General features: G+C 43.4%; 1 protein-coding gene across 2 annotated transcripts; it reads right to left on the minus strand.

Annotated features, from left to right (window-relative positions):
• Positions 1-622: 622 nt before the first annotated feature.
• On the minus strand, positions 623-53,442 carry HSF2BP (heat shock transcription factor 2 binding protein). 2 transcript variants are annotated; one of them, XM_056858298.1, is made up of 7 exons: positions 53,295-53,442; positions 46,826-46,929; positions 45,374-45,523; positions 36,314-36,452; positions 33,958-34,075; positions 18,214-18,317; positions 623-858 (listed from the first exon to the last, which is right to left on the minus strand). In XM_056858298.1, the coding sequence occupies exons 1-7, from the start codon at positions 53,374-53,376 to the stop codon at positions 650-652; spliced, it is 906 nt and encodes a 301-aa protein (XP_056714276.1). In that variant the 5' UTR covers positions 53,377-53,442; the 3' UTR covers positions 623-649. The 2 variants fall into 2 exon arrangements, with proteins under 2 accessions (XP_056714276.1, XP_056714275.1); XM_056858297.1 differs by lacking the exon at positions 46,826-46,929 and having other exon boundaries at positions 53,295-53,438.
• Between the last annotated feature and the right edge of the window lie 5,931 nt (positions 53,443-59,373).

Genomic DNA, 59,373 nt, shown 5'->3' on the forward strand with positions numbered 1-59,373 from the left:
TATACTGTAGGACTCTTATCCTTTAAGTGATAACAGAAAAATGTCACTGACAGAGCCCCAGCACCCATTGTGTTTGTGGAATTTGTCTTCCTCATCTATATATAACATGTCTTCTAAAAGTCTGACTGAAAAATATTTACAAAATTGCCTGGGTGCTTCTTCCTTCACTGGATGTACATAATAAACACTTTTCTGTTGCAGTCAAACACAGAAAATTAAAAGCTATTCTTAATCTGGTATTAATGGAATAAGAGGAAAGCTGGTGTGGTTAAGGCATGAAGATGATTCCAAACAAGAGGTGCTTGATTTTACCCATCACAAGTTACTGATATGGAACAGAAATTGAACAGACCCACTAGAATTATTAATTTTTTTTTACCTCCCTCTGGCAAAGCTATAACATCAGTCTTTGCACAACATTACTTACAGGGTTGTTATTATGTGGTTACCCTAGAAAACCTGATGCATGCCACTTATAGCAATGATGAAATTAGTTTCTCCTGCAGAGGAATACTGGCTAGGTGCATACGCAAAAACTAGAGTTTTTCCAAATGCTCGTTTCTCAACGTTAAAATGAATTAGTGTTTTACAGACAACAAAACTGAAAATAATTTTGAAGATTTAAAAGATAATGTCATAGCATACACCTTTATAGTTCACACTCTAATACTTTAATGTCCTCAAGCAGTTCTTGGGCCAGCACTTGAAGATCTCCATTACGGCACTTTGATAGCATAAGAATACGCGGCAGTGGCATAGTGTCCCGTATCTTGGCAGCTGACTTGGCCAAAACCTCTGGCTCCAAGATCACAGACTGGAGAAGCCGTAGTACGTGAAGACACACTTCTGGATCTGGATCTAGAAGCGATGAAGAAAATAGTCTAGCTAAGCAGAGTGCTACAATATCACCCCATATAAACGTTTTTTTAAGGCTGATATCATCAAAATAATTTTGTCACCTTGCTCTACATTTCAAATGTAATTATCTCATAAATGCTTATTCAAGTCATATTACTGATTTTTGTGTTATTACCAGCTGGTTCTCAAATAATGTGTTGTGGCTTAAAATTGGGTCACAACCTTAGATTACTAAAGCAGATTTGTGTTTTTAAAATTCTTCAGCAGTAGATTGTGGATGCCACTCAGTGCTTAGAGGGTGGTGCTGTTGTAGAAAAAAATTCAGATCAAACCCTGCTACTCTGACTTCAGGGGTGAATCTCTACTTATTTATTTATTTCATTTTTACTCCAGCTTTCTCCCCAAATGGGAACTCAAAATGGCTTACATTATTCTGTCCTCCATTTTAACCTACAACAACCCTGAGAGGTATGTTAGGCTGAGTGTCTGGCTCAAGGTCACTCAGTGAGCTTCCAGGACACAGGTGGGGATTCAAACCTGGGTCTGTAAGATTCTAGTCTGACATTCTTAACCACTGAACCACACTGAAGGTTAGACTTTTGGGGTAGAATGCATAGAGAAGTGGGACTTTACAACTATGTCCTTTAAGGAAATTGCCAGGTGCACATTAATAACAAGGAGCCCCGTGGTGCAGTGTTAAGCTGCAGTACTGCAGTCAAATGTTCTGCTCACGACCTGAGTTCGATCCCGACGGAAGTTGGTTTCAGGTAGCCGGCTCAAGGTTGACTCAGCCTTCCATCCTTCCGAGGTTGGTGAAATGAGTACCCAGCTTGCTGGGGGTAAAGGGAAGACGACTGGGGGAGGCACTGGCAAACCACCCCACAAACAAAGTCTGCCTTGGAAACGTTGAGATGTGACATCACCCCATGGGTCAGGAATGTCCCGGTGCTTGCACAGGGGACCTTTACATTAATAACAATGTCCCTAAAGTACAGCCACTTATCCCTTATATGTTTTTTTCCAATAAGTGGGGTATGAAAAAATGGCAGAAACTAATTATTTTGACTTTGGGGGTACTTATTTTACTGCAGTCCATATAACGTATTGAGATACAAAAACACCTCATGAATAAAGAAAATAGTGATTAAGGCAAGCATTTTTAAGTGCTCTGGAGAGATACACACCCTCTAACCCCTCCTGCTAACCTTAAAAACACAACAGAGACAAATGTTCTTGGGGTACAAAAATGCCTCAAATACGAAGATTAGAAATTATTACATTTTAGATGTTTCCTTTTAAATTTATGAAAGTTTGTTAGTTCTCTAACATCTTAGATTTAAAACATAGTTGTTGTTTCAAATTAAAAAGGAAAAACTATTGCTTTATAAAAGAACAAAACTGGTATGAATTATTCAATGTGCAAGCCAAGGAGGTGAATCTTCTCAAACATTCTGCCTCATGTGAATGTTTCCTTTCCCTAGATTTAACAGCGATTCGCTATTAATCTGCTATTTGTCAGGCCTTTGCCCTTAGCAGGAGTAAAGGCTCTTGACATGAGTTAGGCCAGTTTCTGGCTACACGTCAAGTCCTTGGTTCTCATGCCTGTAAACGTCTGTGTACAGTTTTGCTCGTCCTGTTTTCCACAGCTGTGCTAATGTTTAGTCTTCCTTCCCGGGAATCATTTATCTTGGGGTTGCTTAGCCATGTTTACCTTCGCAGCCTGTAGTGCTTTTAAACATGTAGCCTGCCTATGTTCGCCATTACCAGCCTCACCTGCCTGTGGGCAGTCAGCTCTTAAATCTGCCTTTTGCTCCCAATAAAGTCATACTGCTTCAGATCTACCTGTCTGGATGAGTTTGCTTATGGGAAGCTAGGGACAGACGCCTGATCCTGACATTAGGCTGGTAATCTGTTTTTGGGCTATGGTGCCATGTTCTCCCCAACACCATGGGTGAAGCTCTGGACACCAAAGTGCCCAATACCACGATACCGCTGATTCCTGACCAAGAGCTGGTAGACCCCAAGGTACCGGACGAGGAACCAAAGCAACCGGAGAAGCCAGAGGAGGCCCCCAAGTTGCCGTTGGAGCAACCGTAGCCTCGGGGCATGGATGGAGCAAGGCCCGGACTTCCGGACATTCGTCCGCGGCTCTGGCTGGAGTCTCCTCAGCTGTGGGTGCCTCCACACGTTAATACCCGGCGGCAGCGGGTAGCGGGCTCCGTCTTGCCGGATGAGGACTGGGATTTTACAGTTGGCTCTTGGATGGGAGCAACAGGGGGTTCTGAGGAACCACCTCTGTGGGGCACGGAATTGCGCCAGATGCAGAAGTGGCGAGAAAGGGATGAGGACTTTCAGCCCCAGACGCAAAAGTGGCGAGAGCGGAACGAGGACTACCTACGCCTCCAGCATCAGAACCATGAACTGGTCGAGCAGGTAGCTATGCTGCGGGGCTTATTGGAGGGACTTTGGCTAGAGGTTGACAAGCTATGTTGAGCACGCCCTGCTCTGCCCATGGTGGGACAGGTCCCCACGGTTCCACTGGTACCCCAATAGCCTCTACCGCCGCAAGCACCTGTACTCCTGCCACCACCACCTCAAACCCAGCTGCCACCTTTCCGGAGAGTTACGGGCATCCTTTGATGGCTCCGGAGATAAGCTCCCCTATTTTTTTATTCAAGTGGACGGTTTCATGAGGGAGCAGGGGACCGCCTTTCAGTCAGAGGAGAGCTAGGTGCGGTACGTGGCTTCACTGCTGGAAGTGGTGAGCTGGATGGTCCAGCAGTATGATCTGCGGTCCCGTGCACTGCGAACCCTTGATGACTTCATGTTTGCACTCAGATGGCACTTTGAGGACCCACACCAAAGCAAGCGGGCCAAGACGGTGCTGCTGCAGCTTCGTCAGGGATCCAAGTCGGTGATGCAGTTTGCAAGTGAATTCCAACTGCTAGCCAGTAAGGTTGTGGACTGGAGCAAAGCTTCACATGTGCAGTATTTCCGTGAAGGCCTGAATTCGGAGGTACTGCACCAGGCTTTCATGCAAGGGACCCCCTGATCTCGAGGGGTGGATCCAGCTGGCGGTGGAAGTTGAGAACCGTCAGCAGTTACTGAACCTATCTAAACAACACAAAGAGCATGAATTGGGGCCGCAGCCAGAGCAGGCAGTTCCGAGAGGGGGCTCCTGGCCGCCAGGGAGGACGGCCGCCCCGACAACGGAGAAAGTGAGGCGGTTTCAGAGCGGGGAGTGCCTGGTTTGTGGTAGAATGGGACATTTCCTTGCCGCTTGCCCTTCTTGTCCTGAGGGCCCCCTGGCCGCTTCGCGCCTGGCCAAGGAGGAGGCATCGCAGACAGGAGGCAAAGATTGTCAGAGGAGTGCGGCTCCCGGAAGGCAAGGACCCACCGCTCTCAACCTTGCACCGACCAGCCCAGGGGAACGGAGTACTACACAACTCGATCCAACGGGATCGCGGATTACAAATATGCCAGTGTCAAGCCAGGACAGCTCGTCAGTCTCGGAGGGGGAGGAAGCTTGGAACCGCCAGCCAAAACACGTCCAAGGTCTGCTGTAACCGGGGCTCCACAGCAGACCTCTTCTGACCAAGAGCGGGGAGCTCCAGTGATAGTGAGCAATATGGGAGAGACTTTATTTTTAGACGTTGTTTTACAAAGTCCCAAGGGGGTACCCCAGTTTTCAGTAGAGGCTTTAGTTGACTCGGGGTGCGCACGAACTTTGATCAATGAGGAGACTTTTACAGTTTTAAAAGTGAAAGCGGTGGACTTGCCCCAAGTCATCCACTTCACTCAAATGGGTGGCAGTGACTTTAGGGGGGGGACCCGTTAACCGGTGCCCAGGCCGAGTAGCGTTGGGAGTTGGGACTCATTGGGGGCAGATACATTTTACAATAGTTCCTAGTGTCCAGTATCCAGTGGTACTTGGAGCAATCTATGGTTACAAAGACACAGTCCCACCATAGATTGGGTGGCCTGGACTATTACCTTTGCCCAGCCGCAGTGCGACCGCCACCAGAGAGAGGTGGCCATCCAGGGGTGTGCGGCCATGGCTTCGAGGAGTCAGGATCCTATACCCCCCCAACTACCTGAAGAGTACGCCCAGCTTGCAGATGTGTTTAATGAGAGTGTGATGTTCTGCCTCCCCACCGAAGGACAGACTGTGCCATTGAGCTGGTGGGGGAGGGCAAACGACCAAAGGGAAAGGTTTATCCCATGAGTCTGAAGGAGAAGTCGGTGTTGCGGGAATTTTTGAACAAAAATATAGCCCGTGGGTTCGTCCGACCCTTGTCGGCGCCTTGCTCCGCTCCCTCCTTTTTTGTGCGAAAGAAAACAGATCTTCGCTTATGTATTGATTTTCACAGAGGTACTGAGACGCCTCCGGGACAATCGTTTGCAAAGTTGTCCAAATGTGAGTTTCATCAAGATGAACTGACCTTTTTTGGGTACGTGATTTCGCACAAGGGTCTGGCCATGGATCCTGAGAAAGCGAGGGCGGTGTTGGAGTAGGAGCCGCCGGCTACACGCAAACAGTTACAGCAGTTCCTCGGGTTCGCCAATTTTTACAGAGGGTTTCTCAACAATTTTGCGCAAGTGACGTTACCCATAAAGGACTTGTTAAAAACAAAAGGGAAGGGGAGAGTTTGGCGACTCTGCCTTCCTCCCAGTTGAATTGGATGTCAGAATGTCAGCGAGCTTTTGACACTCTGAAAAGACTGTTCACTTCTGAGCCTATACTCAAACACCCTGTGAGAAACCTTTCATTGTTCAAGTGGATGCTTCCGATGTAGCGATGGGAGGAGCACTACTGCAAGTGGGGGAAGCGGGGTAGCTTCAACCCTGTGCGTATTTTTCTAAAACGTTTTTGCAGTCAGAATTGAACTGGCCCATTTGGGAAAAAGTGGCGGCCGCAGTTAAATTTGCTCTCACAGTGTGGAGACATTTCCTAGAGGGGGTTGACATCCCGTTTGAAATGTGGACGGACCATAAAAATTTAGAGGCTTTAAAGGGAACGTGTAAACTCACGGCAAAGCAGGTGCGTTGGGCCGAATTCTTCTCTAAGTTAAGTTTTGTTTTAAGGCATGTGCCTGGCAAGCAGAATCAGTTGGCAGATACGCTTTCTCGACTCCCCCAGTATCAGAGCAAGGTGGATCGACCCACAGACTCACTATTTACTCCCGAGCAGCGGGGGGATTTGCCTGGCCATTCTTACTCGCTCCCAAGAATGAGAGTCCCATCCCTTGGAAGGGCATCCGGACTCATTCAAAACTGCCTTGAATTTTTAATAAATGCGGAAATAGAAAAAAAAATTATGTATAATAGGCAGAAATTTTTTGAACATGCAAATAAACCAGGTAAACTATTAGCTTGGCAACTTAAGCATAAAGAAAAGAATTTACCTATAATAAGAATAAAGAGAGATGGTAAGGTTACAATGGATAAATGTAAAATTGTAGAAACTTTTGTGGACTATTACTCAAATTTATATAGACAAGGAGAGGTTTCAGAAAAAGAAATAGAGACATATTTGAACCAATTAGAATGGACAGGAATTTCACAAGAACATAAAGAATTATTGGACGCTAATATAACCTTGGAGGAATTAAAAGCAGTAATAGGTAAAAGTAAGTTGAATAAAGCACCAGGAGCAGATGGTTTTACAACATTTTATTATAAAGTTTTTATGGAACAAATCTCTCCACATCTTTTAAAAGTGATGAATAACTGTTTGCAGAATGGATCTATTCCAAATACCTGGAAACATGCAAATATAGTGTTAATTCCTAAACCAAACACAGACTTATTAGATGTTAAAAATTATAGACCAATCTCATTATTGAATAATGATTATAAATTTTTTGTAGCGATTCTGGCAAATAGATTGAAAAAAATACTGAGTCAGATTATTCATAAGGATCAAGCAGGCTTCCTTCCCGGAAGGCTGATCAGCCAAAATGTTAGAGTAGTAATAGATCTTTTAGAATGTGCGGAATTTAGCACTATACCTTTAGCAATGATATTTTTGGACGCAGAAAAAGCATTTGATAATGTAAATTGGAAGTTTATGAAAAAAGTATTAGAATATATGGATTTTGGAAAGAAATTCCAACTAGCTATTGAAAAGATCTATACTTACCAATCTGCTAGATTGTTGATAAATGGGAATATAACATCACAATTTGAAATACAAAAGGGCACCAGACAAGGTTGCCCTTTATCACCATTATTGTTTATAATAACGTTAGAAGTTTTATTGAAAAAGATTAGAAATAATGTAAATATTATAGGTTATAAGGTTGGGAGAAATCACTTTAAGCTTAAAGCATATGCAGATGATTTAGTTTGTTTTTTAACTAACCCTATTAGTCAGATTGCAGAATGGAAAAAAACGGTGGAGGTTTATGGAAAACTTGCAGGATTTAAAATTAATAAAAACAAAACAAAAATATTGGTTAAAAATATGACACTCTTGCAGCAACAAGAATTATCAAAAAATACTGATTTTACTATAGAACAAAAAATAAAGTATCTGGGTATTTGGTTAGCTTCAAATAATTTTAATTTATTCAAAAATAATTATATAAAAACATGGCATCAAATTAATACAGACTTGAAAAACTGGCAAAGAATACCTTTATCACTATGGGGTAGAATTTCAGCTGTTAAAATGATGGTTTTACCCAAAATGCTTTTTTTATTTCAAAATTTACCAATAATTAAGGGGGTTAAAATATTTAAGGTATGGAAAAAAGATATTTTAAACTTCTTGTGGAACAAAGGAAAACATAGAATAGCTTACAAAAATTTGATTCAACTAAGAGATATAGGTGGATTAGGCTTACCAGATTTAAAAACGTATTATGAAGCAGCATGCTTTGTATGGTTGAAATCTTGGATAATGTTAGAGGATACTGAATTATTAGAATTGGAAGGTTATAATTTACGTTTTGGATGGCATGCTTATTTATGGTATGAGAAAGAAAAAGTAAATAAAGATTTTAATATTCATTTTGTTAGAGCTGGTTTGTTTAAAGTGTGGAAAAAGTATAGAAAGATATTAGAAAATAAAACTCCTGGATGGCTCAATCCAGTGGAAGCTTTTATGAGAAGAGGAATTCAGCTGAATTTAGAAATGGATATATATAGAAACATTATTAACTGGAAAGAAGGGATATGGATTCTAAAAAGTAGAGAAGAACTGGATATAAAGGATTGGTTTCTATACTACAAAATAAGAGATATATTTAATAAAGATAACCAAATTGGATTCAATAGAAATAAATCAGAATTAGAGAAAATATTAATAAAAGGAAATAAAGGACTGATAGGTAGAATGTATAAATTGTTAATGGAAATTAATTTGGAACAAGAAAGGGTTAAACCAATTATGATTAAATGGATGAAGGAGCTAGGTTTTAACATAGATTTGGAACTATGGGAAAAATTATGGAAAAAAGAATTTAAATTTACAATAACCAATGAAATTAGAGAAAATCTATATAAAATGTTTTACAGATGGCATATAACACCAGTGATGATTTCTAAAATAAACAGAGAAGACAGGGGTCTGTGCTGGAAATGTGGTAAGGAAAGAGGAACATATATGCATGTATGGTGGTTTTGTAAAAAAATAAAAAAATTCTGGAAGAAAGTTTTGAAGGAAACGAATAATTTGATTAATGGTAGTGTGAAAAGAAAACCATTATTTTGCTTATTGGGAATACCACCAAAAAATATCAATGATGAAGACAGAATTGTCTGCCAGTATAGCTTTGCTGCTGCAAGAATTGTGATAGCTAAAGTTTGGAAGCAAGTGAATAAACCCTCAATTAATATCTGGAGAGAGAAGATATGGATATATATGAGGATGGCCAAATTAACAGATTTCCTACATGGGAAAGATATGGAAAAGTTTAAACAAACTTGGTCAAAGGCCGCCTCATATTGGGATAAGATGGCAAAAATGGATTTTATGGTTATAATTAACGAGTTGTAGAAACTAGAGTAATTTTATACCTTTGTATTTTTAATAGTAAAATCTGATTAGACACCTGCTGCGGAAGTCGGGTGAAGGGTCACTCTTAATGGTGGGTGGTGGGGGAAGGGGTATCTTTTTCTTTTCTTTTTTAATATAAGAACTTTGATATTTGAGATTGTAATAAATGAGATATATGGATACTCCTCCAAGTTTGTATTATGTATTTTGTAATTTTTGTTACTTATTTTTTTTGTTATTGTTGTTACATGTATTGTTTTTTTGTTTGATATTTTTTTATTGTTAAAAAAATCTTAATAAAAATTTATAAAAAAAAAAAAAAAAACTGCCTTGACTCAAGCCTGCCAGGCAGAGGGAGCCGCAAATAGTCTGCCCGACAAAATGACTCAGCGGGGAAGTTCTGGTTTAAAGAAAATAAACTGTACGCTCCTGTTTCTCTTCGGAAGGAGGTGATGGATCGGGATGCTTGTATGTGCTAGTAGTCTGGAACAGCATGCATGTGTTACTTAATCATTATAAAATACTGATACATTTTATAACATATTAAAAATCTATCTTCACTGACTTCTTGACAGCCAGCACTGTACTGTTTGATGTCACTAGCATTCGACCATTAACAAATGAAGTTGATAAGGCATACAGATATTGCAGTCACCTGTGTCACTAGCAGTATACTCTCCCATGAGCGATTCTCTTTAATGGGGCTTAAGTAATTGCATTACATCAATGCTAAACGGTTAATCTATAATAGGTTCTGGAAGTGTGATGTGAATTAAATTGGCACATACATGTAACATTCTTGTGTCATCAAATGCAGAAGCAGGATTTATCACTCTGAAAATAATGGGTACTGAATTCAAGCCTGACTAATTTACTAGCTTTTCCAAATACCCCCCAATAGCACTAAAACATTTTAACATCACATCATGCTGGCAATGACCGAGTTTTACTATGGCCTGGCCAATAGCAACACATATAAGCCTGAAGTCCTGGGCATTTTACCTGAGAGAATCTAATTGAATTCAGTGGGACTTACTTCTAAGTAAGTATGCTCAGGCTGCAATTGAAACTGCGGTTACAGGGAGTAAAGCACAACAGAGATCTTTTTACTGCTAGTATTAACATCATGGGATAGTTTCCGCGAAGGAATGAATTGTGAGAGGGTCTGAGCTAGGCAACTGATGTGTCTTCTCCGTGACAGGGTATCAGTTCAGCAGCTTGGTGGGGGTGATTTGGTAAAGAACTTATTGTGAAAGAGGGTGGGAAGAGGATGCATTTTTCTTTTTAAAAAAACAGACTGATGTTTTGAAAGGTTTGTATTTTCCACTCTTTCTATTCCCTGTATTCTTTTAGAGCATGAGTCCTCAGGATGAGAACAGAACACCTGTTTCAGAAACTGTAATTCACTCTTCCCCAGAGACAGAGTGCAGAAAAAACCCCCAAAGAAGTGATAAAACAGGGACCAGTGCTGATGTTTAACACAGAAAACTAAATCCCTAAACAGTGAACATATTTGTGGTGAACTAGGCCTCAATGCTGTACATAGGCTGAGATGTCCCTGTACTGGGGTTGCCAACTCCGAGTAAGAAATTTCTGGAGATTTGGAGAGAAGCCTGGGGAGAGTGGGTTTTGGGGAGGGATCTCTGCAGTGTGTACCACCACATGGCCTGTCCTCCAAAGCAGCCATTTTCACCACGGGAACTGATCTCTGTGGTCTGAAGATCACTGTAATTCTGAGAGATCTCTAGGCCTAACTGGAGGTTGGCAACCCTACCCCAAGCTCATGAGAAATACCACACATTGTGCCAGATCCTGGCAGATGGAAAGCTTCCAGACACCTTCTAATGACGGATGATTCAATCAATGGGAAATGTTAAATCTATTTAGGGTGTCGAATCAGAGGAAAGATCAGGGAGAGTGCATAGCACTCCACATGAGAGTTATCGAGAGGCTCGGCTTCTCGGGGCACTTAGGTCAGCATGTCCCAAAGGCAGCATCAGCCGCAGTCCAACGCACCGTCAGGCAGGCACTTTCGCCAGTGTCATCCGTCCGCCACTCTTCCACAACGTACCTGTGTTTTTAGGTCCATCTGCACAGACTGGTCCAGGAGGTGGAGGAGCATTCTGCCAACCATATTGTGGATATCCTTGGTAGCCCGGCTGAAGTGCTGGATACAGCCCTGCAGGCCCCAGTGAGTAGCCAGGGTAAGAGCCAGGACCAGGGGGTCCACCTGTCAGACTCAGGGTTTTGTCCTCAGTGTCCCTCAAGCAAAACCCGCTCAGGCAAGACTCTGAAACAGGTTAGGCTTTATTTGGGAGCAAGATTGGACAAAGTCAGAAGCCGACTGCCACTCCAGCAGAAGGAGGCTACTAATGGGGAAACAGGGCTAGAGTGTAGGGTTAAAATACATTGCAGAGTGTTACACAGGCCAGTAGAATCTACAGTGAGGGAAAAAAGTATTTGATCCCCTGTTAAATTTGCCCGTTTGCCTGATAAAGAAATGACCAGTCCATATTTTAATGGTAGGTTTATTGTAGCTGTGAGAGACAGAATAACAACAGGAAAAACCCCAGAAACCCAGAAGACAAAAGTCAGAGATTGATGTGCATTATAATGAGTGAAATAAGTATTTGATCCCCTATCAACCAGCCAGATTAGAGTTAGGGTTAGGGTTCTGCTGTCGACAGAAGCAATCAATCCATCAGATTCCAAACTAGCCACCATGACCAAGACCAAAGAGCTGTCCAAGGATGTCAGGGACAAGATTGTAGACCTGCACAAGGCTGGACTGGGCTACAAGACTATTGCCAAGCAGCTTGGTGAGAAGGTGACAACCCTAACCCTAACTGTCAACCTCCCTCGGTCTGGGGCTCCATGCAAGATCTCATCTTGTGGAGTTGCAATGATCATGAGAACGGTGATGAAGCAGCCCAGAACTACACGGGGGGAACTTGTCCATGATCTCAGGGCAGCTGGGACCATAGTCACCATGAAAACAGTTGGTAACACACTATGCTGTGAAGGACTGAGATCTTGCAGAGCCCGCAAGGTCTCCTTGCCCAAGACAGCACATGTACAGGCCCGTCTGCAGTTTGCCAATGCACATCTGAATGACCCAGAGGAGAACTGGGTGAAAGTGTTGTGGTCAGATGAGACCAAAATCAAGCTCTTTGGCATCAACTCAACTCGCCGTGTTTGGAGGAGGAGGAATGCTGCCTACGACCCCAAGAACACCATCCCCACCATCAAACATGGAGGGGGACATATTATGCTTTGGGGGTGTTTTTCTGCTAAGGGGACAGGACACCTTCACCGCATCGAAGGGACGATGGACGGGACCATGTATCGTCAAATCTTGGGTGAGCACCTCCTTCCCTCAGCCAGAGCATTGAAAATGGTTCGAGGATGGGTATTCCAGCATGACAATGACCCAAAACACACGGCCAAGGCAACAAAGGAGGGGCTCAAGAAGAAGCACATTAAGGTCCTGGAGTGGCCTAGCCAGTCTCCAGACCTTAATCCCATCGAAAATCTGTGGAGGGAGCTGAAGGTTTGAGTAGCTACACATCAGCCTCGAAATCTTACTGACTTGGAGAGGATCTGCAAAGAGGAGTGGGACAAAATACCTCCTGAGATGTGTGCAAACCTGGTGGCCACCTACAAGAAACGTCTGACCTCTGTAATTGCCAACAAGGGTTTTTCCACCAAGTACTAAGTCATCTTTTGCAAAGGGATCAAATACTTATTTCACTCATTATAATGCACATCAATCTCTGACTTTTGTCTTCTGGGTTTCTGGGGTTTTTCCTGTTGTTATTCTGTCTCTCACAGCTACAATAAACCTACCATTAAAATTATGGACTGGTCATTCCTTCATCAGAGGGCAAACGGGCAAATTCAGCAGGGGATCAAATACTTTTTTTCCTCACTGTATGATAAGCTTTCTCAGGGTAGAAAGTCGTAACAAAGCATAACAAGGCATAACAAGGGTGTGCAGCTGTGGTAAACAGGATGGGCACACATACCACACCACTAGGCAGAAAGAAATATTATACAAAGTATGAGAACCAGAGGTATGTGACCGGGGCCTTGTCACCAGACAGGAACTGGAGCAAAGTCAGGCCAAGATGAGGAGACTGGGCCTGACAGGTATTTGATGAATATGGGGCTGTATGGCCCGGACCGGGATAAGGTGGAGGATTTTCATAGTTCATGTAGGATGCGAAGTGTTTCCTGTCCTGCTCATGAAGCCTCCTCAGTTGCCAGCAAGCCAGCGAGTGACAGGTCCAGGCAGCACATGTCTCTCTCCAGGAAGCCTCCACCTCGTGGACCTATGCAGATGGACCTAAAAACACAGTGTATGTTGTGGAATAGCGGCAGAGGGATGACACCGGCGAAAGTGCCTGCCTGACGGTGTGTTGGACTGCACTTTGCTGCTGCTGCCTTTGGGACATGCTGACCTGAGTGCCCCAAGAAGCCGAGCCTCTCGATACCTCTCATGTGGAGTGCTATGCATTCTCCCAGATCTTTCCTCTTGTAAGCTCTTGACCCATCGAACCAGAAATCACCACAGAGACAATCAGATTCCAAGCAGATGGCTTTACTGGTCAAATAGGCAATAAAGTGCATTGAGGATAAGATGACAGCTATGGATTGTCTTGCCCGTTATTTGGAAATATAAGGCAGAGAAACGGCGGGAGATTACAAAGCATAAACAGAGCATTATTTCCCAGGAGTGGCGTTCCCAGGCTTTGGTATGTGTAGCCGTCCTTGAAGTCTGGACGGTTCAGCAGAGAAACGAAAGGAAACATCTAAACCGAGATTACAGCCTGACATCCTGCTCCCCTTAAGGCCCCCTCCCATCCGGCAAGGGGGCTGGTCTGTCTGGGCAGGTATTGTGAAAGGCGTTGACGAGTTTGGGGGCGGAGACATCCCGTGCGCGAACCCATTCGTCATAGGCAGGGGGGAAGTGTTTCCAGCGAATCAGGTATTGCAAGGCCCCGTGGTGTATGCGGGAATCGAGGATTTTGGAGACTTCGAAATGTTCCTCTCCCCCCACCATTATGGGCTGTTCAGGAGGCGGCTCCGGGTGCCATTGTGGGGAAGCAACATGGGGCTTTAGAAGGCTGATATGGAAAACGGGGTGTACACGCCTCAGAGTTTTGGGGAGAGACAGTTCCACTGTGACAGGATTTATGAGGCGGATGATGGGAAATGGGCCAATGTATTTAGCATTGAGCTTATGGCATGGACGGGTGGAGCGCAGGTTCTTGGTGGAAAGGTATACCAAGTTACCCACTTGCAGGTTCCTACCGGGGGAACGATGCTTGTCGGCCTGTGCCTTGTATTTGTGCTTGGCTCGGTCTAGGTTGCTAACCAGCCAGGGCCATGTGGTACGGAGGGTGTGTGCCCAAGAGGCAATGTCGGCATCCCCCTCCCCCTCTAATCCTTCTATTGGGGTGATAGGACCGAAGTCCTGTCCATACACCGCATAAAACGGGCTGAAACCTGTGGACTGATGTACAGCATTATTGTAGGCATATTCTGCAAAAGGCAACAGTTCCACCCAGTCATCTTGGTGGTAATTGACATAACAACGCAAATAGCATTCAAATAGCATTGACACATTCGGTTTGACCATCCGTTTGGGGATGGTATGCACTAGACAACCCCTGCTCCACCCCCACCAATTTGAGAAAAGCTTTCCAAAACTTAGCAACGAAACTACTTCCGCGGTCGCAGATTATCTTGCGCGGAAACGAATGTAGTCTAAAGACATGTGACACGAAGAGGCGGGCCAATTTCTGAGCAGAGGGGATCCCTGCACATGGAACCAAATGTATTTGCTTAGAAAATAAGTCAGTGATAACCCATAACACAGTTTTTCCCCTGCTGAGAGGGAGATCCGTCATAAAATCCATAGCAATCACTTCCCAGGGTTTGCTGGGTATTTTAAGTGGTTGCAGTAGTCCTGGGGGCTTGCCTTGAGATCGTTTGACTGTGGCGCAAACAGGACAGCTGCGAATAAAAGAGTCAATGTCAGAACGCATTCCCCCCCACCAAAATTGTCTGCGCAACAGGTGAAGGGTCTTTAGGAACCCAAAGTGTCCAGCTGTTTTTACTCCATGAGCCAAGTGTAAGACGTCTTTTCGGAGCGCTTTGGGCATATACAATTTCGAGTCTTTGTACCAAGAGCCTCCTTGTTCGATTACACCAGGAGGCAGGGTTTGATCAGAGCGTTCCATAAGGCATTGTTCCCGAAGGGAGTTTAAGAAAGATTCGGAGACGGGAACCCCCCCTTGTTTACGGTGGCAGTAGGAGCAGTTAGGGGGGTTGACGAGGGGGAAGCGCTTACGTGCGGTGGTGAGCAGACTGCAGGCGGCTGGGCGGCCGATTGGGTTGGAGGAGCTGGAGCGCCGGCCGTGTGTTTCCGTTGTGGGGGCAGCTAGGCGGCCGGTAGGGCTGGAGGAGCTTGCGCGCCGGCTACTGTGTGCTTCCGCTGGGGCAGCGTCTGGGATCGAGTTTGTACAGCCAGTACGGGCAGGGCTTCTCTTTGCGCGGGCGTAAATAAAGAGTCTGTTGGCCGATCGAGTTCCGCCGGGTATTGAGGCAACCGGGAGAGAGCATCTGCGAGAACGTTTTGTTTTCCTGGGACATGCTTCAGGACAAAACGAAACTGAGCAAAGAATTCCGCCCAACGTTGTTGTTTCGTGGATAACTTATGGGTTCCTGTGAGGGCGGCTAGATTCTTGTGATCGGTCCAAACTTCGAAGCGGACTTTAGACCCTTCCAGGAATTGTCGCCATAGAGTAAGTGCATGGTGAACGGCTGAGGCTTCTTTCTCCCAAATGGGCCAGTTCAATTGGGAGTGCGCAAATTTCTTTGAGAAGTAAGCGCAGGGGTGAAGGAGACCATCTGGTCCTCTTAGGAGCAGGGCCCCTCCCATAGCTACGTCGGAGGCATCGACTTGTACAATGAACATTCAATTTGGGTCTGGGTGCCGTAGCACAGGTTCCGACGTGAAAAGGCGTTTGAGGGCTACAAAGGCGGTCTGGCATTGATCAGTCCACAGTATCTTAGCGGAGGGTAATGTAGCAGAGCTTCCTTTACCCTTGGTTTTCAGAAGGTCGGTGATGGGCAGCGCTATTTGGACGAAGTTAGGGATAAATCCGCGGTAGAAATTAGCAAAGCCCAGAAACTGTTGTACTTGCTTGCGGTTGGAGGGAGGAGTCCAATCGAGGACGGATTGGACCTTGGCCGGGTCCATGCTAAGGCCATGGTGGGAGATTATATATCCCAAGAAAGTTATTTTGCTCTGGTGAAATTCGCATTTAGCCAGCTTTGCAAAGAGTTGGTGATTGCGCAGGCGGTGCAGAACTTCTCGGACCAAAGTGACGTGCTCGTCCATGGTTTTTGAATAAATAAGAATGTCATCCAAATAAACTACCACCCCGCGGTACAGTAAATCATGGAGGATTTCGTTGATGAGTTGCATGAAGACCCCCGGGGCACCTTTTAACCCGAAGGGCATCACAAGGAATTCAAACATTCCAAAACAGCTAGAGAAGGCAGTGAGGGGTTCGTCCCCCTCGCAGATACGGACGCGGTAGTAGGCTTCTACTAGGTCCAATTTGGAGAATATACGTCCCTCTTGTAGTTGTCCCAAAATATCTGAAATTAGCGGTATAGGATAGGCGTTGGCTTGAGTAACTGCATTGAGTTTTCGGAAGTCAATGCAGAGGCGTAGGTCGCCCTCCTTTTTTCGGACGAAAAACACGGGGGCTGAGTTGGGAGCATTCGATGGGCGAATGAACCCTCTGGCAAGGTTTTTGTCCAAAAAGTCCCGTAGTACAGTGCGCTCGGAAGTGCTCATAGGGTAAATCTTACTCTTGGTTAATGTGCAGTTCTTCACCACCTCAATTGCACAGTCAGTGACCAGTAAAGCCATCTGCTTGGAATCTGATTGTCTCTGTGGTGATTTCTGGTTCGATGGGTCAAGAGCTTACATTATGACAGCTATGGATTGTCTTGCCCGTTATTTGGAAATATAAGGCAGAGAAACGGTGGGAGATTACAAAGCATAAACAGAGCATTATTTCCCAGGAGTGGCATTCCCAGGCTTTGGTATGTGTAACCGTCCTTGAAGTCTGGACGGTTCAGCAGAGAAACGAAAGGAAACATCTAAACCGAGATAACAGCCTGACACCTCTGAAATATCAGGGACAGCTTGTTAGTACTATAATTTAAAAAATTCTATTTAGGGGACAGCAGTCTCCAGCATGCACCATTTGAAGGTTTCAGATATTTCCCTAAGGGGAGAAGACAGGGAATGTTTTGATGACAGTAAGGGAGAACACACAATAAAAGGGAGGAGAAGTGGAACAAGGCTTGACAAAATAGCTGGCAAACCTCTCATCTACACTCTTATCTATTCCATAAAGTCCAGCTTAGAAAAAAGCCATTCAACTGCCTTGATTTGGAAGCAGGCATCTCTCAGTAGTCAAGTTCTCAAATGTGTCACTGTTTCAGAAGATAGTTTTTCCCAGTTGTAACTAACTGCCAAACAAACTGCTTGGCAGTTTGGGGTTTGAGGTCTAAAACATGCCCTTCAAAAAGCAGTATTACAATGAAGAAGCTGTTCTTATGTGGAATAGCATATTTTGTGTTATCTAATATTTAATTAAATGTCTCGGCATCATCTGAAAACACAGAGTAAAACGTTACAAGTGGTGATGGAAATAGGAATCTGAAAAGTTCTTTATTCCAAAGGCAATAAATAAATAAATCTGAATTTAGCTTTGGGCATTACCAACTTAGGGTACAGTGTGTTTATTAAATTTCTAGCCTGTTCACAATAGGCAACAGTACTAAAATCAAAATTCAATAGCAACTACTAAAATACAGTACTTTAAAAATTACCCAATATCTATGTAGCCTTAGTTTTTAAAAGTGAAGCACAAATTAGAATGCCTTTCAGCACTTTAAATGTGAAGGCTTAGGTTTGTCAGATTATGTATCATTTTGGACAAATAAGATTGATGTGAAGTTCTAATGAAGATTTTTACGAAACGGGATCAGGAGCCAGCAACCCGTCTAGTACTGAAGAGATTATTTATAGCTAGTTTTCTACCGATACTGAAGAGATGTTTTATAACTTTATTTATTAACCCCTACAGGGTTGCCACAAGTCAGCTATGACTTGACAGCACTTTCCACCACCACCACCACCAATGGGGTTAAAGTGTCTTTCCTCCCTTTGGCATATTAAGACAGATGAGAACTTTGGATGCATTTGTCACATGTGTCATCTAGTGTAATCATGATTTGGTCCTGCATTCATTAAAGACCCTTACCATTCAGGAGCCACCAGAGTAATGGGAAGAACCCAGGATTTTCGCTGATATACTTCAAGCCTTTCACGTTGATACTTACATTGTATAAGGACATCATCATCAACCTGGAATAAAAAAGGTGTTTAAAGGGAGAAGTGCAGTTTTGCATCACACTACATATTCTGTGTCCAGCAATAAACAAAAAACTCAAAAAACAAAGACACAGTTTCTTCTACTGGACACACCTACCTAAATTATTATATCCCTTCTTGCTCCTTTTTGTTAATTTCAAGCTACAGGTGCACATTATTCTACTAATGCAGTAACAAAAAGGTGACAGCAGTTCCGTGCCACCATACTCATGAGCATGGCCTTAAATGAACACACAACACTTTCAGTGAAATCCTCTTAACTGGGAGTCCCCAGTGGACAGACTGTACATCCTGATTAAAGCTACCTGTCCTGACAAACAGAAAAGGGCACTTAAAAAAATTAGCCAGAGGCTTAATTTAAAACCCTGTCACACAAATACAACTCCCTAGACAATTTTATTCTCTCACTTCATTCATTCTCTTTATACGCCCAAAGCCTTTGCTTAGTTTTTTGTTTTAAAAAAACAGTTTATCTGACTGCCCTACATCTTTAAAAATTCACTCAGCACCACTTAATTGCCTGGATCCAGATGATCACTTCATCAACAATGTCCTTTCTCAACTACAGTAATGGTCAGCCATAAAATGGCTATAAAATAGGCGCCTTATTTTTAATGCTTCATTGGAAATAATGCTACTCAAGACCTCTGTTGCATCAGACCCTAAAACATCCTAATTAAATCATGCCATTATGAACTAGGGAGGCCTGGCCACACAGGTGGTGAGCCTTTATTAGGGCTGTACCGCTTGAGACTGCAGATAGGGCTTAATATAATTGAATGCCACTCCATACACACCCTCCCCTCCCTGAAATCTCTGCACACTAGATGTCAAGAGAGAAGTGTTCTAGGCTAGCATACTGTTCTCCCTGACAAGACTTTCTTACAGAAAGAACTGGAGGGCATTCAGTCATGTGAGCCCCTACACAGTCTGAAGCGATACAGCCCAATTACAGGCTCATTATCTCAGTGAGATGAAGGCTTCCTTATAAAAAAAGCAGTAATTGTTTTCCAGTGCCATCCTATGCAGAGTTACACCCTTCCAAAACTACTGACTTCAAGGGGCTTAGAAGGGTGTAACTTTGCTTAGGATGGTGCTCCTAGTATTGGATTCTAAAAGCCATGATCAGTTATGAATTAGCACAGTGACTTTCCACTATCAGAAAAAATGAACGGAGGAATCTTAGTTCTGCACTTCCTCCTTTGCAAAGCCAAAGAACAAACTGTTGCACATAAGGCCGCACAGCACACACGGCCACATTTCCATGTTGCTGCAGGTAAATCCAATGTAACTGGAAGGAAACTGGAAGCCTCAATGATTGATAGGCGGCTGCTTTATTTAATACGTATGCTACACGAAGGGACTTCACTAAGAGTGCGATGTAATCCTCAGGGCCATCTCTCTAATGCGGTCAGAACGGAGAAAGGTGTCAAACAGGGGTGCATACTGGCCCCACTTTTATTCAACTGCTACATTAATGATATGGTACCACAGCTTCGTAATATGAATTTTCATCCCCCCAAACTGGCAGGGAAGCATATTCCAGTGCTGCTGTATGCTGACGATGCAGCAATCCTATCAAGAACACCAATAGGACTTAGAAGAGCCATGGATGCAGTAGTAACATATTGTAAGGAGGGCAATCTACAACTTAACTACCAAAAAACTAAAATTATGGCATTTGCCAGGAGACCCAAACTATTATCATGGAACATTGAGGGCCACAATATAGAACAGGTCAATTGCTTTAAATATCTGGGAGTAATCTTCATTGAGGACCACAATATAGAACAGGTCAACTGCTTTAAATATCTGGGAGTAATCTGGGAAAAGAGGAAGACCCAACAAGAGGTGGATTGACTCAATTAAGGAAGCCACAGCCTTCAATTTGCAAGATCTGAGCAAGGCTGTCAAAGATAGGACCTTTTGGAGAACTTTCATTCATAGGGTCGCCATGAGTCAGAAGCGACTTGAGGGCACTTATCACACACAATCTTCCATTCCTTTGGAAGTAGAAAAGCCCATGGTGACTATGCGGCTGGGAACGCACAAAGAAGCGCAGCTGCCATATTAAAATATCTTAGGACCAAAGGTGGCCACTACATCCCGGCTGCCCTCAAATTGTTTGAAGCCAAGTCGATTGCACAGCTTCTCTATGGTACACAACTAGGACCTTGTGTCAATATATCATCACTAGAATGTGTGCAATCCAAGTTCCTGAGATCAGCCTTGCAAGTCCCAAAATATGTTTCTAATGCTACTTTACGCCTTGAAACAGGCTTCACACGAGTTGAGGCCAAAGTATTGATGGCCGCAATTAACATCTGGCTTAAGCTATCCCGCCAACCACAAGGCCTTGCTCCCTTAATTATAAAGGATGACTTTCAATTATCATGGAAACGAGCGGTGACGGACAAAATGTCAACATTAGGCTTTACACCACAGTTACTAACTCACATGGGCTATGATCAGGCTAAGGCAACAATTAAACAACGTATAATTGACACAGAGCGTCAAACAGATCTAGCCAAAACATCAAATTTCATTATTAGCGAATCCTGCAGGTATTGAGGAGAGAAAATGCCCCTGTGGTTCTGGATACATAGAAACCTTTGAACATGTTCTTCTCCTCTGCCAATATTATACAGCTATCAGAGAAAGGTTCATCCTACCATTAATTCATAAATTTTCCGGCCATATGGGACAATTACATATTCCATCTCTGCTACAAGATGTAAACTCTGATATAACGCATTCAGTTGCTAGATTCTGTGCCGCTGCAATTGATTTACGACGGAGGAGGGTCTGTGCTACTCAGAAGCCTTGAAAATGAAGGGATACAGTTTAATTATATGTGCTCCCCTTTCTTGCCAAGTGGTTTATCTATATTAACAAATGAACCAGCATGTTTTATTCAGATGTGTATTTCAGACGCATGTAAATTGGTATCTTACCTGTTTTACTTGTGCTGATCATCGACCATAATAAAGAATTGTATTGTATTGTATAATGTAATTGGAAAGCACGGTCTGCATTTTTACAGTGGGACTGCAGAGCTGTCGACTTTTTTTTTTTTTTACTGTTCATGTGCTTTTAACAGCCACGCCCACCCCTCTGTATTAAGTGAAACTCTTCCTGGCATGGAGATAACCAGAAATATTTCAAACTGCTACATTTCTGAATCTCAAGCTGCTTTTACACCAAAGGACCCGGTAAAACATCCTGGTCTTTCAAACAACTCCTGGGCCGGAAAAAATTAGGCAGAAATTTTAATATAATATTCAACTGTAAAACAAGCTTTCATTACAAGGCAATAAAGAAGTACTGGGATTTAAATGAATATAAAAAAAATTTCCGTAGGTTGGTACAGGTTTTCAGTTTGCAATACTAGATACAAACTTCAGTCGGCTGTCCACTAAACCTTAATAAAAGATTAAGCCAATGGAGCTATATCCCTCCTTTCCCTACACCATGACCAGTACACCATTGAGTAATCATAACTAACCTCATTATGCTTGGGATTAGGGAGATCATCTTCCAGATTTCGGGAGGGGGGTAAGGGGATAGGGTCTCAGTCTGTCGTTAGTCATTTCAGAAATTCACTAATGAACTTTCTCTCAAAAAGACCAGCAATTTTTGTGTGTTTGTCCTAAATCACTAACAGTGCAGTCCTCAGCAGATTTACACCCTTCAAAACCCATTGACTTAAATGAATTTAGAAGAGTATAACTATGCTTAAAATGACCACTGTAAACTTCCTACCCAGGTTAAAGCTTCAGGATGGATCCATGCTTCCCAAGGAGGCTGACACCTAGAACTGGTGGTGGAATTTTCAGCATTAAGCTCCTTTGGTTCCAACGTACGTTTTTTACATGTGGACTCCTCAGCATGTATGTGAGTGCCAGATGAATGCTCAAGCACAGACAGGCAGGGAGTCATTATTCAGAGAAGGCTTATTGCCACTGCCAACCTAGCTCCACAATCACTTTCTCCAAGGCAAGGGGATCAGTGCAATCATCAAAAATCTTCCCACCTAGGCAAGCTGCCCCTCATAAACAGTCTGTTCAGCCTTCACCTGTCCCAGCTTACTTCCCTAAGGAGGACTGGGTGAAAGGTAGAATCATTCTTTTGAGTTGCTTTGTCATCAAATCCTTCCTCTGGCTCAATCAGGATCTTAAGCAAGAAACCCACTGCCTCCTGAGGCTGGACAAACAATTTATCAACTGGTACCCAACTTTTGGTATGAAATTATATTCAAGACTCACAATATATTCAGGTATTTGTATATATGAATATCAATTCGATAGTAACAAAGGTACATATTAAATTATATTCAAGACTCACTATATGTAACATCCCCAAAAGTTGGGGAGCAGTTGATAAATTGTTTGTCTTGCACATTTAGCACCTAAATCCCCCCATTATTATCATCCTGAGGCTGGAAGCAGATTGGCCTGGCAAGAAAGAGCCTGTTTGGCAGAAAACAATCAATCTTAATACTGCCCTCTGTCATCTCAGACTTTCTAGCAGTCCCTGCTTATCTTTTGTTTCTGAGAATGAGGGTGTCCCGCATGGGGGGAGTCTTGTCTGATTCCATTCCAAAGACAGGAGGCAGCCTGAGGTGTGACTGACTTTGCAGGTTCTTCTCCCCTCTGCCTGACCACTGGTCCATTCTGAGCTGGAGATCAGTCTGGATAACCAAACCAAATATACCATGTAACACTGTGGGCTTGCATGGCTTTTATTTTTGGGCATTGTCTTGGATAGTCTCTCCTGCCATGAGGGGCCTCTGCTTTCAGCTCATGCTGATAGAGCTGCCCCTGCATTTTATATAATACAATTAACAGATTGTACTAAAAATAAGAAAACCACAATCTGAATTATTTCAACACCATTAAAACATTTTTTTTTAAACTTAGAATGATACAGCTAAAATTATCAATTTAAAAATGGAAACAATCTGATCAACCTGTATTCATCATTACACTTAGTGTTTGGAATGTGACAAACTATAAAATTAATCTAAAACACATAGCAAAAGCAAGACAAGCCGTTTTTAAAGAAAAGCCCTATATTTATATCTTTCTGAAATGTTGTCCTTTCTGAAACATTATATCCAGTGTTTGAAGTTCATATACTGAGTATGTAAATTGTTAATGTGAGTAATAACAATAAAATCAGTAAAGATTACGGTGATTCCAATAGTATACACAATAAAAACAACTGCTCCCAACATAGGAGCATTACTACATTTTAGGAATTAAACTTCCTCTTCCCTAATTACCAGTTTTGAATCTGGATAGTAAAAACAGGGTTTTATCCTGGTGTTAAAGAAACTAATCCTGAGTTTACAGATTTAGTGCAAAACACGAACAATTCAGCTTCCTTTTATATACATTTTAGAGAGATCCTGGAATATTTATTCAAATCATAAAAAGTCACCCCCATGCCATTATTTTTACAATGACCTACTCTTGTCAAACCACTTCTTACTGTTTACATAGCTCTTTGAAAATATACACACTGGATAAGTGCTATGCTCAGTCAGCTATTTTCAAAAGCCTCCAGAACTGTTTCATAACCAATTGCTTTGCTAATTTGTACACTTGCTATTGACCTAAGAAAACTTTCAGTTTTTAAACATATTTCTTTTTCTATCCTTGTAACTGATGGTCAAAAAGTTAATCTTAACGCCCTTTGAATTTACCTTATTAAAATTATGGGCTCAGAAGAATTTTAAACTTCTGCTGAAAGATCAAAACAAAGTTATCTTATGTCCTTGTTATTTAGTAATGTTACCATAGACGTCTTTTACAATACATTCCTAAGAGGTCCACTCGGAATCCTGCTTAAGTATTTTAAGTGAGTATTATTCCCAGGAAAGTGTTTTTAGGTTTGCACTTCATTTTTATATGTTCCCCATATCCAAACTTTTAAGTGAGCTTTCCTGATAGGAAGGCTCCATAAGATTCAGAGAAGCCAAAATACCTCCTTTACCAGACATGACAGAATAGGATGAAATGTTTCCATTCTGAAATGCTTTTTTGTAGAAATTTTCTTACTCCTTTTAGGTTCAGTATCACACCACACCCCCACCCTCTCCTGGATAGCCCAGGCTAGCCTGACCTTGTCAAATTTCAAAAGTTAAGCAGGGTCGGCCCTGGTTAGTACTTGGATGGGAGACCACCAAGGAATACTAGGGTCACTATGGAGAGGAAGGCAATGGCAAACCACCTCTGTTAGTCTCTTGCCTTGAAAACCCGACTGTATTGCCATAAGTTGGCTGCGAATGATGGCACTTTACACACAGAAACTCAATTTCCCCATGCCTTTTGGGAAGAATGGAACATACACTACAATTTTTACTACTAAGATTCCAAGATTGCAACTGGGATCCTGTGATATCTCTATTGATTCTGGGGAACTAAGAGAATGAATATTTCCCTTCATTGTGAATATGAACCCAGGTCATACCTTCCTCATTGATGTTCACTAGTCTAAAGACTGCCCTGAGTGAGGCCAGGGTCGTCCTGTTTTCTGCAAGGAAGACTAACGCCCGTTTTGGAGAAAGACTTGGGCCTGTTTCCACTGGGTTTAAAATACTTGAATCTTTTGAAAGCAGACTATTTATTAACACAATGAATAATCTTTAGTTTATGCTCCTCCTCCTTAGCAGAATCAGAACTTTCTTTATATCTTTACCCTCTGTCAGGACTGGGTCCTGCTGTCCTTCAAGACTCTTACCTGGGTGCATAGTCTCTGCTGAGCTGGCTTTAGACTGAAGGTCAGTTTCTCAATGAAGAAACTTCATTGTGAGCCATTTGTATTAAGTATTTAATTGAAGTAGAAGTAGGGCAGGTTTTACTACACATTGTATGTTGTTTTATCGTATATGATTTTATTGTTTAGTATTGATGTCGTTAGCCGCCCTGAGCCTGGCCTCGGCTGGGGATTGAGGGCGAGTTATAAATCAAACAAACAAATAATAAAGTATGATGACATTGGAACACCTGGGGACCTGAAAGTCATTGCCAAGACCCTGAGGGTAAAACTGGCCTGGAAAGAGGCTATGCTATATAGCCCTTTAAACTTGTTTAAGCCTTTAAAAGAAATTATGCTAAGGTTGAGCTACAAACTTGTGACAAATGTGATGAAAAACACTTTGAAAAAAAAGACGATGTCAGAGGAAGACTCAAAGCTTACATGAAGAGCCATCTCATCACAGTTAATCATTCTGATCACCACCACCTCCTATTCTACCTCGTATTCTACTGGAATGATCACAGATGATGTAATGACTACCACAGAGGCCTCTGTCTTGGGCACCTGAAGACTGATCATTCCATCCTCAACCAAGGAATAAAATCACATGAAAATGAGACAGCAAAGAAAAGGAATGACATTTCAAAGAAAGATTGTTCTAGTGCCTGTCAGTGTATCCTAGAGGAAAGGTTCTGACCTGGACAGCAGGTCAAAGATGTTACCTGCAGGGAATGTTTTGTTCTGTGCTGACAACAGCACCTTCATCAGACCATTCCTACTCCCTCTCTGGCCTCTGCATCTTTTCAGTATCTGCCCTGAATGCTTTGGGCAGTCCTTATGGTATAAAGGATTTAAGGCTGGGAAGAAAGAGCTAATATGGTAGCTCTTTCTTATTTTTGACAGCCTTTTTGCATGGCAGTAGAGATGGTGGGAGCAGGTTGAATTTCCATTTGACTCATCTCTGTTGTCTTGTATTGTGTGGACTCTCTGGTTTTGGGCCATGGTTTACTTGAATGCCTCAAATGCAATGTTTCTACTCCTATCCTAGCAGAGAAAGACAGGGAGCAGGATGAATTTATGGTAGGGGTATACTGACTCGTAACTTTCAGATTGGTGCCACCTTCTGTCCTCAACAGGAAGAAGCAATTTTGGCTCCTCTCTTTTCATCGAAAGTTGATGTCCTTGTGGGGTTAAAGCCAGGTTTCCAAATAGCAAACGAACCCTCCAGTACAACCTGCTGGGCCTCAGGGTTTCCCAGTCCCTCTGTAGCCTTTTCTTCCTTATACCATGAGAAATTGCTCAGCAAACCCTCAAGGGCAGGGGTTGGAACAGGCTCTTTTAGAAGATCACCTATGCAGCTGCTTCTGGTCCCAAGTTCTATTTGGCTCTCCCTCAGATGATAAATCTCTGATAAGGCTTAGAAAGATCTGCATTTCCCTGGGCTTTGCTTCTTCTGTCATTGTTTTTTCTTTCTTTCTCTCTCAGAAAAAATCCATCTGCCTTAACAGTGGGAAGGTGCAGAAGGAATGAAAGGTATATTGGCTCTCAGAGACAGCCATAACAAGCTTGCCTTTTTGGAGACAGGAGAGCAACTGGGAAAAGCTTTACCACCACTGTCCAGACTTTCTAATTTGTTCATGCTTATCCAATTTCTGGGAGGGGTCTTAATTATTACTCTACTATCCATCCATCTGGAGTTCAGGGTGACATATATGGTTCTTTTCCACTTTATTCCAATACACAATGTTCTCCTGCCTTCAGAGGGAGAATGTGAATGCCTAGTATTCATTACCAAGGCAAAATTATATAAAACTTCTTACAATAAAAAATACTACCCCTGGACATGGTCTCACAGTCTGTTTACCAACACAACTGTCAAAACAGATTTTAAATAATGTAGAAAGATATGTCTGTGTCTTCTCTTTTTCCCCAGCTGTTTGTTCTGCAAAAAAAACCTGAGGAGCTGATTGTGGTGAATTCAGAAAAGCAGTGTGGAAAAGGAATGCTGAAAAAGAGTTTAAACGTTTTGTTATAAGATGTCCAAAGAGCAAATCTCAAATCTGAAATAGGCTGTACACAGCCACCCAGGCACACAGTCTAGGATTGGCCCCCTATGGTACCTCCTCCAGTCATCAACTGCTTGCTCATTCTCTGTGCTCCAAAATGGTATTCCTATTTTTAAGATGTCTAAACATTTCCATTAGGTATCTAATTTTAGTTTTATCTTTAAACAAAATGTTCTGTTAGCCAAGAAAATACAGATTTATGACAGGTGCTTTTTCTGCCTACCAATGCTAGTTCAGTATTTTACAAAGCCTCTGGCACCCTCTGCTGACCATCCTTTGTAACAAACGATAAAGATGAACAAAACGTATTATTTTCAACAGCAAGCAAAAGAAAGCATGATTTTTTAGTAAAGAATTAGTTGGATCCTATCCTTCCACAACCAGAGGAGAAATCATGGAAGGGATATTTGCCACCTCCTGGTTCCCAGTCCAGTTCTTTATTCCCCATAAATTTCACACCTGAAGGTCAGACCACCCTCAGAACAGTGTAGAATGCAGTGTGGAAGTTACAAGAAGAGGGAATTGGCTGAAGTTTTCATCCCCCTTACAAGTTTTTGCTCCTTTCAGAGCACCTGTGCTAGAGCACTGGAGAACAGAGCAATTTCTGCCAATTCCCCCTTTCTTGCTGCATCACTGACATAGCCCCCAGTGCTGTTTCAATGAACAGCTTTTGTGGACAGCACTGGGGGGCAGGGGGGCTGCAAGAATCCCTTCTGTGAAGGACCCCCCCATCTGCTGAAGGGTTGGATTCAACACCATATTTATAATTATAAACTAAACCCTTAGTCATCCTGCAGATGCACACCAGGCCAAACATTTCTGTTTACTCAGGCTTTTAATTAAGGGGCTGATATTTGACCATCATTTTAATAGGTCGTTTTAGTCTGGAAAATGGTATTCATTTTAAGCTGCTTAGTTATCTATGTTTTTATGCTCTGGCTGGTTGTTTTATGTTGGTTTCTAATTAGAATTTTTAATGTTTTATATTTTTATTATGTTTTATTTTGCAAAGCTCCTTGGGCAGTTTCCCTGGAGAGGCAACGTAAAAATTCTCTAACTACATAAATATATGTTCTGTCCACAACTGGCATGTTGCTTACATGCACACATCACAGAATGATGTAATTATCTTATTCAGGCAATGATGGAAATGGCCATCACAGCTCCTACGGTGAAAGCTGATGCCTTGTGAGTCCTAGGCAGGATAAGCTTGTTCTTACAATATGTTGCATCTCTTAAAGAATCAAATAAACTCTAATGCTCATCTAAGAAAAAGACGCACATCCAAAGTAAATTTTGTGAGCAATGGAAGAACAGTCCTCCTTGATCTCCTCCTGGAAAAATGGGGGGAAAGTCTTAACCCTTTAGGGAACACTTCCCTGGCCTCTTTAAGTGTTTTCTGAGTGCCAGGTTGAGAGATGTCCTCTGGGAGATCTGGTTATTCTCATTGCTTTAGTAATTAAGTGGAGACGACCATCCTGAGAAACAGACATCTGGGCTGATCTCGTATTAGCTCTTCTCCCTCATCAGATAGCTTCCTCTCCTTTCTGCCTATGAAATATGCTGAATTCCCTTATTCAAGTAATGAGTTCCTTTCATCTGATCTGGACTGAATGCGTTAGCCAGACAATGTTCAGATTTTCCAGTCACCTTGGTCTGCCAAGATGGCTCTGCTATCCCCTTCTGGCTATGCAAGGATTATGCGGCCACTGCAGTCTTTGTAGGAGATGAACTAAGTGGCATAGGGTGAGGCTTTGACCTGGCAAGATGAAGACTGGGAGGGACTGAGGCATTTGCTCCACTGGGGTCCTAGAGGCCAGCTATTGAGCCACAAATTGATGTAGCCATTCTATCACCTCCCCCCATGGGAACTGATATGGGCACTGCCTTATCCTGTGGAGAGGAAGATCATGGGGTGGGGGGCAACTTACCCTCCTTTCCTGTGGCAAAAGCAGCTGCCCAGCACCAAATTCAACCAATAGTTGGTTCTCTCTGGCACACTCTGCTAGCATTGCTGATTGACTGCCAGCAAGCCTTGGTAATGCTTTTCATCCTTGGAGTCAGAAACAAGTGCAACACAGTTTAAGGTCCTACCCTAGGCCTTGACCACTCTTCTGTGGTGAACTGTCTGGACACATAAGACCCTCCTGTGTCTGAGTCCCAGCAAAAATTTCTTTAAATTTCTCAGCTACCACCTTAACTGAGGCTCACACAGCATGGCTTGACGCAGAAGAATTTTTTAAAAACCAAACAGGATGAACAAAGCATGGGTTGAAAGGAGATAGGAGAAAAGGGAGAAGCGTGAAATGAAAGCTGACCTCAGTGTACTGTGAGGGAGAGCTTCTCAAATATCCCTGCACTCTTGGCTGAGGTATGAAAAGAACTGCCAAAGGAAGAGGTGGATGCCTCACACCAGTAGTCACAGGAAGCCGTGATTTTTCACTGCCTCCTGTCCTGATGAGAGGGCTCACTCATCAGTCAAGAATCTACTCTTCTTAGTGAGAAGAATCACCTTATGCAACTATCTGGAGTTATTTGGAAAGCACATCAGTTACTACCTTCCCTCAAACTCTAGAGCACCTTAGTTGTTTTTTTCTTTGCTGTCAAGTAACAGCTGACTTGGGCCGACCCCATAGGGATTTCAAGGCAAGAGTCTTCAGAGGAATTTTGCCATTGCCTGCCAAGACGTCACGACCCTGGTATTCCGTGGAGGTCTCCCATCCAAATACTAGCCAGGGTTGGGGCTGAGTGTGACTGGCCCAAGGTCACCCAGCAAGCTTCCATGGTGCGAGTGGGGATTTGAACCTGTATTTTATATTTTGTGTTTTGGTTTTTAAGTTTTGGTTTTAAATTGTTTTGATGATATATTTGTGTGTTGGCTTTAATGGCTTTCAAGACGAGATTCTAATTTGGATGTTTTCGTTTGTTAGCCATCTTTGTGGCCCTATGATGGCAGAAAGGTGGGATAAAAATCTTGTTAATCAATAATGAAAGTAGTGGAGGAGGGGAAATTATTTTTTCTCTGAGGCAGCTAGACAATCCAATTCAGAATTTGGGAATTGTAATGCTCACCTATTAAATTCAATGATTGTTGGCTTGGTAGTATGGACTTAGCATGACTACTTCTAATAATTATCTTTCAGCCAAGATTAGTCATCTTGTTAAGAGAGGAGTAGTTCCATTCTTTTTTATATACAATTATGATGGAGAGTTTCATGTGTCCCCCCCTCTAGGAGTCTCAGCCAGTCACTTTCAATAGGTGATTTGGAATGTTGAAGGGGGGGGAGGAGGGTTTGCCAGTTTAACATCTGGCCAACTGACAGAACTGAGGGTTATTGGATTTTGGTGGGAGAAGGGTTAAGCGGTCTGCTGGTCAGTCAGGGAGTCCATTCAGGAATGTAGGTATTTTGATGATAGGCAGGGTTTGGATGCCGTTCCTGTCAAAAACAGTAAAAGTCTTTCTGTTCCATGTTATGCTTGAATCAGTCAAACAAGATACCTGCTTTGTAACTGTTACACCTTCTCAGGCCCCAGATCTCCAGTAACTTTGGTACTGTAATACTGAGAGGGCTGAAGAAAATGAAACCAAAGCGCAGGCTAAGGACTCACCTGGAGCCCCGGTTTGCTGGCCCGCGCGGGGGTGGGTGGTGGTGGCTGGAGAGGAAGCCGGGTGGAGGCAAGGTGAGTTGGGTTGTTCCGTCCTGTGCAGTGGTGCAGCGTACCTGGCTCCCCAGGGTCTGGCCGGGTGCTTCTTGCATCTGGGGAGCCTGCTGCAGCTGCACAGCCTCCTCGGCAGGAACTTTCCCGCCCGGCAATTTGCCTCCCTATACAGGTCCCTATTCAAATGGAACAATCAGGGAGAGCTTGGGGAGGGCAGAGGGCGGCCAGTAGTCTGTAGGCCTGTGGATTTCACTTAAGTCAGCCAGCCGAATATAAACTCAGCCCTCGCTCGCCTCCATGCTTTGGCCGTCACTCGCCTCCCTGCTAATTCCCAGCTTGTCCCACCCTCCTTCCCTTTACTTGCCATTGTGAGTTATTCTGTTTCTGTTCTTCTTTCATGTCACAACTAATTGGGGTATTTGCATGGGGCCAGATCCAGTTTGGGGGGAAAGTCAGCCTGAGTGCCCCCTTTTCCCCACTCTGGGGATCCCAATAAGGGATTCTACGGGAGGCCTGGAATGGGATATGCCCAGCTCGGGGGCTATCAGGGCAGCCTCCCTCCAAGTGGCAAGGAAACCACACAGCAGGCTCCCATCCCAGTAGGTCCTGCAAACTGCCATCCCAGGCTACTCTCCTGCAGGTGGGCTGAGAGTAGGCAGGCAGGCTGGCAGGTAGGTCTGCCGATGACCGGATCCAGCCCTGTGCTACACCAATGCCCTTATGCTATAACCAATAAAAGCTGTGGCCGTTTTAACTCCAACAATTGGTCCATGTTCTTATTTGCATGCTAGGGTTGGGTTGTGGGGGTGGTTTCTGTGTAGCTGGCTCCAGCTGCTCCCCAGTTAAGTGCTGGGTCAGCAAGAAGCAACCACACCATACATCCCTCTGAGATACACCTGTTCCTTAGGAGTTTTCATCAAGCCTACTGTGTGATTCCTTCAAACCTATAACCCTCTCCTACTAGGCCAAGTGAATGCTGGGTGGCACTCTCAGTCCAAGCATTATAACGGTCTGAGAACCCTGACGGGGGTTCAAAATTTTTTTTTTACTACTGGCAGTTAGAAGTTGACAGGTAGAGTGGGAGAAGAGCCATGTAGGATCAAGGAGGATCCTGAAATAGGGAAGTTAAATCCTTCCCTGAGGGAAATGGCTCCAAGGAAAAGGGGGTGATCCCTATCAAGTGTTCAAGAAGGAAAATTGGAACCTGTGTGTATGTTCCTGCCTCCATAGACTTTAGAAATGTTATTTCAAATAAGATTAAGCCTGTTTATCTAAGGAATGACAACCAAGTGATCTCTCTCAACAGTTATAAACACCTGTCCGTAGAACAAAACAACTACATTGTGACAAACTACTGTATATAGTTATACAACGTTTCCCTCATTCCTGTTGCCTTTTTACCTGCCAAGTTTAAACCTGAAACTTCCCTGACAGTCTGACAACCATTTCCCCATAAGAGAAAATTAAAACAGTTTATGTGTTGAGAATTCATACCAGCCTCATATGTGCCATATTCAGACTTACACTAACAAAGGGTTTCTCAGTTCCTCAGCTTCCTAGGCTGGGTCAGAATACATCTATATACATTTCACATGTCTAGGGGTCGGAAAACCATCATACCTTCATTGAGGACTAGAAAGCTAAGAGATCCCACAAGCTTCAATTACAAAAATAAAAGTATAGAGGGGAAAAACAAAATAAGTTTGTCAGTTGTGAAATTCAAGTCTGGAGATGGGGTGTCGGTACAACAATCAGGTAACTCTAGCAGCTAATAACATCCCTTCCAATATCAAGTTAATTAGGCAATAAATGCTTTCTAATATTTCTCTGTTAGGAGACCATCAATGCAATCCTATGCATAGTTACATTATACTAAGCCCACTAACTTTGATGACCTTAGAAGGGTTTAACTCTGTTTAGAACTGCACTGTGTTTCATTATGAAGATGAACATTTTAACATCTGAGATAATTATGGTAAAATTTCTTATGTTTCCTTTCTATTTTACTGTAATGATTCCCCCTCTCCACTGGCTATGACTTGGTATTATTATTACTAGCATATTTTATGCGCTTTATGGGGGGTGGAGAAATATGCTGGCAAAAGATCCTAAAAAGAGTTAATACACAACTAACCCAATTGTAATTAAATACAGAGCTATAAGAAATATTAGTATTAATATCTGTCCAATATAAACAATTTTTCTCTAATAAAGCAATAAGAATAAAAGGTTAGTATGATAAAGGCTGAAAGACAGAATGTAATATAATACTGTCAAAGGCTTTCACGGTCAGAGTTCATTGGTTCTTGTAGGTTGTCCGGGCTGTGTAACCATGGTCTTGGTATTTTCTTTCCTGACGTTTTGCCCGCAGCTGTGGCAACGTTACTCCTCTGAAGATGCCTGCCACAGCTGCGGGCGAAATGTCAGGAAAGAAAATACCAAGACCACGGTTACACAGCCCGGACAACCTACAAGAACCAATAATATAATACTATTTATACAGCATTCTCCATCCTAAGTGCTTAAAATGCTATGCACACGCACTCATATATATAATATCCCATAAGAAAGGCCTGTATTATTATCACCAGTAACAAATATTTGGGAGTAAGGTAGGGTTGCCAGGTCCCTCTTAGCCACCGGCAGCAGGCTTTTAGGGCGGAGCTTTAGGACTGAGTATGGGGAGGGGAGGGACTTCAATGCCATAGAGTCCAATTGCCAAAACAGCCTAGCGCATGTAATGGCTGTAAAGCTGTCACGACAAAATGCTTCTCTTTTGCGCTAAGCTTTAAGGGATCAGGCTGTTTCTGTAAAACTGCTTCCCTTGTACAATGTAAATCCTTGACTTTGTCAATGAGCAATAAAGGTTAATTGACTGATAAATCAAAAACAGCCATTTTTTCAAGGTGAACTGATCTCTATTGGCTGGAGATCAGTCGTAATAGCAGGAGATCTCCAGCTAGTACCTGGAAGTTGGCAACCCTAGAGGAAGGACTGGAGGGAGGGAGTTTGAATTTGAGAAACAGTGGCTTGTTGAAACTGTGGATGCTATACTACTCCATCACACTATATTAGTTCTAGTAAATTAGACAGTAAGACACACTAAAAATATTCACTTATCATACACTTTCAGTTTGGTGCAGCATCCCGGCTTCAGGTCTCCTAGAAGTTGCATCATCGTGTCCAACAACACCTTATTTGAATTAACCAGAAATTCACGACCACATGCTAAAGCAGCAATGTCTAAAAAGAGAAAACAAAATAAAAGCATAACATCTACAGAGAGCCAGAGTGAGAGAATTTTGTAATCTAGCTTTAGCTTAGCAGTAGTACTGAAAATATTGTAGTTTTGGGGAACACTGTAGATTAGGTTTCTGAGGAAAAATTGATATGTTAATATTTTGCACTGTAATTTGGTAAAGCACCTCCTAACTTAGTATGAAAAGCTAAGTAGCATTCTTTAATTTGCCTTAACAATTTTTTTCAAACAGCTTCAAATTATAGAACTGATGAACTACTGATTTAGTTCTGCACACAGATAACACAGAGTCAAAGTATCTTCCTTCTCTGCATCCCTGTTCAGTTGTCTAGCTCATGCTGGATTCACAGGCTAGCAGCAATTCATCATACCCAGTGCTGGTCAGGTAACAGAATAAAGAATTTATTGCTGCTAATCTGCTGATCAGAACAATTTATGCAATGTGCTATCTAATGCATCTATGCCAGTACTCCAACGGATATTCCAAGCAATGCCTTTCACATTGCCTTGGTAATCCTGATTAGTGCACTAATGCAACTACATAAAGTGAGCAAAGGGTCCCCCTTCACTTGAGTCATCTGGTCGTTGTGAAAGCAGTTAACACTATATAGGTTGGCATTCTGTGTTTGCTTACATCTTCAGCTTCATTACACTTTGCTCTTGTTCTTTTGAATGCTTTTCCAAACTGGCATTGTTGTTACATCTGTTTCTTCCATGTCATTAATTTTGCCATGTAACCAAATTCTTATTAAACATTTATGCTCACTCCATCTGTAAATGAAGAGAATTGGGGCTAGAAGAGTTTTACAAGAGAGAGGCATGGTGCCTAAGTTGTTTTGGTTTTAGGATGCGTAGAATTTTCAAGCATAGTGACGGCTGAAAAACCAACATCCCGTAATTGTACTGCTGCTCTTCTAATCAGCAAACATGGATCTAGAAATTCATAGTCCACTTTTAGTAAGATTTTTTTTCAATTATAGGTAATTAATATCTGTGATATATAATATTTTGGGAATTCAATACCACTCTGCTCAGTTATTTTGTCAAAGTCATTCAATATTTAACAAAGTATATGTATTTAGTTCTGTCATATGAAACAGAAATTTCAGCTGGTGCAAAATATTACGTCCCTACCTCATGACAGGATTGTTTTGTTTTCAGAAGCACACCAAACCACTTCTAGCTCCCTATTGTCCTCTAAGATCAATTTAAACTGTTGGTTAAAACTTAAATGGCCTGTGATTATCTGCAAGGCTCCCTGTACCATGCCTTCCATTAAAACAACCAAAAATGCACAAAGATGTTCTAAGTGATTGCCTCTCAGATTATCTTCCCCTGAGTTTCCCCATTGAGTTTGAGCATCTTCCAGAAACTGTGTAAGATAATTTTTATTCCATTTGCTCTATGTTGATCGAGTATGAAGGGGTGGTTTTAATCTGTAATGCATTATATAATTCTGACATTGTTATCAGCTTAAACCCTTTAGGACTGGCAGCAAACAAATACAATAAATGAGTACCAATTAAATTATAATCTCTTCCTCTTAATTCTGTCATATTTTACTAATTATTCAAGTCCTATTTTTACTCATCTTACTTTGTTACTCATCTTACACATGAAGGAACACAATTAGGAGTTTCTAACTTCAATGGTATCAGAGTCATATGACAACACACAGTCTAGGACATACCTGTTGATCAAGGAACTACAGTTACTTCACCAGACGAAAAAGTTAAAAAATGTCTTTTACTTTTTACCTGGTCCAGTTCACAGAAATTACAGGTGCATTAAGACATGTCCTCACACAGAAAGTAATTTATACTGTGACATTGCATAAATATTAAAACCAAACTACAAAAAGTCAGTCATAATTAAAATAACCTCACAATAAACATGTTTGAAAGGGAGATATCTGAAAAAAGGTACAGGTCAGTTTATACATGATGCTTTTATCCCTCCTATGATACAAGCGCCCTGACCTGGATGGCCCAGGCTAGCCTGATCTCGTCAGATCTCAGAAGCTAAGCAGGGTCAGCCCTGGTTAGTATTTGGATGGGAGACCGCCAAGGAATACCAGGGTTGCTTTGCAGAGGAAGGCACTGGCAAACCACCTCTGTTAGTCTCTTGCCATGAAAACCCCAAAACAGGGCACTTGACGGCACTTTACACACACACACATGATACAAGCAAAACATTGTCTCACCATTCCAGAAATGACTTACTTGTAACTATCCCTGCCAAAGCTAACACAAACTGACTTTCATCTGAATCCACATCTTGCTGTTTGGTATCTTCACCAAGTGATCTCACAAAACTCTCCACTGTTTGTCCAGCAATACTAAAAAACTTTTCAGCTATACTCTGAAAGTTCATGAGGAAAAGTTATTTTTACAGTTTCAAAACTGCATGTTTTTACAAGAGATAACACTCAGGAGAATATGAGAGTGCATTAATGGTATTATCGATAAGTATAACACATTGTTGAACATTGTCAAGAATCATCCATTAAGACATGCTTTCTTGTGACTATAACAGCACATTCCTGAGCTCTAAGGGCGAAAGTCCTTAGGAGGCCAGGAAGGTGCGGCGCCGGCATTCGAGCCCCCCGCCCAGGCATCTGGGCAACTAACGCCAGCATATGTGGCCCAAATGCTGGCAGGAAGGCCTGGATGCCGGTTGCTGCCATGGCAGCGCCACCCTGGGACACTGACAGGGCCTTCCGCCGGTGTCCCACCACCGTCAAAGCCCGCGCTGGCGTCCCGGGAGGCATTCCCAAGGCATCCCGACATCCCCGGAGGTGTTCCCGGGGCATTCCGGTGCCGGGCTGGGGGAGGAGCTGCCTTAAGGTGGCCTCCAAAGCCCTTTCGGGCCAGGAATGCCCCTTTTTTATTTTCTCGAGATACACCACCTTTTTGGGTGGTGTATCCTCCCATGTAACCCTATGAAGAGCTGCATGGATTTTTAACGCTGCAAGGAGGTTTCAACAGGGCCAAAACCTCCTTTGGAGGCAACGCAGCCGTGCTGCCTCCTATGACCGGCACAGGCATTCCTCTGAGGAATGCACTGTAATTCTCCTAGCAACTTTAGCAAGGATATTATCTATTCTGTTACAAAAACCAAGTATAGAAATTCTGAAACTGTCCACTTAACCAATATTTAACTTGAAAATTTATGCATTGAATTTCAAATGAATAGCACTAATATGTGACTTCATACATGCATTTTTCGTTTTAATAATCTGTATAATGAATCATACTCAGAAAAGGGAAAAAATGTCTAAAGGCAATGTACCAATAGGCCAAGACATCCTACACATTAACATTCTCCGAGCAACAACAGCACTGTTAATACATTTACATACTGATCCACATGATCCACCTTTTCCCATCTGTTCATCAGCTCAGTAAAGCAGTGTTTCACTTACCTGTAACTGTTGTTCATCCAAGGTCTTCTGTGCAGGCACACATTGGGGACTGCACACGCGCAGGCCTGCTGCCGGGAAGATTCCATCGCTTCTAAAGGCTAGAATAGGGGGCGCCGCACCCTTTGCGCATGCGTCCGCTTTCCCGCCGAAACGGAGCCCTCTAGGGGCGGCGCCCCCGTATTCCCTCAGTTCTTTCTCCTGCCAAGTGTATCTGTAAGCAAGCATAAACAGTAAGAAGCTCACAGTGGGGCAGGAGGGAAGGAATGTGTGCCTGCACAGAAGACCTTGGACGAACAACAGTTACAGGTAAGTGAAACACTGTTTTCGTCTACAGGCTTCTGTGCAGTCCCACATTGGTATATAGCTACTCACCAAGGAGGAGGGAGTGAGCTGTTAGTCAAACAAAGAATGTAAGACTGCTCTCCCAACTGCAGCATCCTTTCTACTTTCAGAGTCCACCGCATAATGTTGAACGAATGTATCCGGAGAAGACCACGTGGCTGCTTTACAGATGTCCTCCAAGGGAACACCACTCCAGAAAGCTGCAGACAAAGACAGTGCTCTGGTAGAATGCGTCCTGAGAGAACTTAGACAGTGCACACCAGACAGCTGATACAGGTTCGCGTAGTCTGAACAATCCACCTGGATTGCAGATGAAGCCGGACGACCCTTCTTGGGTCCAGCAAAACAAACAAATAAAGCATCAGATTTTCTAAAACGCTTGGTACGCTGTACATAATACAATAAAGTTCTTTTAACATCGAGCGAGTGTAGTGTGATCTCAGCAGAGGACGTCGGCTGTGGAAAGAAAACTGGTAAGGAAACAGTTTGGGTTAAATGAAACTTAGAAATTACTTTTGGAAGAAATTCACAACTGGGCCTCAGGACCACCCTGTTAGGGAAAAACTGGATAAAGGGTGGGGAAGCCCTTAGAGCCGCCAACTCACCAACACGGCGAGCTGAAGTGATAGCCACTAAAAAGCAAACCTTCTTGGATAACATAGAGAGAGAGGCAGTGGCTAGAGGCTCAAAGGGTGATAGCATCAACCTAGAAAGGACTAATGACAATTACCATTGTTCAATTTTCCTAGGAACAGGAAGAAACAAGTTGTTAAGACCTGTTAAAAATAGTTTAGAAGTGTAATAAGAAAAAAAGGACCCCCATCAATCCATGTATGAAAGGCAGAGATAGCGGCCATATGCACCTTAACCGAAGACACAGACAGACCTGAGTTCTTCAGTGTTAACAAGTACTCTAAAACTTTAGATAAAGGGGCTGAATGGGGTCGCAAGCCCTGAGCCTTAGCCCATTGGGAAAAACGGAACCATTTACAAGTGTAGGAATAACGAGTAGTAGGCTTCCTAGAACTAAGAAGAACCTTTAACACATTTGCGGGAAAAGTCACTCCTACGACAGAATCCGCCATGCTGTCAGGCGGAGCCTGTCGGGATCTGGGTGGAGAGTGCCCCTGTGGGACAACAGGTCGGGTGCCAGAGGGAACCGATGCCAGATGCCCCGCGCTAGTGTCATAACGGTTGGGAACCAAACCTGTCGGGGCCAAAATGGGGTAACCAAGATACAGTGGGTTCTGCACTGTTGGATACACTTGATGACCTTCACCAAAAGGGGCAAGGGCGGGAAAGCATAAAACAGCCCTTTGTCCCATGGGATTGCGAAGGCGTCTCCTATGGAGTCGGTGTCGAAACCTGCTCTGGAGCAAAAGATTGGTGCCTTGGCGTTGTCCAAGGTCACGAATAAGTCTAGTTCGGGAAAACCCCACGCAGGAACAGCGTTAGATAATCCCAATGCAGTGACCACTCGTGATGAGGTGCAAAGTTCCTGCTCAGAACGTCTGCTAACACATTGACAGACCCCGCAATGTGTACTGCTTGCAGGGTCACGTTGTGCTGGCGAGCCCACTCCCAAATCCGTGTGGCCTCCCTGCAGAGGGACCGGGAGACCGTGCCACCCTGCCTGTTGACATAAGCCATCGCGGTGGTGTTGTCTGTCTGGAGCAGAACGTGCTCGCCCTGAAGAGATTCTGTAAAAAAGAAAAGAGCCTACTGAATAGCCTGTAACTCGAGCAAATTAATATGTAGTGACGATTCAGATTGGGACCACATCCCCTGAGTGGAGAGGTCCTCACAACAGGCGCCCCAACCTAATAGGGAAGCATCAGTGGTAATCACCTTAGTAGGTACAAAAATTCCGAATGGGACACCAGAGGCAAAATTCCCCTCTATGGACCACCAGGTAAGTGACCTAAGGACAGCTCTTGGAATTGAGAATTTCTTAGATTGCGAATGAACAAAGGGATTAAACACTGACGAACCAATTCTGTAGGGGGCGCATATGCAGTCTGGCGTAAGGGACCACTGCAGTAGTGGAGGCCATTAAACCCAGGAGTACCTGGATATCATGAGCAGGGTGAAAACGGACTGATTGGAAACTTAAAACCAATTTCCTAATGGCACAACGTCTATCCTCCGGTAAAAATGCTCTTCCAAGGGAAGAATCCAGGATAACCCCTATAAACTGGGTAAGTCTAGTAAGATCCAGCGTGGATTTATCAAAATTGACCAAAAAACCCAGGGAATGTAACAATTCCACAGTAGTCTGAGTATGAAGTTGAACCAAGAGACTTGTGGGTGCAGTGATAAGCCAGTCATCCAGATAAGGGTAAACAGTTATGCCCTGAGCCCTAAGGTGTGCTACAATCACCGCCATGCACTTGGTGAAGACACGTGGGGCGGTAGAAAGGCCAAATGGGAGTACAGAGTACTGGAAGTAATGGCCGCCCACCTCAAAACGGAGGTACCTGCGATGCTCAGGACAAATTGCAATGTGGAAATAAGCATCTTTCAAATCGATAACGGTAAACCACCAATCGGGGTTCAATACAGCAAGAACATGTTGCACAGTTAACATTCAAAAAATTTTAATGACTAAAAACTTATTCAAACACTTGAGATCGAGGATGGGCCGGAGGCCTCCACCTTTTTTCTCAATTGAAAACAACCTGGAGTAAAACCCAGAACCCAGGGAGTCCACAGGTAAAAACTGAACTGCTCCCTTCATGACCAGTTCTTGCAAAGCTTGCCCCAAAGCAGGATGCGGCAGGGGAGACGGCCGTGGAGGAGACATCAGGAAGGACAATGAAACAAACTTCAATGAGTAACCAAACTGAACAATGTGGAGAACCCAAGTATCAGTAGTAATGGCCCGCCACGCTTGCAAGAAAGGGGCCAACGGTCGCCAAACTGAACCATAGAGGGCACCCCTTCCACCTCTAGTCAGAAAGCAGGTTTCTGGCCCTGCTTGGGCGAAGCGGCCTTATTCCCCTGATTGCAAGGTCTGTTGGGCCTACGCCTGCTCTGGTACGGTTGGTAAGGTTGATAGGGTTGGTAAGGCCTATTCTGCCAATATGAGGGCTGGTTCTGTCCCTGACGAGGCCAACGATTCTGGGACTGGCGATCCCTACAGGAGAAACGAGGTCGCTGGAAAGTGGTAGAAGGTGGTGCTGAAACCCCCATATACCTGGCGGTCTGTTTCTGGGACTTCAATTGCTTCAACGCCTCATCAGTCGAGTCAGCAAACAAGGTTTTACCATCGAAAGGTAAATCTTCGATGTGATTCTTTACATCTTGGGATAGGCTGGTAGAACGGAGCCAAGAAAACCTTCAGAGAGATACAAAGGCAGCCATAGCCCTGGCTGCGCAATCTGAACCATGCCTTCCCGCATTCATTTGGTTGCTGGCTAACTTAATTCCTTCAGTCATCACAACTTTGGCCAAGGATTTCTGTTCCTCAGGTAGAAACTCCATAAACGCACTCATAAGGTTCCATAAGTAACCTTGATACGCAGCCATAAAAGCCTGGTAATTGGCTATACGGAACCCAAGGGCGTCAGCAGAATAGCCCTTTCGGCTAAGGACGTCAATTTTCCTGCTATCTTTATCTACAGGAGTAGAATTGATGCTCTGGCAATGTTTAGCCTGGACCTCCACTACTATCATTGACGAAGTTGGAGGATGCGAGAACAAGAATTCGCACTCTTATAGATGTTTTCCACTTTGCGCGAAGTGGAAGAACATGTAGAGGGTTTCTCTCAAACTCGAGAGGAAAGGCAACGAAACGGTCATGGGAGCGTCAGAATAGATCGGAGCCAAAATCTTCTCTTTGGGCCTAGGGGTAGAAGAGGTGATGTCAACCTCCAAGGACTTAGCCAATCGCACCATCTGATCCGCAAAACTCCAGACAACCTCATTAGGAGAAATCGGGAGTCCACTAAAGGTTTCGTCAGGCGATGGATCCGAGGGAGTCTCGGACCCAACATCAGAACGGTAGTGTGCTGAATCCTTGTCAGAGTCCGATCCACTACCGCAGGCTGAGAACTGAGAGTCCCCAGCTGGACCTGGAATGGGAGGTTGACCCTGGGTGGAACGAAGTCGACCATGGTACTGCTTGCTGTTGATAAGCAGGAGGGAACCAAGGCATAAGATAAGGGTTCCATTGGGCCGGAGTCTGCATCGGCCATTGTTGGGACCACCAGTTCTGCGGAACCACAGGCTGTTGAGACGGTATGGATTCAGCCGCTTGAGCCAAAGTAGAAGGCTGGTTCGGAGCTGGACGTACAGGCGGTAAAAACATGGACTTCGCCAATTCTAAATCAGCCACTGAAAAGTCAGGGAAGGCTACCTGGGAGCCAGGAGACTCAGAGCCCAACCGAGGAGAAGGGGTTCTAGGCGGAGGAGGTGTAGTAGGATCCTCCAACCCCGTCGGATCCATAGCGGTTGGAACCGAAGAGCCCGCAGTCGCAGCTTTAGAGGCTTTGGAAGACTTCACCAGCTTGTCAAGGTGTTTAGTCTTATGCTTGGCTTTCTTAGCAGTCGGTTCAGAGCAGCCCTTTTTCTGTGTCTTGGATTCAACAGAGGCAACAGGGCGCTTGCGCTCGGCAGAGGATGGAACCATAGCCATGGAACCGACCGGATCCAATATGGCAGATTGCTCACGCCCGGATGAAACATTCGAAGTTGGCGTCTTTGAGCCCAATAAAGCCTTTTCATAAAACCAGGACTTAAGCTTATCAGAGCTGGCAGTCCTGGCTCTGGGTGAAAACAGAACACAAATCTGACACGAAGCCATATCATGGGCCTCACCCAGGCAGTACACGCAAAGAGCGTGATCGTCCGATTTAGGCATTTTGGAGCTGCATTTTTGACATTTCTTAAACACAGCGATGTCCGAAGACAACATAGTAGAACTTTTAGAACTTTTAGTAGGTAAAAGAATAGATACGTCACCAACGAACAGATGAAGAGACTAGCGAAGCTAGAAAGGTCCTTTCCCAAACGGCGGCAGAGAAAGAACTGAGGGAATACGGGGGCGCTGCCCCTAGAGGGCTCCGTTTCGGCGGGAAAGCGGACGCATGCGCAAAGGGAGCGGCGCCCCTTATTCTAGCCTTTAGAAGCTATGGAATCTTCCCGGCGGCAGGCCTGCGCGTGCGCAGTCCCCAATGTGGGAATGCACAGAAGCCTGTACACGAATTTCAGTTCTTTTCAACAGCTCAGTAATTTGTTTTTGTATGCAAATAATTTATATAATTTTTAAAAACAAAAAGAAAATTAAGAAATGCCTATTATTTTGGGTGCGGTGGAACACAGGCAGGATGGTGCTGCTGCAGTCGTCTTGTTTGTGGCTTCCTAGAGGCACCTGGTTGGCCTATACCACATATAAGGGCCATATACCACATAAGGGCCTATGTGAATTGAGATAAGGATTCTTACATTTTTTTTGAAGCTACCTCTTTAAATCACAAATAATTGTATTGATAAAGAATTATGTATAAGGGTTCAAAAAGAAATAAATACATCATAAAGATATGCAGCCATAAATCAGGGGTTTTAATTGGGCTTAAATGAACCCAGTTAAGGTTTAATGGCTATAAAGCATTTCTGGATAAAATATTGGGAACTGCACCCTCCCCCTCCAAAGAGGATGTGATTTACCAGTTTTAAATCCTGGTGATCATGTACTGAAATCACTCAGGTATCATGGCAGCTAGAAAAAGACATCCCTTCAATTACCTTTGCTTGACAACACACTAAAACACATGTTGTGTTTCGCTCCAGAGGGAAGCAATGTTAGGCAATTGACAGGGGTCTGCTTCAACAGCACCACCATTTTAACTTTGCCTTCAACACTAACGAGGCAGTGCAAGAAATGTCTCAATCTGAATACTCCCCTTCTTCCAGGATAAAAAAGCTCATTAAGGATGCCTTGCCTAAAGCCCCCAAATCCTGAGGAATGTTCTTGAATGTTGTCCTTTCATATATGCTTATTTAAATGCTGGATTAGCATGTAGCCAGCAACTGTATAAATGAATCATTTATTGAGAAAATTTATATGCTTCCTCTCCAGAGACCTGCTTGAGGCGGATATGTTTGCCACTGAGTTCTCAGATGACTATCGCTGTGTCATCAGATTGACCAAACATTAAGACTGTTTAAAAAATTATGTGAATTAGTCCTAAATTCGAATCATAGAATCATAGAGTTGGAAGGGACCACCAGGGCCATCAAGTCCAACCCCCTGCACAATGCAGGAAATTCACAACTACCTCCCCCCTCCACACCCCTAGTGACCAGAAGATGGCCAAGATGCCCTCCCTCTCATCATCTGCCTAAGGTCACAGAATCAGCATTGCTGACAGATGGCCAGCTAACCTCTTCTTAAAAACCTCCAGGGAAGGAGAGCTTACCACCTCCCGAGGAAGCCTGTTCCACTGAGGAACCGCTCTAACTGTTAGAAAATTCTTCCTAATGTCTAGACGGAAACTCTTTTGATTTAATTTCAACCCGTTGGTTCTGGTCCAACCTTCTTGAGCAACAGAAAACAACTCGGCACCCTCCTCTATATGACAGCCCTTCAAGTACTTGAACATGGTTATCATATCCCCTCTCAGTCTTCTCCTCTTCAGGCTAAACATACCCAGCTCCTTCAACCTTTCCTCATAGGACTTGGTCTCCAGACCCCTCACCATCTTTGTTGCCCTTCTCTGGACAACAACATCTTTGTTGTCTACATCTTTCTTAAATTGTGGTGCCCAAAACTGAACACAGTACTCTAGTTGAGGTCTAATCAGAGCAGAGTAAAGCGATACCATCACTTCGCGTGATCTGGACACTATACTTCTGTTGATGCAGCCCAAGACTGCGTTTGCCTTTTTAGTTACAGCATCACACTGCTGACTCATGTTCAGTGTTTGGTCTACTAAGACCCCAAGACCCTTTTCACACACACTACTGCTCAAACAAGTCTCCCCCATCCTATAATTATGCATTTGATTTTTCCTACCTAAATGCAGAACTTTACATTTGTCTTTGTTGAAGTGCATTTTATTAGTTTTAGCCCATTTCTCCAGCCTGTCAAGATCATCCTGCATCTTGGCTCTGTCTTCTACCGTATTTGCTACCCCTCCCAATTTAGTATCATCTGCAAATTTAATAAGCATCCCCTCTATTCCTTCATCCAAATCATTTATAAAGATGTTGAACAACACAGGGCCCAGCACAGATGCCTGAGGAACTCCACTAGTCACTTCTCTCCAAGTGGACGAGGAACCATTAACTAGCACTCTTTGGGTACGATCTGTCAGCCAGTTGCAGATCCATCTAACAATAATAGGATCTAACCCACATTTTCCCATTTGTCAACTAGAATACTATGTGGAACCTTATCAAAAGCCTTACTGAAATCTAGATAAACTATGTCTACAGCATAGTTTATCTAGATAATTAAGGTTATCACATATATCTAGACCTAATGAATAAAAATTTATGCAATCGCTATACTCACACTTCCAAGAATACTTTTAACTGCTTCTTCATTACTAGAAACACTCCATAACAATGTGCACACTGAAGCTCCCATCTCTGTACAATATTCTGCTTGCTGCAATAATTGCTGCTTTGCTTCATTCAGCTTCTGTTGAACAGTTAATTTTTCCTGAAAGTAAACAACACGAACTTCAACGGGTACAGATCTGGTTTCCAGGAGGTATCTGCCTACCTTTGTACCGCCATGGATTTAGCAAGGATGCTATATGACATCCCTTCAGACCATATCCTCTGCCTAATTTTTGGAACATCTTAATTAAATTTCCAAACAAACTTTAAAGAAACTTTTAAAAACACATGCCTCCAATAAAGTGTTTCTGCTGGGAATTGCAGCCCCCTACACTGCATGATTCTCTCATAGGTGAGTGTCACAAAACAACTAGATCAATCAATCAATAATTTATTTGGTCATAGAAAACAACTAGAAAAAGCAATCTAGATGTCACATTGCCAAACATTGCTGCTCCCCTGTCTGCCCCAGCTGCACATTAAGTGAATATATGTTGGTGTGTAGTACTGGTAGTCCATCGTTTTAAATTCAAAAGGAGCAAGCGGCTGAAGGAAGCCAAACCCTCCCCATTCTCTGTCACTTGAAATCCTATTATTCCTCTTTGGCTCCCAGGGGAATGTATGGCAGGTTGAGAGAAAAGTGCCTAGGGAAGCAGACTTTGGAGAGATAAAACAGGTGAGAGTTTAACTCCCCTCACATGTGCAGCCCTTTTGATGATATAATTAGACCCTGTTATCCTGTCCAGCCCTATCCACTTTGGCCCTAAAATAATAAAACAAATATAGCAATTAAGTTCTTCAGTTCCATGAAATTTTAAAATCTCCAAAGGCAATTTAGTATAAAAAACAAAGATCAATTATTGACCAAGAAAATTGGCTAGCTGCCTATAAATTTCAAATAAAATGTTTTAGATATTTATTATCATACACCTCTGTTCTATTTAAGCAAGCAGAGGGCTTATGAGGAATTCAACTAGGGTGGTGGGCAGATAAAATATTGAGAAATCCACTCTCAACAGAATTATCGTGAACTACATGAAATCACTTAAACCTTTCAAATCCACTAGTATGTAAACCTGGTAACAATCCAACAGATTTTCCTAATTAGCATATCAGTTCCCATGTTGGAGGTTGAAACTCAGAATGAGTTAGATCTAAAGGCTACTTCTACCAGCAGAGCAGTCCATCTTCTAGCTGCAGCTCAATGAGATCCCTAAAATTCTCCTGGAGATCAGGGACCCTCAGGAACAGCATGGGAATGGTTGGTCGACAATAAGAGGGAGGAACTTGTAAAAATCACATACACCCCTTCCACTGGCAAAAATAACCTTTGGACCTAAGCACAAAGCAATTTTTTTAAAAAACCACCAGATGCTTACTCAGAATGCAAACCCATATCTACCTTTCTTTCTTTCATACAATCTGCTTGGGCTGTTTCCAGGCGGGCTTTAAAGTGTTCACAATCCATTCTCAGTTGTTCCAGTTCATGTTCTTTTTTTTCTACTACTGTAAGAAAAAGGGGGAGGGGAATAACTGAAATAACCGGAAGTGCCAGAGCATTGAATATTCGCAAACACATTTATTTGCCACCAGCATTCAGTCAGTTTGTAATCCATAGCACCATAAAATGTGAAGGGCAATTCTAAACATGTTCACTCAGAATTACGCCCAGAGATTTCAATGGGACTTGTTTCCTAGTAAGTATGCACAGGATTGCAGAATAAGGTGGAACATCTTCCTTACAACTGTTGTGCAGGAAAGATCTAATGCTCCAACAGACTAAAGCAAATTATTGGAAAATACATCTCTCCTGATCAAAATGGCTTCATCCCACAAAGACAATTAAATTCAAATTTAAGAAAAATAACAAATCTACTAGATGTAGTCAAAAAACACAAATTGAAAGCAGCCTTTCTGTTCTTAGATGCGGAGAAGACCTTCGATAGAGTAGAACATATATTCCTGAAAGAGGCTACCTCTGCTTTTGGTTTTGGACATAATTTTAAAAAATGGGTTGAAATTAGTTTATATGCAGATGACATAGTAATTGTGTTAACTGAGGTAGAGAGCTCAAGTATGGCATTAATGGAAGAAATAAACAAATTCTCCTTAATATCAGGGTATAAACTAAATAAGGGAAAAACAGAGATTTTACTGCTTTTCTCAGACCTTAAAAGAAGAGGGAATAATAATTTTGAGAATTTTGAGGAAATGAAAATAATAGAACAAATTAAATACTTAGGTATATGGTTCAGTATAGATAAAACAAAAATTATAAAGCTAAATTGTGATCCGATTACCCTTGAAATCAAAAGACAAGTACATGCCTGGAAAAATCTAAAATTGTCATTATTAGGACGAGCTAACTTAATTAAAATGAAAGTACTACCTAAATTAAATTTTGTATTTAAGAATCTTTTTGTTGAAATCCCAAGGAAAATAATCAATGAATGGCAACAAATTTGTAATAAATTTATTTGGCAAAAAAAGAGAGCAAGAATAAAATGCAACAATATGTGTCAAATAAAAGATAAAGGAGGATTGAGCTATCCAAATTTCGACTTGTATTATTTGGCCGCTAAAATAGAACAGACAAAGGTTGGTTATATCCAGACGTTGATACACCATCTTTCAATTTAGAACAAGAATTTGTGCATATCCCATTGAATAATTGGATTTGGGTCGGAAAAAAAATACAGGAAAAAAGAATATAACAACGATAACACGGTTATCAACACTTTAATGAGTGCTTGGGATAGGATTAAAAATAAATTAATCTCAGAAAGATCTTTATTAGCATCAGTAACAACTGACATGTCAATAGAAAATATAGGAACACAAAACTGGCTTAGCTATAAGCTAAATGATCAGGATAAATACAGTCACTGGATAAAAGGAGGACAAATAATTGCTTATTCTGATTTAACAGAAGAAAATAAAAGTCTATTGACACCCTTCAAATACCTTCAAATTAAGAACTATATAAACTCATTAGTTAAAAAGGGTAAGTTAAATTTACGATCCCTCAACGAGTTTGAAAAATTGGTAGTCTCAGGTAAACTATCTATGAGTAAGATTTACACCATTTTATTACAAAAAAAACCAGAACAATAAATAAACATCAAGAGAAGTGGAATAAGAAGCTTGGTTACGTGATGGATGATGACAAATGGGAATTTATATTCACAAAAGGTTTAAATTTCACAATAAGTTTATCGATCAGAGAGAATCTATATAAAATGGTATATATGCGGCATCTATCCCCTATCAGCATACAGAAAATGTCGAACTTAAAGGAAGATACAAATAAATGTTGGTTTTGTAAGAGGGATAAAACAGATTTTTACCATATGCGGTGGGAATGTACTAGAGCTACAGTTTATTGGGAAAATGTGATAAAAATAATATCTAAAGGTCTGGAAATAGAAATACCCATGAATCCAGAAATAATCCTGTTAAACTGTTTACCAGCTGTGAATAAGAAATTCCTTGATGTATGCCTACATATGGTAACATTGGCAAGAATAAATTTTGCCAGATATTGGAAAGGAGCGAATTCTCTAAGCTTAAATACTTGGTTCGACAAAGTAAGAGAGATCTATGTGCTGATTAAATTAACTTACTCTCAAAATAACAAAAACATAGAAGAATTGGATAGAATATGGAAACCCACAATATCCAGGATGGAGAACACGCTTAAAAGTTTAGATTCTGTTGGTGGTGGTTCATAAAGAGAGTGTTTATTTAGAAAGTTATATGTTTTATAGGTTTTATTAGTTGTATAAGTACTGGTCGAGTTTCGTTTATTCAAAGTTTTTTAATATTGTATATTTGTAATTTTTAATAAAATTTAAAAAAAGGAAGGCTCAGCACATAACAAATGAAACACCTTAGACCTTAGACCAAGGGTGTAAAACATGCGGCCCGAGAGCTGGATCTGGCCCCTGGAGGCCTCTTCTCTGGCCCACAGAACTGAGGCAGCTAGTCCCTCTCCCCCCCTTTTCTAGGCTTCCTGGGGCCGTTGCGGCCCCACACGCCAGCCGGAAGCCTCCCCCCCTCCCAGGCACGCATGGGTCGGAGTGGCCCCGCAAGCGCAGCCAAGATCCTTCGCCCCTCCCTCCCCATGTGCGCACAGGCCAGAGCAGCCCCATGCGTCCACCCTGAAGCCTCCCCCCCCTTCCCGGGCGTGCACAGGCTGGATCCGGGCCTGCGCATCTAGCCTGAAGCCTCCCCCCTCCCTTCCCCAGGCGAGCCCGGGCCGCATCCGGCCCCACGCGTCCAGCCTGAAGCCTCCCCCTTTCTCCCTGGGCGCACAGGGGCCAGAGCGCCCCGCAAGCACAGCCAAGATCCTTCCCTTTGTCTTTCTGTCCCTCTCTTTCATTCTTTTTCTCTCTTCTCACTTTCTCTCTCCTTCTTTCTTTATCATTCTTTTTCTCTCATTTCTCCCTCTTTTTCTGCCACTCTCCTTTTCTTTCTTTCTCTCCCTCTTTCTCCCTCTTTTTCTCTCCCTTTCTCTCCCACCGTCCCTCCCTTTCCTTCTTTCCCTCCCTCCCCTTCATAGAAGACACTTTCAAAGTAAATTAATGATATTTTTTTACTTTATTTTTTACTTAAAATACAAACATACTTTACAAAATAACAGTAAGTCTGTTAAATAAAAGAAAATACTGTAAGAATATTATTGTTGTAAACTTGTTTGTGTTTTAAGTAAAAAGCAATATCATTAATTAACTTTGCCTGTGTTTTTTGTAGTTTGTTTCTCCAGTATCTGGCGTTACATTTTATGGTATTTATTTATTTATGCGCACATGGCCCGGCCCGACAAAGTGACATTTATATTATATCCGGCCCGCCTAATGCCTTAGACTAAATGCCTTAGACAAATGCCTTAGACTAAATTTGCCTCTTGAGCTGTGGAGAAAAGAACTAGAAGTTTACCCTGTGCCAAGGTCCAACCACTACCTCCAGGCATGGGTGAATTGCTCTGCAGAAGTGTTCTCTGAATTCTCAGCTTTCATTTAAAAAGTAAGTCTCTATCCCCCTCCCTTGCAGAAATATAAGGGAAAAGACATATCTTCACAAGGAAAAGGACTAGAGACTTACTTTTTAAAAAAATGAAAGCTTGGAATTCAAAGAACTTGCTACACCTATTCTTACAACAGTAGATCAATATAACAATACTGTTGTGCCGATTTTTTAAATTTGCAAAAGCCCTGGTAGCCCAGGGAAAGGCACTAACCACTTCCAGGGGAATTGGGGCAGAGGAGCCTGCCATTGGAAGCCCCATTACTTCTGTGCTTTATCTGCACCAAAAATGGGGAAACCACACAATCCTGTCCCCATGTGGAAGACACCTGTCAAAAGAGTATGCACCCTGGAGGAATTTTACTAGCTGAAGTGGTTTTTGCCTTTGCAAATGCAAAATACCCCCCCCCCCCATCCTCTTTCCCAATGACAGGTTCTCAAGGCTAGCTAAATTAGATCATGCATTTCAGCTGAGAATCTGGCTTGGGTGCGGTCAATTCACTCACTCCCTGGAAAGTTCCATGAAGACAGACCTGTGATTGGTGTGGAGATCAGGAGGTTAAGGCCAGCTTTCTCCATAAGGGTAGTTAATGAGAAGAATAGCTCTTCACACCCTTAAACCCCACCCCCGTGCTGCTGGAAATTTTTTTTATTAGATTTTATTGGATACAGAAAAAAAAAGATAAGGAGGGGGGAAAGAAAGGCAAATACTTTAATACATTACATAAGTGGTGCCTGGAGCAGGCCATCATTAACATCTCCAAAGGTCTTGTGGTCAGACCAATATCGACACTTGTATTAAGCTTGTATTAAGCTCTGTAAACTTTATGCATCAAGAACCAACTATGATATATTAGGACTCCAATAAACAGATAGTTAGTCAATTTTGTTATTTTCTGTGCATTGAACTGTATGCCTTGTTTAAATATTTTTCTAACTTCTTTAATAAAGCTCTACTTATCTTTTTACCATGTGTGTTATTCAGGAGTTTCGGATACCAAACCCAGTAAGTGATAGCATTATAATATATTGCAATGTTTATCACACATTATCACCCCCCTTTTACAGCAACTCGATGTCTTCTACCTTTGTAACATTTTCTTCAGTATGGTAAACAGTTTTGTTGCTTTAGCTGCTTTAGAGAGCCAGCATGGTGTAGTGGTTAAGAACGGTGGGTTTGGAGCAGTGGACTCTAATCTGGAGAACTGGGTTTGATTCCCCACTCCTCCACATGAGCAGCGGAGTCTAATCTGGTGAACAGGGTTGGTTTCCCCACTCCTACACATAAAGCCTGCTGGGTGACCTTGGGCTAGTCACAGTTCTCATAGAGCTCTCTCAGCCTCACCTACCTCACAAGGTGTCTGTTGTAGGGAGGGGAAGGGAAGGTGATTGTAAGCTGGTTTGATTCTTCCTTAAGTGGTAGAGAAAGTCAGCATATAAAAACCAACTCTTCTACTTCTTTTTTCCCCTATATCAAGTGCTTTGTTGCCTTGCCGTTTAATTTTATCTTCCAACTTGTTTTATTAGACATCTGTTTTACTTGATTTTGTTTTTTATATTTTGCTATCTGCCTTGAACCTCAGTGAGAAAGATGAGCTATAATGAAATAAAAATAAATAAATCCCCTTCTTCTGAGATATCAGTGACAACCAACCAAGGATGGAAACAGGCAGCTCACACTGATAATTGATAAGCTGTCTCAGCTTTAAATGATGGGTACATACTTCTAAAAGTTGTTATGTTTTAAATTTTTATTGGTGTAATGCCGCAATAAATGTTTCTGTTCTGTTCTACTTCTAAAAGCATGAATGAGGGTCTGTTACATGCAAGAAAGTACATCTGAACCCCAACAGCACCAGAAAAACCAATCTAGGAGGTGGCAATGTAGGGCAGAGATGCAACAGGATATTAGTTTGTTAAATCCCTTTTCCTGCTGGCTGCTTCTCTGCTCAAAGTCTCTAACTCAGGGATATGCAGCCCACACACCAAATAATTTTGTTTGGCACTCTTGGCTAGATTTCTGTCCAAGTAACCGAGGCATAGTCAGCCCTGCTGGGGTTAGTACTGTGGAAGAAGTATGGCTTATGCCTGTCATCACCTCCCTGACCACCAAAGCAACCAGCCAAGTCCAAGGTGAATTGAGATGCTGATAGAACCACGAGGGCTTGGTTTGCTTCAAGCTTGTCTGGCAAAGTAAAACCCTTATCCCCAAGATGAGCCAGAGTGGAGTAGTGGTTAAGAGCGGCAGACTCTAATCTGGAGAAACGGGTTTGATTTCCCGCTTCTCCACATGATGCCTGCTGGGTGACCTTGGGCTAGTCACAGTTCTCTCAGAATTCTGTTGTGGGGAGAGGAAGGGAAGGCAATTGTAAGATGCTTTGAGGCTCCTTAAAAGTAGAGAAAAGTGGGTTATAAAAGCCAACTCTTCCTCTTCGACCCTCCCCATTTTGTTTGCTGACACACTGATATCTTCACAAGGAGTTGTTGCATATTTTGGCACTTGGGCCAACCAAAGCTGCCAATGCCAGCCCTTATTCTTCCCATCTGTTTTCCTCCTTACAGGGTTCCTAGCACAAAAGGAAAAATAATTGAGTGTGGTTTGGAGTACAGAAGCAACAGGCAGCAAAATGATTAAGCTTACTAATTCTACCCTGCCAGTGAAAGTGCTCGGTGGGGGGGGGGGGCGGCTCTCAGACTTGAGTTACATGTATGCGTGTAGCATCTAGTTTGGTTTTCAAGAGTTCTGTTCACAAAGTTACTTCAAGCAGAACAATTGTAAAAACAGCATAGCAGACTGATTGTTCTAATTAATTAACATTGTTAATTAAGCTGCTAGTAGTACTCACTTGCTTCAACCACATCCAACTTCTGAAAGTTCTCCAAGATATTACCAGTCAGTACCTGGGGCAAAATGTCATGTAATTGCATCACTTCAGTTGTCAGCCTCTCCAGAGCTTTCTTCCTCACTATAACAAATTCCCCTTGAGTCTCAGTTATCTGCAAGAGAAATCAAACTAAATATTTTAAACTTGTTAAAGTTTCCTTCATTCTACCAACACTCTCATAACAATTAATATTCTTCTGTATTTTAGACTGAAGAGATTCCGTTCCAATCCCTATGCAACCATCACACTCTTTGAATGAGCTTGGATGAGGTTAACTATTCTTAGTTAGAAGTTTTTACAAATTTTCAATAATTCAGCACAATAATGTAGCATTATTATTATTATACCCCACCCTCCCTGGCCATTGCATTTTTCCTTTTGGGATAAGGATATAACTTCTCTTTGCTATTACACCCTTTGCAATATCTGTAAAATTACAATGGCTGTTTCATATGCTACAAAATTCCTATATATAAGACCATTACAAATAGTTATCAACACGCAATTCATGTGTGTAGGCATCTCAATTAGGCACTGTATAAAGGGAACAAGACTGTGGGCTATACCACGGTATTTGTTGTGGATGTATTATCCTGCTCTTTGTATACTATTTTATATATGCTATCTCTTGCATTGCCCTGACCTGAATGGCCCAGGCTAGCCTGATCTGGTCAAATCTAGGAACCTGAACAAGGTCAGCACTGGTTAGTACTTGGATGGGAGACCACCAAGAACTCCAAGGTTGATATGCAGAGGCAAGCAACAGCAAACCACTTCTTGCCTTGAAAACCCTACAGGTCACCATAAGTTGACTGTGACTTGATGACACTTTCCACCACCACATCTGTTGCACCATGTATTATTCTGCTCTTGTTGCATTTTTTACTCGTGTAAGTCCATGTTCAGCACTGTTAGACATATATCTAATATTTTTTGTTTTGTTTCAAACTTTTGTAATCCTAGTCCTATTTCACTGGTTATTGTTATTATTTCATCCTATTGGTTGCATTGACTAACCCTGTGTTATCTGCTGTGAGTCTCGGTGGGAAAAGTGGATTATAACGTCAACAAATATTTTGCACTGTGAAGCAGCAACCAACCTTCCAGCATATGCAGACAAACTGAAAAGCCCATATGTGTAGCTGTCACACATTGACCAACACACTCATCTTCTCTGTGGGTTCCCAATCCTATGCATGTTTCCTTGGACACTACCTCATTTATTAAATTAGAACTCACTTTCTAGGTAACCATGTACAGAACTGCATCTTTAAAGTACCCTCAGACTACTTCCCCCTTCTCAGTCATCAAGTGGCCAGCAATCTCATCTGTACTAGTAAAGATTATTTCACCGTTTCAATTTGCTCTGAAACCTACACCTTCAAAGGAATTTTGTGTTTTCTAAGGCTACTCAACTATAAAATATCCAGTGATGTCAAAATAGTTCTATTATATTTTAAATTGCTGAGAAATTCTAATGGTGGCTTTGATTAGAGAGAGCATGAATTACTAAGCGTTGCAGTCTTTAAAAGATAAAGGTCCCCTGTGTAAACACCAGGTCATTCCTGACCCATGGGGTGATGTCACATCTCGACGTTTACTAGGTAGACTTTATTTTATGGGGTGGTTTGCCAGTGCCTTCCCCAGTCATCTTCCCTTTACTCCCAGCAAGCTGGGTACTCATTTTACCGACCTCGGAAGGCTGGAAGGCTGAGTCAACCTTGAGCCGGCTACCTGTAACCAACTTCCATTGGGATTGAACTCAGGTTGTGAGCAGAGCTAGTACTGCAGCTTACTACTCTGCGCCACGGGGCTCCTTGCAGTCTTAGGGACCCCCAAATCTCTCATTACCACCTTTCCAATGGATATATGCTACAGAATCACAGTGTAGAGAATCAGTTGAAGCACACCTGCTGCCACCTTCAGGAAAGCCAAAAGCACCCGAAGTTTCCAAAGGCACCAGGACCTCATGGCAGCTAGCCCTGCTTTTCAAGTAAGACCGTTCATTCATTTTTTAACATATTTATTTCATTTATCATCTGCATTTTCTCTGTGAGTCTCAAGACGTATTACAGAGCCCACACAGTTGTGTTTCGTTGATCCATCTTCCCTCCCATTAGTATTTCCTATCTAATGCTAGGAGTTATTTTGACTTTATTTCAAATTTATATCAGCTTCATGCTGCTTTCATTGCCATGGTTTCCTTTAGCAAATCCTAGGGATTGTAGTTTGGAAAGGTGTTGAATTGTCCAGGCCATAATCCCCACCCGTTCATTGAACTGCTGTAAATCCACTTTAGGCCCTCCAGTATGGGGACGTCTAAATTGAATTGCTCAAGGTCACTCAGTGAGCGCCAAAGCTAAGCGGCCAAACAAAAAAAACCCAGTGTCTGGGGTGGGAGTCCAGTGCTCTTCCCACTGGTCTGCGACAGCTTCAGGATGCCACAAGCTTTCATTTTAGCCATTTGCTTTTTCTGGCTGGTGCCCCCCCAGCACATCGAGCGCATGGGTGGGTGTGGAGATTCCCAGTTACGCCCTCGTCTCCCTCTGGCAGTTCACAGACAGGCGAAGTGGGGACACCCAGGAACCAGCCAGTGGAGACGGATACCACAGGCTGGGGCCGACCCTGGACACACACACCCGTACACTTTTCAGCGGCAATGACTCCCCCGCCCCGCCCCTGTCCTAATTTCAACTGGAAAGCTGCCTGAAGGCGGCAGTGGGAGGCGGAGGGGCGGGAGATTTCGCTTCCCGCCCTGGCCCCCTCCTCACGCTGTAGTCGCGTTATGAGGCGCGTTTCAATGGAAGTCTTTGGAGATACCAGACAAAAAAGACTGGATAAAAAAGATGCTGGAATTGACTGAAATGGTGAAGCTTACAGCTCTGATAAACCAGAATGATAATGTTGTTTTTGGGGGAAAGGGAGCTTTGGAGAATGTATTGTGAAAATCAATTTTCAATGGGTTCATTTAAAGGATACTCTTTGATCTAACCCCTTATCTATATTTTATATTAATGTTATATTTAGGTATAGTTTTTAAAATGTTGGATAGGATCAGACTATAATACTTATAATTGGTTCTTGGGGGTTATCCGGGCTGTGTAACATTGGCCTTGGTATTAATACCAAGACCACGGTCACACAGCCCGGATAACCCCCAAGAACCAATGAACTCCGACCGTGAAAAGCCTTCGACAACACTTAACATAATGTTGGGATTAGTTCCGTTAGCAAAAGTTTATACAATTTATTTTTAGATGGAAGTGGGGGAGGGTAAGTCACCTTGTTGTTAAATTAGCAATACTATTAGAATTTATTATTATTATTATCTTTTAGTACTGGATATTGTTTTATATGCTGATATGTTACATGAAGAAAATAAAATATATATATATTTTTTAAAAAAAAGACCGTTGGGAGGCGGAGGGGGCGGGAGATTTCGCTTCCCGCCCTGCCCCCCCCTCCTCACGCTGTAGTCGCGTTATGAGGCGCGTTTCACGCGGGAAAATCTCCCGCCCCTCCGCCGGCAGCCGCCCCACGTTTTAAAACACAGAGCTATTTGGGGGGGGGGGTTTAAAGTCACATCCGGCCCAAAGACCCCCCCTCCCCCCTCCCCATAGCGAGGGTAGGGACGGCGAGCCAGGCTCCATCCATTCTGGGGCCCGGCCCGAAGGGAAAGGGGGCTTGTGGGGCCTGGGTCGGGCGGGCCCTCCACCTCTGGAAGCCAGCGTCGGAAACAGCCGCCGCGAGGGCCGCGGAGGGGCGGCGGGCGGGAGACGGCGGGCGGCCTTGGCCTCACCCTCACCAGGGCCCCCTCGCCCGGCAGCGGGCGGTCTGCGCGGTCCCCTCCGAAGCCCCCCTTCATCCTTTTCTGGCTCATTGGGGCAGCGCGGCTGGGAGCCGCCGCCGCCTCCCCGAGCTCGTGGACCTCTCCGTCCCTGCGCGGGGGCTGGGCGGTGAGCCCCGAGGCCGCCTGCAGCGCGGTGCCTTGGGGGTCCTGCTGCCCGCGGGGTTGCTGCTCCGATCTGCTTTGGTTCCTCCTCCGCCCACCCCGCCGTGGCGAGCAGCCCGGGGCCGGCGGGGGAGCTTTTCCTTCCGCCCTAGGGGGCTGGCACCTTGCAGCAGCAGCGGCAGCAGGGGACGGGGGGCGAAGAGAAGCACGCGAGGGCGCCGGCGGCCCGCTGGCTAAAAGGCCCAGTCGCGCGAGGAGGCCCACCCTGAAAGCGCGGGAGGGGCAGGCTGTGAGCTGCGCTGCCCAGGAGCCGCGAGGGCCCGTGGCCCCAGCGAGGCGCCCCTCCGCTCTCAGCCCGCTGCCAGGGCCGCAGGGGGCACCTGCTCTTGCAGCCATTGAGCCGTTTATGCCTGCGGTTAGGGTTGCCGGGTCCTTCTTCGACACCGGCGGGATTTTTTGGGGGGGGGCGGAGCCTGAGGAGGGCAGGATTTGGGGAGGGACTTCAATGCCATAGAGTCCAATGGCCAAAGTGGCCCTTTTCTCCTGGTAAACGGATCTGTATCAGCTGGAGATCACTTGTAAGAGCAGGAGATCTCCAGCTAGTACCTGGTGGTTGGCAACCCTATCTGCAATTGCAGGAGGGGTGATTGCCTTGGAACAAGGGAACATCGTCACCAGTTATCCTGCTCTGGATGCAGGGAGGCCTTGGAGACCGGTGGTGCTGTTCCTGCAAGGATCCAGGATGGCCAAGAACTGCCCAGCAGTATAGGACATGGGGATAATGTGATCAAGTCAGTTGGCAGGTTAAAAGTTAAAAGAGAAAGTGCCAAAGCAGGACTACAGCTGAACATCAAGAAAACAAAAGTAATGACTACAGGAGAATTACACAACTTTAAGGTTGACAATGACGAAAATGAAATTGTTCAAGACTTTCTATTCCTTGGCTCCACCATCAACCAAAAGGGAGACTGCAGCCAAGAAATCAGAAGGAGATTGAGACTGGGAAGGGCAGCCAACAAGGAGCTAGAAAAGATTCTGAAGTGTAAGGATGTGACTCTGGCCACCAAGACTAGATTAATTCATGCCATCATATTCCCTATTACTATGTATGGGTGTGAAAGCTGGACAGTGAAGAAAGCTGATAGGAAGAAAATAGATTCCTTTGAAATGTGGTGTTGGAGGAAAGTGTTGCGGATTCCGTGGACTGCCAAAAAAAAACAAATCAGTGGGTTATAGATCAAATCAAGCCTGAACTGACCCTAGAAGCTAAAATGACTCAACTGAGGCTGTCGTATTTTGGTCACGTCATGAGACGACAAGAGTCACTGGAAAAGACCGTCATGTTAGGAAAAGTTGAGGGCAGCAGGAAAAGAGGAAGACCCAACAAGAGATGGATTGACTCAATAAAGGAAGCCACAGCCTTCAATTTGCAAGATCTGAGCAAGGCTGTCAAAGATAGGACATTTTGGAGGACTTTCATTCATAGGGTCGCCATGAGTCGGAAGCGACTTGACGGCACTTAACACACACACAGTTGGCAGGTGGCTCTCCTCAGCCTTCAGGTCTTACGTCAGACCCATGGTATCTGTGGCACAGCTGTGGGCAACGAGTGCAGGACGGGGATTCCGTGTCAAAACACTGACATTTTGCCTTTACAGGTGGGCATCACAGGAGGAGGTGGGTTCTCATCTGTGGGTACAGCATTGTCTTTTGGGCTAGCCGCTGGGCAGCCTCCAGAGGCTTCGGCTTGCAGGTGGGCATAAGATGCAGATCACATGGTTGGGCAGAAGGGGCGTGCTGTGGGGACAGTTGTTGCCAACCCTCCACCACCACTTGAAGGTGTCTCCCCAACCTCAAGTAATAATCATTCACCTGGGCGAGAACGACATGGGAAGGTGTGCAGGGAAGTCCATTGTTTGGCAAGCCCCAGCTGACTTTGAACACCTGAGGGCACTGGTGCTGGGTGTACTGCTTGTGTGGTTGGATATGCTCCGGTGACAGGTCTGAAGAGGCGCACTGAACCCGGGGTGCCTGGACAGGGCATGGACTAAAGTGAATGGTGAGGTGTGGCGTGGAGTTGCAGCCATA

The sequence above is a fragment of the Euleptes europaea genome, chromosome 12 (assembly GCF_029931775.1).
Source record: "Euleptes europaea isolate rEulEur1 chromosome 12, rEulEur1.hap1, whole genome shotgun sequence".
NCBI classification, from domain to species: Eukaryota; Metazoa; Chordata; class Lepidosauria; order Squamata; family Sphaerodactylidae; genus Euleptes; species Euleptes europaea.

Bases quoted from the DNA above. Each gene is read 5' to 3' on its own strand.
- HSF2BP (XM_056858298.1), bottom strand. From the start codon at position 53,376: ATGCAATTACATGACATTTTGCCCCAGGTACTGACTGGTAATATCTTG. The intron at 36,453-45,373 runs GTGAGTATAGCG...ATGAACTTTCAG, and splicing joins TTAAAAGTATTCTTGGAAGT to AGTATAGCTGAAAAGTTTTT. The intron at 859-18,213 runs GTAAGGGTCTTT...CATCGCTTCTAG, and splicing joins ACTCTGGTGGCTCCTGAATG to ATCCAGATCCAGAAGTGTGT.